Source organism: Callithrix jacchus, chromosome 2, assembly GCF_049354715.1.
Source record: "Callithrix jacchus isolate 240 chromosome 2, calJac240_pri, whole genome shotgun sequence".
NCBI lineage: Eukaryota > Metazoa > Chordata > Mammalia > Primates > Cebidae > Callithrix > Callithrix jacchus.
In genome coordinates this window covers 48,095,580-48,149,112 of record NC_133503.1, presented here as the reverse complement: position 1 = coordinate 48,149,112, position 53,533 = coordinate 48,095,580, and the positions used below count along the sequence as shown (strand labels likewise).

At 50.8% G+C, this 53,533-nt stretch overlaps 1 long non-coding RNA gene across 4 annotated transcripts; it reads right to left on the bottom strand.

The window, feature by feature from the left end:
- Positions 1-26,097: 26,097 nt before the first annotated feature.
- Positions 26,098-51,850, bottom strand: LOC100405319 (uncharacterized). 4 transcript variants are annotated; one of them, XR_013531471.1, is made up of 3 exons: positions 51,738-51,850; positions 35,186-37,672; positions 26,098-34,736 (listed from the first exon to the last, which is right to left on the bottom strand). It is a non-coding gene; the product is annotated as an uncharacterized LOC100405319 (long non-coding RNA). The 4 variants fall into 4 exon arrangements; XR_013531470.1 differs by having other exon boundaries at positions 26,098-35,380; positions 35,648-37,672; XR_001909358.4 differs by having other exon boundaries at positions 26,098-35,878; positions 37,551-37,672.
- Between the last annotated feature and the right edge of the window lie 1,683 nt (positions 51,851-53,533).

Genomic DNA, 53,533 nt, shown 5'->3' with positions numbered 1-53,533 from the left:
CCATGCCCAGCTAATTTTTGTATTTTTAGTAGAGAGGGGGTTTCACCTCGTTGACCAGGATGGTCTCGATCTCTTGACCTCGTGATCTACCCGCCTTGACCTCCCAGAGTGCTGGAATTATAGGTGTGAGCCACCGCGCCCAGCTCTTTTTTTCTTTCTTTCTTTGTCTTTCTCTCTCTCTCTCTCTCTCTCTCCTTCTCCTTCCCTCCCTCCCTTCCTTCTGCCCCTCACCCCCCAATTCTCTCTTTCTTTCTTAAACGGGGTCTTATTCTGTCACCCAGCCTGGAGTACAGTGGTGTGATCACAGCTCACTGGAGCCTTGAACACCTAGACAATCCTCCTGAGTTGGCCTCTTGCCTCATTCTCCTGAATAGCTGGAACTACTGGCACATGCCACCATGCCCAGCTCCCTGCTGTTTCTTAAAGCATGGTGGTCACCATTCGATACAGTGGGTGCCTCCCCAGGGCTGATGCTTTGGTATCCTCTCAAAGCATTGATGGGATCTTAGTTAGATAAATGCAGAGTCCTTCTGTGATGTGGGGGAAGCTGCCTGTTTGACTCACAGAAGAGACAGAGATAAAAGGAGATCAAGTGACCAACCTCAAACCCTAAGCCAGTGAGTCAGCATTTAACCCCGAGCCTTGCCGCTGGCTCAGGGTCCCCTCATTATATCCTGAGGGTTATACAGAGTTAGAACCTCTCCCCCAGGACACTGACCACTGTTACAGGTATTCTCCCTGGCTGTGTGTTCTACTCAGGTGGAGAATGCTGACTCACACCAAGGCCATGCCAGCACCCGAAACAACTTAGAGATCATCCCTCCATCCATATCCAGAGCACCTATTCCAGTAAGAAAAAAAAGAGAGAGAGAGAGAGATCATCTCTCCATCCATATCCAGAGCAACTATTCCAGTAAGAAAAAAAAAAAAAAGAGAGAGAGATCATCCCCTCCACCTTTCGTGTCAGCTGGAGTAGCTTGGCAGCAGCTTCTGGAAAACACTGTTGAGTCATTCTGCATCTCTACTCAGTGACGGGAATGGAGTACTGCTGTCAGCTGGAGATGCTGGCTGTGGGCTGGGAAGCAAGGAGTGGGGGCCTGTGCTTGGAATTGACATCCTGGATCTAGTGTGTTGGTCAGAGGCCCTTCATGGGGTTGAGGGGAGATCACGAGAGAGAACTGGGCTCTACAGTTTAAAGGGAACTGAAGCATGAAGGAGACAGTTGAAGGCATGACCCTCAGGCTGCACACTGGCCAAGCCAGCCTCAGTGTGCCTACCACTCCCACAGCCCCCTTCTCAGAGGCTGCCAGGCTGGTGCCACAGAACCCACCCCCCTTCCCCACCTCCAGCTACAGCTGACTGGATGTGGGTGGGAACCCAATCTATAGGCTGATTCACCAGGCTTTGAGGCAGCTTGGTGGGAAATGAACTGGACAAGTAGAACCTTTTTTGAGGAATGCCAATTCAAGGCAAACAGTGGAACAGCTGGCAGCAAGAACTGAAGCTGTAAGACGGAAATGGAGGCCGGGCGCGGTGGCTCAAGCCTGTAATCCCAGCACTTTGGGAGGCCGAGGCGGGTGGATCATGAGGTCAAGAGATCGAGACCATGCTGGTCAACATGATGAAACCCTGTCTCTACTAAAAATACAAAAAATTAGCTGGGCATGGTGGTGCATGCCTGTAATCCCAGCTACTCAGGAGGCTGAGGCAGGAGAATTTCCTGAACCCAGGAGGCGGAGGTTGCGGTGAGCTGAGATCGCGCCATTGCACTCCATCCAGCCTGGGTAACAAGAGCGAAACTCCGTCTCAAAAAAAAAAAAAAAAAAAAAGATGGAAATGGAGAGAGTGAGGAGAGAAGCTGAGTGGGGTAATGATACACGCTGGAGTGACAAGGCCGTCTCCCACCCACTGCCCTGGCTCCTGAAGCCGACATGACCATCTCCCTGGAGTCACCTTGGGTGAGGGTGTGAGGGTGTGGGAGGCAAGAAATATAGGCTTGTTTACCAATAATTGGGTCCCCATTACCCATTGAGTCTATTTCTTTTTGCAAAAAAAATCTTTATTTACCTTTTAATTATATATATAGTTACTTATATATTTATTTACTTTTAAATTATATATATATTTTTTGTTTTGTTTTGTTTTTTCTTTATATATATTTTAAACTGGAGTTTTGATATTGTTGCCCAGGCTGGAATGCAATGGCACGATCTCAGCCCAACAAAACTTCCACCTCCAGGGTTCAAGTGACTCTCCTACCTCAGTCTCCCAAGTAGCTGGGATTACAGGCATGTGCCACCACAACCAGTTAAATTTTTGTGTGTGTGTGTTTTTAGTAGAGACAGGGTTTCTCCATGTTGATCAGGCTGGTCTCGAACTCCCGACCTCAGGTGATCCACTCGCCTTGGATTCCCAAAGTGCTGGGATTACAGGCATGAGCCACCATGCCCTGCCTATTAGTATATTTTCTGAGGCAGAGTCTTGCTCTGTTGTTGCCCAGGCTGGAGTACAATGTTATGATCTTGGCTCACTGCAACCTCTGCCTCCCAGGTTCAAGCAATTCTCCTGCTTCAGCCTCCCAAGTAGTTGGAATTACAGGTGCCTGCCACCACCCCTAGCTAATTTTTATATTTTTAGTAGAGACAGGGTTTCACCATGTTGGCCAGGCTGGCCTTGAACTCCTGGCCTCAAGTAATCCACTCACCTCGGCCTCCCAAAGTGCTGGGATTACAGGCATAAGCCACCATGCCCGGCCTTATTTGCTCTTTTATTTTTTTTGACATGGAGTCTTGCTATTGCCCAGGCTGGAGTGCAGTGGTGCAGTCTTGGTTCACTGCAACCTTTGCCTCCTGGGTTCAAGTGATTCTCCTGCCTCAGCCTCCTGAGTAGCTGGGACTACAAGTGTATGCCACCACTGTTGGCTAATTTTTTGTATTGTTAGTAGAAACGGAGTTTCACTGTGTTAGCCAGGGTGGTCTCGATCTCCAGACCTTGTGATCCGCCAACCTCAGTTTCCCAGAGTGCTCTGATTACAGGCATGAGTCACCGTGCCTGGCCTTATTTACTGTTTTAAAGACAGGCTGGAGTACAGCGATGAAATCACAGCTGACTACAGCCTTGAACTCCTGGGCTTAAGTGATCCTCCTGCCTCAGTCTCCTGAGTAACCAGGACTACTGTCTTGTGCCACCACACCCAGCTAAATTTACTTATTGTAGAGACAGGGGTTTTGCTATTTTTCCCAGGCTGGTCTCAAACTCCTGAGCTCAAGGGATCCTCCTGACTCAGCCTCCCAAATAGCTGGGAATACAGGCTTGAGTCACAGCACACGGCCACTTGAATCTATTTCTGGCCAAAGGGGTTTTCCTGTGCCAAGGGGTGGGGCCTGCTCTCTAGAGCTTCTGGGCCTCAGCTTCCAGGTTCGGACAGCAGGTTCACATGAGGTCCCTGTGAGATCATGGAGTGGGGTCCTCCTATGAGAGCTGACTTCAGTTAGAACTCATGCTGGGTGCATTTCCTGGGCCATGGAAGGCTGGAGACCAGCCACTGTGTGTAGAGCATGGCATCCTCCCCATGTCACCTGTCTTCATATGCTAGGTCTAGGAACAGGTCTTGGCCTTGGGGTGGTAATTTTACCTTAAGAAAACACGTGGTTGGGTGCGATGGCTCATGCCTGTAATCCCAGCACTTTGGGAGACCGAGGAGGATGGATCACGAGGTCAGGAGTTCAAGACCAGCTTGGCCAAGATGGTGAAACCCAGTCTCTACTAAAAAAACAAAAATTAGCTGGGTGTGGTGGTTGGTGCCTGCAATCCCAGCTACTCAGCAGGCTGAGGCAGAGAATTGCTTGAACCCGGGAGGAGGAGGTTGCAGTGAGCCGAGATCGTACCACTGGACTCCAGCCTGGGTAACATGCTGTTTTTTTTTTTTTTTTAAAAAAAAAGAAGAAAAGAGAAAAAGAAAGGAAAACATGTACATTCCTCACAGCTGCAATCTGGTTTGCCTTTTCATTACTTCAATAAATATTGACAGTAAGCAGATGAAAGCCGGCTTGGGAGCCAGGCCACCTGGATTTGAATCCTAGCTCTGTCACTCACTGGTGATATGACTTTGGATAAATCATAGGAGTGTTCTGTGCCTCAGTTTCCTCAGCTATAAAATGGGGGTAATAATGGCCCTTCACTGGGTCATTGGGAGGGATAAATGTGAATGCTTATAACAGTGCAGGGCACTTAGTTTGTTCTGCTAAATGTCCGGCCTTGTGCCCTGAACCAGCTACTGCGGGTGCAAAGTGGATCTGGCCTCTGCCTTCTCGGAGCCTATAGCCTAGCATTCAGCAGTGGCTATGGGTCCTGCTGCACCTTGTCTTTCATACTGTGGGGAAACTGCTCTTTTCTGGGCTTGGTCTCAGCCAGCCTTTGTGAGACCCTCATCTGCCCACACATCTAGTCCTGCTGTCTGATTCCACAGCTGGCATGTGCCTGCCAGTGGCTGAAAGGAGGAAGGCATTGGGGCTGTGAGTCAGGAAGACCACTGAGTCTCGGGGGAGGCAGGGATGGAGGACAGAGGGAAACTACTGCAACCCCCAGGGGCAGTGGCGGTGGCTCCCTCTGTTGAGGTCCCCCTGTGCCTGGGCCAAAGGGACACCCCTGTTCCTGTGTGCTGGCATTGCTGTAGCAAATCACCTCCAACTGGGTGGCTTGAAACAGAAACTTATATCTCTCACAACTCCAGAGGCAAGATGTCCCAAATCGGGGTGTCAGCTGGGACATGCTCCCTGGCCTTTTCCGGCTGCTGGTGGCTTTTGGCATTCCTTGGTTTGTGGCAGTGAACTCCAGTCTCCGCCTCTGTCATTACAGGAAATTCTCTTTGTGCATATCTGTGTTTTGTCTCTGTGTCCAAATTTCCCTCTGCTTTTATGTTTTTATTTCATTACTATTTGCTATTGAAATGGAGTCTCACTGTGTTGTTCAGGCTGGTCTTAAACTCCTGGGCTCAAGCCATCCACCCTCCTCGGCTTCCCAAAGTGTTGGGGTTACAGGTGTGAGTCACCACGCCCCACCAAATTTCCCTCTTTTTATAAGGACACCAGTCACACTGGACTTTGGACCCGCCCTAATTCAGTATGAACTAATTTTAATTGAATTACATCTGCAAAACTCCATTTCCAAGTGAGGTCATATTCACAGGTTATGATGGATGTGAAGTTTTTAGGCGACACTATTCCTAGCAAATCCCTTAGTCATCACCTGATCAGAATGAATTCAGTGCTGTTAAGTTATCCCACTTTACAGATGAGAAAGCTGAGGTACAGGCCAGCCCAACGTCACACAGCCAGCTGGCACGAACCCAGATCTCCAACCTACAAAGGGCTGCCTTGTTCCTAATCAGACGCTGTGGCGCTGGAGGAGGACACGAGCTGCACTCAGGAGGAAGAAGGAGCCAGCAACAGGAAATTCCTTCTCAGGGCAGCGCCCAGGGCTGCTTATCAGTGCAGGGACTGAACTTTAGCCTCTCGCCCTTTCTCCCTTTCTCTAGCCCCACAGACCCCAGAGCTTCCCTGAGGCAGGCAGGAAGTGGCTTAGCCTAGAGCTCTGCTGTGGCCTGTTTTGTGCTGACCTGGCTTGAATTAGCCAGCAGAGGCAGCAGCAACTCAGGAGGAAAAGCTCTGGCTGGAACAAGCTGGAAAGAATGTGTGTCTGGGGTCAAGCAGAGGGGAGAGGGTGAGAGCTGCAGCCAGAGGCCCATGGCCAGGGGAAGGGCCTTTATCTCCTCTGAGAGGCTGGGCTTTTTCACGTATGGGGGACACAGAAGCTTAGAGTGGTGAGGCGCAGCCCTGTGGCCTGGCCAGAGACCCTGCCTTAGCTCAGAGCTGCTGATTGGAATCAGGTGGGGTGTATATTCTTCAGGACAGGGAGGGCCCTTGGAGACATTGTACAAATAATCGAACACCAAACTCCCTACCTCAGAATCCTCAGGGCCAGGTACGGAGGTGCATGCCTGTCATCCAGCACTTTACAAGGTCAAGGCAGGAGTATCACTTGAGGCCAGGAGTTCAAGATCACAGTGAGCTATGATTGCACCATTGCACTCCAGCCTGGATGACAGAATGAGACCCTGTCTCTAAATCAATCAGTAGAAGAATTCTCCTCAACACAGCTCTCCAGACATACTATCAGTCAGTTGGAGCTGGCACAAGAGTTAAAAATGACCCTGTGGTTCTAATTCCAGACCCAGAAGTCTGAGCCTACTGACATTTCTCAGTATAGGGAGGCCTAGAGAGGCTCTGCGGCTGGAGAGAGGTAGGTTGGGACAGGTCTCCCCATCCAGAGCCCAGGCACTGTTTCAGGACACTGGGACTTTTTACGCAGGGGTGACACCCAAACTTTTCTATCTTCGCCCTCACTCCTGGCTGCTGCCAACAGCCAGGTTTTGCAGCTGCTGCGATTGTAGCCCTGGTGCTGGTGACCAAGGACAGCTGCCCCTGCTGCAGGACCCGCCCTGCCCCCGGACTGTGTGGCCTTTTAGTGGGGAAGCTCAGAATGGTTTTGAAGTACAATTAGGAGTTTGCTTGGGCGAGGAAGTTCAAGGAAGGAATTCTGGGCAGAAGAATCAGCCTCAGTGAGGACCAGACGCAGTAGAAGGAAGAGGGGATGGGATGGGGCTGAACGGGCTGGGAGGCAGCCGGGACGCATGAAACCATTGCTCACAAGACCCAGATTCCAGTCTTGGCTTAGCTACAAGCTTGCCGTGTGCTCGGAACAAGTCCCTGCCCTTCTGGGCCTCAGTTTCCTTATTGGTACAGTAGAGAGGCAGGGCTGGATGCTTTGTTAGAGTTCCCCAGTGCCCTTCTCCTCCCTTTCCTGGCCGGTTGGGGGGACCCAGATACAACTCTTTGGAGAGGCTCAGCCAGGCCTGGAACTCAGCAGTTCCTGGGCCTCTGCCTGGCCCAATCCAGATTGCAGGGAAGAGAGACATTGGTGTCCTTCTCTCCTCTCTGTGCCCTGGCAAAGGGTATGAGCCACACAGTACTCTGTGACCCTGGGAAAATCACACTCTTTCTGGGTCCTCTCCTCCATGATACAGCTAGCCACTGGCTGGGACCCAAGGCTCTGACAGCTGGGAGGGTGGCTGGAGGCGGGGATGCCTGCATAGCCAAGGAATGTGTTTACTTCCCCCATGTGCTGGAAGGAAACTGAGCAAGGCCTGCTGGATTCCTTACCAGCCAGGCCCGCAGGACTCTCCACCTCCTCCCCAAGCTGGCCCCATTGTTCTAGGCAACCCCTCTTGCCAGCTACATTTCTGGGACCCTCTTGCCTCATTTTACCTCTCCATGGATATAAACCCTGACACAGCGGGGGTAACCCACTGGTGTCAGGCTCTTGGTCTGGAGGACCTGGGGCCCTGCCCCCCAGCTCTGTATCTAACCACTGTGATGTCCTACCAAGTCCCTTGCCTGCTCCAGTCTCAGTCCCCCACCCCGACTTTTTTTTTTCCTCAAGACAGAGTCTTGCTCTGTCACCCAGGCTGGAGTGAAGTGGCACGATCTTGGCTTACTGCAACCTCTGCTTCCTGGGCTCAAGCGATTCTCCCATCTCAGCCTCCCGAGTAGCTGGGATTACAGGTGTGTGCTATCAAGTCTGGCTAATTTTTGTATTTTTAGTAGAGATGGGGTTTCACCATGTTGGCCAGGCTGGTCTCGAACTCCTGACGTAGTAATCTGCCTGCTTTGGCCTCCCAAAGTGCTGGGATTATAATGAACCACCACCCCTGGCCTCAGTTTCCCCCTTCTATTTTTGAGGGGATAGGAGGAAGTGGGCTCTGAAGGCTCCTTCAGTCCCAGGAGTCAGTGCTTCAGCAATGCCTCTGGGAAGGCAAGATCATCCGACCGTTGTGAGCACAGGCTGCCATTCAGTCGGGAGGTTCCAGCACATGGAGGTGCCAGGCTCCATTCTAGGTGCTGCAGACACAGCCACAAACAAGACAGGTGCAGTCCCATCCTCAGCAAGGGGTCCGCATTGAATAAATACTTAATTGTAAACTGGAGGCATGTTCCAGAGAAGACTCCTGATGACCCAGTTATGAGAAAGGGAAGAACCTGCTCTAGATGGGGGTCAGGGAAGGGATAGAACGGGAGGTGACATCTAGGTTGAGATGTGGAAGAGAGATGGCACCAGTGTCAAGCAAGGGGTGAGGAAGAGAGCTCCAGGCTGAGGGCCAGTTCATTCAGTGGAATGAGGTGCACAGACTGGGTGGAGAGTATGGGGGTCAAGGAAATGGTTCCTGAATTTACAGCCTGGGGACCTGAGAAAGGGCCCTTAACCTCCCCAGTGTGTTTCACCATCTGTAAATCAGTGATTTAATCATGCAGCGCCCCCTGCTTGCTCCAGGGCCTTAGCCCTGGAGAAGAAGCACTAAAATGGCAGCTAAGTAGCTGCTGTGCGGGTATGATTTCTATTAGTCTGCTTGTATTTTATAACCTGCTTCCCTTTGTTAGTTCTGGTCTCTGGAGCTTGATTTTTTTCTTTTTTTTTTTTGAGGTGGAGTCTTGCTTTGATGCCAGGCTGGAGTGCAGTGGTGCAATCTCGGCTCACTGCAACCTCTGCCTCCCAGGTTCAAGTGATTCTTCTGCCTCAGCCTCCCAAGTAGCTGAGACTACAGGTGCGCACCACCATGCCCACCTAATTTTTTCTTTTCTTTTTTTTTTCAAGATGGGGTTTCACCATGTTGGTCAGGCTGGTCTTGAACTCCCAACCTCAGGTGATCTGCCCACCTTGGCCTCCAAAGTGCTTGGATTACAGGCATGAGCCTCCACGCCTGGCCAATTTTTGAATTTTTAGTAGAGACGAGGTTTTACCCTCAGGATGGTCTCCATCTCTTGACCCCGCCCACCTTGGCTTCCCAAAGTGCTGGGATTACAGGTGTGAGCCACCGCACCTAGCTGCTCCTACTTTTTAATTTGTACTTTCATATTACGTTTTATGCATTCCTTTACATTTCGGTTAAGGTGACATTATTAATATTATTATTACTGCGATTATTATTTTCTGTGAGTCTATCTTACGAGTGGAAAATGAAATTGTAGGAGAATGCTTCCAAGTGTGTAAGCTGCTGTGCACATGTGAGGAATTCTTACCACATATCCAAACTGTCTTGGAGCTGCATTGATACAGAACATACTGCTTCACAAAATCAAAAGCTCCTTGCAAACCTGCAACCTCACCCCTTTGCCAGGGGGAAGCAAACATGAGGCATTTTCCCCACGTGGCTTTAGGGAGTGGACTGAAGGATGTACCGAAAAGAGACAAGTCCGATGGGAAAGGCTGAGGAAACCGGGAAGAGCAGCTCTGGGAGCCCAGAGCACTGTTTGCAAGGGTGGCCCACCTGAGGGAGAGAACTTGGTCCCTATGCAGATTGAATGAATGAATATGAGGCAGAATTTTCTAACACATTTCTAGCAAATCTGTTCCAGAGACAAATTGACCTAAGAGATAGTAAGCTCCCTGTCACTCTAGCTGTGTGAACTGTACAATTACTCTTTAGATTAATACAATGGTTTGGAGAGGATTCAAGCCTTGGGTGTATTTGGGGTATGGGAGGGTGAAGACAATGCGAAAGTGAGAAGAGATAATGTGTCATCAATTAGGATGAGATTCGACTGCAGGAAACAGAAGCCCAAAACAGTATTGGCTTATCCAACCCAGATACTTTTCTTTCTTTCTTATTTCTTTCTCCCATGAAAGTCTAAGGATGGGTGTGGCAGCACTTCTCTGCCCGATTGCAGGGGTAGGGAGGTGGGTAGGGGGATCATGCCTCCTCTTTTTCAAATCACATTCCCTGTCATGTAACCTTCATCTTCATGGTCCAAAACAGTGGCCAGAATATCCACATTCCAGGGAGCAAGATGAAAGAAGGGACAGAGTTAGAAGGATGAAGGGGCAAAGGTGGAAATGGCAAAAGAAGATTCTCAGATGCTGCCAGGGGTGTTGATGCTTTCATCTCATTGGCTAGACTTGATCACATGACCATGACCAGTGGCAAAGGAGGATGGGAAATGTTGTCTTTATTCTGGGTGGCCATGGTTGCAGCTACCAAGTCCGTCTTTGTGGAAGGGGAGAATGGATGTTGAGAGACAATCAGCAGTCTCTTCCATAGATGATCTTCCTCCCTTCCTCCCTTCCTCCCTTCCTCCCTTCCTCCTTTCCTCCTTTCTTTCCTTCTTTCTTTCTTTCCTTCCTTCTTTCTTTCTTTCTTTCTTTCTTTCTTTCTTTCTTTCTTTTTTCTTTCTCTCTCTCTTTCTTTCTTTCTTTCTTTCTCTCTCTCTTTCTTTCTTTCCCTTTTCTTTTCTTTTCTTTCTTCCTCTCTTTCTCTCTTTCTGTTTTGCTCTGGTTGCCCAGGCTGGAGTGCAGTGGTGCAATCTCAGCTCACCACAACCTCCGCCTCCCGGGTTCAAGCGATTCTCCTATCTCAGCCACCTGAGTTGTTAGGATTACAGGCACGTACCACTATGTCTTGCTATTTTTATATTTTTAGTAGAGATGAGGTTTCTCCATATTGGTCAGGCAGGTCTTGAACTCCCGACCTCGGGTGATCCACCCACCTCGGCATCCCAAAGTGCTGGTATTGCAGGCATGATATTTCTGATCTCTTTCCATTCTAAAAGCGGAGTACATGAGTTTTTTGTTCTCAATTCTCTATCACTGTAGCCAAGATCTGAACACATGCCCTTAACTCATAGCAGGGATCTGAGTGACATGGAATGGTGAGACGGCTGAGGGAAGACAGCAGAGCTCAGAGAGATGCCGGCTATTAGAGAAGGACAGCCTCTCCATTCTCCTTACTGACTGAGCACCTTCCCACTGTTTGGAAGTCTCTCACTGGGAATGTGTGAGCTGAGCAACCTGAAAAATTGCCTTCCCTTGGGGCAATAAAGTGTTCTGCCCTTGGCTTTCAAAGGTGGGCCATTTGTGAAATGGGTACTTGAAAAATGTTTCCATATTTGTACAAAAATTGGAGTGATGTTATTGTCCGCTGTGTCAGGAAGTGCGCTGGATTTAACTGCTTGTGTGAAGGGATTCATTCTGGAATTCAGAATCAGGAAAATGCTTATCTCCAGCTGAGCTCATATGACTTTCTTAGTCTGCCAACACATCAGATAGTGCAGTGGTCCTCTGTTGTGTTTGTTCCCTAGAACTATGCCTTTCTCCCCCTTTTAGTAACATCACATGCTTTTCTTCTATGCAGCCCACCCCCTCCCCACCGCAGCTTTCAGTCCATGTGGTTCTGATGGGGCTGACTCTACCCTTTCTTCTCCTCCTGTGGGTGAGGACAATACTCAGGCCTGACTAATTGGAATTATGGTGATGAATCTGGATTGGTTCATGGTCCAGTTTGGGCCATTAAGAGACAGCCCTGGGACTTCTGCTAACATAATTGGTGGGGCTGGGGAGAAGGGTGGGGGAAGCACACCTTTTCCAGTGTGGGTGCTAAGCTGATACGATGTAAATCTGCAGTTGCGGGTGGCTATCTTTGCGCCGTACAGAAAGACTTTTCTTGGAATGAGGGAATAAAACCAATACAGAAGACAGCAGAGCAGCAGAATCGAGAGTGTGACACATTACCAATGACATTACTGGGCCTCTGGAATCAGCCATGCCTGAAGTTATTATACCCCTGAATTTCATAATATATGAGTCAATGTTCTTTTTCTGCGTAAGCTGGTTTGAGCTGAGTTTCCATTACAGGCAAATAAAATTATCCCCAATAATACATTAACTAAAATATGATTCTGTCTAAAAATGGAGATAAAAATTTTGTGATTAAGAATGCTAAGCCTGGCCAGGTGCGGTGACTCACTCCTGCAATCCTAGCACTTTGGGAGGCCAAGGCCAGTGAATTGTTTGAGGCCAGGAGTTCAAGACCAGTCTGGCCAATGTGGCAAAACTCCGTCTCCAACTAAAAATACAAAAATTAGCTGGGCATGGTGGCACTTGCCTGTAATCCCAGCTACTCAGGAGGCTGAGGCATGAGAATTGTTTGAACCTGGGAGACAGAGGCTGCAGTGAGCTGAGATCCCGCCACTACACTCCAGCCCGGATGACAGAGCAAGATTCTGTCTCAAAAAAAAAAAAAAAAAAAAAAAGGGCTGAGTCATTATTTCAGCCTGATGATATATCTGCTGCTCTGCTTCTTCTAACATGTTGGGAACCTAACGAGCTTGCACACTGTGGCAGTGTCTGTAAAACGGTTGCCAGTGATTCAGTCCTGTGCATGCGTACTGCCTCCCAGTGGAGGTGAAATCCATTCTCCCTCCCCTTAAATCATGACTCAGCTTGTTTTATGACTTGCTTTGACCAATAGAGAGTGGCTCACGTGATGGTGTGCTAGTTTCAGGCTGAGGTCTTTTTTTTTTGAAATGGAGTTTCGTTCTTGTTACCCAGGCTGGAGTGCAATGGCGCAATCTCGACTCACTGCAACCACTGCCTCCTGGGTTCAGGCAATTCTCCTGCCTCAGCCTCCTGAGTAGCTGGGATTACAGGCATGCGCCACCATGCCCAGCTAATTTTTTGTATTTTTAGTAGAAATGGGGTTTCACCATGTTGACCAGGATGGTCTCGATCTCTTGACCTCATGATCCACCTGCCTCAGCCTCCCAAAGTGCTGGGATTACAGGCTTGAGCCACCGCACCCGGCCTCAGGCTGAGGTCTTACGAGACTTGGAGGCTTCTGCTTTTACTTCCTTAGAGCTCTGAGCTGCCATGTAAAGAAGTTTGGCTACCCTGTGGGAAAGATTTTGAGGCCATGGGAGAGATGAGGCCTGGGAAGGCACCAGTGTCCCAGCCACCATAGTGGAGGCATAAGACATGTAAGGGAAGTTCTCTTGAACATTATAGCCCCAGCCAACACCATGCATAGCAGAATAACCACCCAGATGAGCTCAGTCAACCCAAGGAAATCATGAGAAATAATAAATTGATATTTCAGGCCAAGTAACTCCAGCACTTTAGGAGGCTGAGGTGGGAGGACAGCTTGAGCCCTGGAGTTGGAAGCCAGCCTAGGCAACATAGTGAGACATTGTCTCTACAAAAAATAAATTAGTCAGGTATGGTGGTGCATGCCTGTGGTCCCAGCTACTTGGGAGGCTGAGGCAGGAGGATTGCTTGAGACCTGGAGGTTGAGGCTGCAGTGAGTTGTGATTGTGCCAGGGCACTCCAGTGTGGGTGACAAAGCAAGACCCTGTCTCAAAAAAACAAAATAAAACAAAACAAAACAAACACTGGGTGTGGTGGCTCATGCCTGTAATCCCAGCACTTTGGGAGGCCGAGGCAGGTGGATCACAAGGTCAGGAGTTCAAGACCAGTTTGACCAATATGGTGAAACCCCATCTCTACTAAAAATACAAAAATAAGCTGGGTGTGGTGGTGCATGCCTGCAGTCCCAGCTACTCAGGAGGCTGAAGCAGAAGAATAGCTTGAACCTGGGGGGTAGAGGTTTCAGTGAGCCTAGATGGGACCACTGCACTCTAGCCTGGGCGACAGAGTGAGACTCCGTCTCAAATTGAAAGCTATTTTAAGCCATTAGTTTTTGGGTTGGTTTATGTTCCAGCAAACCAAATGTTACTGTTTTAGCGACTGAAACACCCACTTAAGCAGTTCTGGATATCAGGATGTGTCACTGTATTAGTGGGTTCTTGCATTGCTGTAAAAAAATACCAGAGACTGGGTAATTTATAAAGAAAAGAGGTTTAATTGGCTCACGGTTCAGCAGGCTGAAGCATGGTGCTGGCATCTGTTCAACTTCTGCGGAGGCCTCAGGAAACTTACAATCATGGTAGAAGGGGAAGGGGGAGCCAGCACATCTTACATGGCAGGAACAGGAGCGAGAGAGAGGGGGAGGTGCTGCACACTCTTAACCAGATCTCTTGAGAACTCACTACCATAAGAACAGCAGCAAGGGGGATGATGCTAAATCATGCATGAGAAATCCCCCCCATCATGATCCAATTACCTCACACCAGGCCCCACCTCCGACACAGGGGATTAGATTTGGGGGTGGGGGAACGCAGATCCAAACCACAGCATGATCATTCACTGTCTTATCTGAATGAGGCCCTCAGTGAGACACTGTGGTGGACTGTGATGGGGCTGAGGGTCAGATGGGCAGAGCATCAAGACTAGGACTCTGGAACGATGAGGGAAGGAGCGCTCCTTCAGCACTGGAGGGTCCTGGGTTGCTGGGAGTTCACCTCCGTGGGGGAGAGAGGTCGAACCAAGATGTTTCCTTGGCAGCCTGACTGAGGTCAGGGAGCACCATTTGTGAGGTGGTCATTTGAACTGCCTTCAGCCCAGCCCGCTTTGGGGGAGCGCAGGGGAGAGCAGACATTGGCTGCACTAACCTCCCAGGCAGTCGTGGGCATGGTGGCAGGGGACAAGTCCCCTCACAGCCTGCCTTGGGAGAAGTAGAGAGGCCCTCGAGGGCCAAAGTGCAGTGGATGGAAGGCCAGGAAAAGGCAGCCTGGGGGAGGGGCTCTGAAATCTTTGACCACCCAGTGCTTATGAGCTTAGAAGGCCCTGGGCCAGGAGAAACCAGGGTTAAGATTTTAATGTCTCTACCCTCCCTGTTTTTCTTTTTCATTATCCTGCTTCATTTGGGATTTGCCCTTCTAAACCATCTGAAATCCTTTTCAGAAGTAGGTGGGAGGCAAATCACAGATGCCGGCAAGCTGGGATTATCCCTGGAACCCCAGCAGGAGGGAGCGGGTCTGACAGTGCCCCTCCACTGCACCTGACCCACCCCGGGGAGGGCCTCGAATGTGAGTGCATGAGTGTTTGTGTGTGGGTGAGAGAGCATATGGAGGGGTGTGTGTGTGTGTGACTTTGTGAACATATGTAAGCATGTGCATGTGAGCACTTGTGAGAGCTGTGTGAAAACTGAATGTGTGTTAGTGTATGAGAGTATGAGTGTGTGAACGTGTGTGTACGTGTGTGAGTGTGTGCAAGCTGTGTGGAAATGAGTGAGCTTTGGTGTGTATGAGTGTGTTGGTGTGAAAGGGTATGCTTGTGGGTATGAATGTGTATATGCCAGTGTGAGCGTGTGAGTTAGTGTTTGTGAGTGTATCTGACTGTGTGAGTTTGGGGTGATTTGTGTGAACCGTGTTAGCATGAGTGTGTGTGAGTGTGCGTGTGTGAGAATGAGAACATGAGCGTGTGTGCTAGTCTGTCCCGCTCACGGCACCACGGTGATCTTTAGGAAACACACTGGTATCTTTTATGACCTAGTGGAAGTCGCTGCAGGGTGCTCACTGCTCCGAGGACTAGCGCATGCCCCGGGTGGCAGGGACTTGCCCTGGCTGATGGCTCCTCCTCCGCAGCCTTCCTCGGTCCTCGGTCCCCTCCTCCCATTCCCCGGAGCTGGCCACAGCTGGTTGAAGGCAGCCCTGGGACAGCTCTTCCTGGAGGGCAGTGCACAGGCCAGGGTGCCAGGGCTGGATGCTCTGGGACTGGAGAGTGCGGGGGTGTCGGCCACCCAGGGGCCCAGGACAAACAGAATGCTAACATGCCAGAGGTTCTCCTGAAACTTTGTCCTTACAAGAGCGAAGCTGAAAATCCCCAGGCCTTGGCCTTCCGGGACTGCCAAGGTCACAGGCTCCCTTTCATTGGAATTCAGCCTGGGAGGCTGGGGATTCGCTCTCTGCTGCCCTCTTCTGGGTATCTGCAGCCTTGCAGATACAGAGGGAAGCCAAGCCCATCGGCCCTGCAAAGCAGCTGCTTCTAGTTTTGTGCCTACACAGAGCCACAAGCAGGCCAGGCTGGGTGCTTCCCAAGGCCCAGGACAGGGGTTTTATGATGCTTGATGCTTATTGCAGGTCTGACACTTGGTAGATGCCCCACAAAGGGAAATGAATGCATGGATTGGTTGGGGGTCGTAACCAGAGGGGAAACTGAGTCCCGGAGAAGGGAACTTTGAGTTTGTTCCACAGGCAGGACTGAAACCAGGCCCTCTGGGGCCCCAGGGCTTGCGCTGCTGTGGCGTCATTGGGGCGTGAGTCCTGGCCTTTTCCTGTTCGCCACGAGTAGACTTTCCCAGGTGACTGGGCTGCCCCAGGAGAAAATGGAGGCCCTCCTGTCGGGGCAACTGGGTCAGGCTGGGCAGCAAGTGTCAGAACCCAGACTCCCTCGGCTGGTGCCCAGGCTTGCCCTGCTAGATTGTGCTGAGTTGGCCCACGCCTGGGCGGAAGATGACACGGACGCAGACACACCCAGGAGCCAGAGGGCATGGGGGTGCCTCAGATCCTCCTCTGGGCCTACCCCCTCTACCACTGCATCACTATCCCCCCACAGAGGAGGATGCCAAGGTTCAGAGAGGCTGGCGTTGCCCAAAGCCACAGCCCTGGCGTGTTCAAGCCTCTCTCCCTGGATCCTGGAACACGCCAGTGAGTCCTGCTTGCTTCCTCCAGCTGCACAGGAGCTCCTCTGTGCCCTGCGCTGAGACAGGACCCCTTGGGTCTCATTTTGGGGCTCCCAAACATCAGCTGGCTTATTTCTTCCGGTCACTCCATGTAGTAAAAAGGAAGACACAGACACGCAGAAAGAAAACAAAATCACCTGAGATGCCACCCCAGTGATCGGCTGCACTCCCAGATAAGCTCGTCAGCCCTGCCCTTGGTTGAGTTTAAATGGATTCCTCCCCTGCTACTGCCTCCAAGACCGAATCCCCTCCTTAACCTCTCTGTGTGGCCTCCCCTAGTCCACCTTCAACCCTGCTGGAGCCAAGACGCCCCCAACCCGGCCTCACAGGACCCATGCCTGACCTGACCCTTTTAGACTTCCCCTTCTCCCACTACACCTGGCTCACCGATGGCTCAGAAGCCCAGTGGGCCGCAGGGACTGAGATCCTACTTCTAAGTGAGATGACTTGGTCAGCAACCCCTGCTCTAAGATCTTCTGTGGCTCTCAGGCCAACAGGAGAAGGTTCAGATAGCTTAGTCTGGCATTCAAGGCCTCGCCTCACATGGTACCCTTCATCCTAGCCACTACTCCTATACCCTGGTGGCCTCCAGGAATGGTCAGTCTCTTTCTGGGTTGGCCTTCCTTGATAGCTTGGAAGCTGTGTGAGAGTAGAGCTCCACCTACTTTATCACGATCTACTCAGGGCTTACCCCAGGACTGCACATAGTAGGCCCTCAGTAAATATTCACTGAAATCAAATGCAGCTGGTTTGATCAGATCAATTCAGTTTTGTTCATAACAAGAAGCAACACTTACTCATCAGGCATTATGTCCAGGTATTGTGCTAAATGCACTCTAAGGATTCCTCACTGAGTCCTTGGAATTGCTCTATAAGGTGGTGGTACTGTAACACCCATTTTCCAGATGGAGGAACTGAGGCCCACAGATACTAAGCGCTGTGGGCCACAGATCAAAGCCATATCCAGGATTCTGATCCAGCCCATACCTACCCACCCCAGCTTTTTTTTTTTAGATGGAGTCTCTTGTTGCCCAGGCTGGAGTGCAGTGGTGCAGTCTCGGCTCACTGCAACCTCTGCCTCCCATTCTCCTGCCTCAGTAGCTGGGAATACAGCTGCCTGCCACCATGCCCAGCTGATTTTTGTATTTTTAGGAGAGACAGGGTTTCACCATGTTGGCCAGGCTGGTCTCAAAACTCCTGACCTCAGGTGATCCTCTCACTTCAGCTCCCCAAAGTGCTGGGATCACAGGCACCCAGCCTCTACCCACTCTCCTAGACTGCAGGGTTTAGCCTGCCTGCACCTGCCTGTGTGCATACTAGGGGTCTGCCCCCTTTTTGTCTCTCTTTTACCCACCCTCTTCTGCCCAAAGGACCTTTCCATTCCTTTCTCAGGCTCAGCCCCAGGGCCAAGGCAGTGCAGGGAGGGTCTGAGTGCCTGAGGCTGCAGGGATGCGCTCTTCAGAGAACAGCAGCCTGTCTGCTCTTTCATGTAGCTAAACAAGATCCAACAGGCTCAATTTAGGCAGCAAACCTCAGGTGCCTGAAATGAGCTTGAACTGATGCAGCAAACCAGATGCCTGGCCTGGAAATTTGGGCCCAGGCACAATTGCAGACGTGCTTTGTGACCTTTGGCAGAGAGCTTAGCTTTGCTGAGCCTCAGTTTTCAAGTCTGTACAATGGGCATGAGAAGAGCCACCTCATAGTGTCATTGAAAGGATTAAACATGAGCTAGCCCTGGAGGCATCCCATAAACCACAAGCTACTAATAGGGGCGAGGGAGGGGAGATTATTGCCCTGGGATCAGCAGTGGCCCAGTTCAGCCACTAGGAGGAGAGAGGGGAAGGACAGACGCAGCCAGGAGGGGCCCAGGTTTTTCCAGTTAGGGTGTGTGCAAAGGGGTGGGGAGAGGTGGAAAGGAGCACAGGAAGGAAGGTGGGGCCTCTGTTGTTAGGGGCTGAGTCACCCTCCTCTTTATTCTGCCTTCTACATTAAAGAAAAGTCTTAATTACTTTTTTCTGCTTACAAAAGCAGCACATGCTCACTGTATGAAGTTCAAACAACAAAATAGACAGTGTGGAAGGTAGCTCACTTCCATCGCTTATGCTCCCCAGATGTAACCGCAGTGGACACTTTGGTGTATGTTCTTCCAGAGTTTTCTTTGGATGAACAGACGTCTGTTTACTAATTAGAGAAGCAGGTTTCTTGAACAATTTTTATTTTTTATTTTTAAAATATAAAGCTGGGGTTTCACTTGAACTCCCGACCTCAGGTGATCCACCCGCCTTGGCCTCCAAAGTGCTTGGATTACAGGCGTGAGCCACCACGCCAGGTTACAATTTTTTTTTTTTTTTTTTTTTTTTTTTTTGAGATGGAGTCTTGCTCTGTTGCGATCTCAGCTCACGGCAACCTTCTCCTGAGTTCAAGCGATTCTTCTGCTTCTGCCTCCTGAGTAGCTGGGACTATAGGCATTTGTTGCCACACCCAGCTAATTTTTGTATTTTTAGTAGAGAAAGGGCTTGTTGGCCAGGCTGGTATCGAATTCCTGACCTCAGGTGATCTGCCCACCTCAGCCTCTCAGAGGGCTAGGATTACAGGCGTGAGCCACTGAGCCCAGTCCTTTGAAGATAATTTAAAGCGAGGCAGAAGTGTGTAATGGGTAGCCTCCCACCACCATCTCAGAACTAACTGCTGTTAACAGCTTTGCAGGTACATGCTTGAACGTTTTATATGCATTTGTATCCACAAGTGGGCGTAAAGGTGGGGGGAGGGGTTAATAATTATAGACACAAAGGCCAAGATGCCAGGATACAACTCCCAGTAGGTCACTAGCTTTGGTGAGTGACCTCTCGGTCTCATTTCCTTCCTTGGAGGATGAGAATTCCACCTTCGTTAGAGTGTGGCTGAGAAAATGAAATGAGCTAAAGTATGCTGAGCTCAGCATAAGGTCTGGCTCAGCTATGGTTAGAGGCCCACACAAAGAGTCTTTTCCTCCTGCAAAAATGGGATCATACTACGCATACACTCCTGCTGGGTTTGGAGGCAGAATTACGGGGAAAGATTAGTCACAGGGATCCTGAAATTTACATTGGAGATGAGAAGTCTTGCTGTTAGATTCACAGAATTGGTTGTGCAAATGTAGGCTGGGAGAAACCTGGATTTCACAAGCTGAATCATGGCCACCTCTGCCAGGCAGCTGCATCACCAGGTGCTGAGCTCTCCGAGCAGAAAGGTGACGAGCAGGGAGGTGACAGGGCTTCTGTAGCCTCGGCTGCTCAGTCACCTGAGGCTTCCATTCCCCTTCCTTGCCTTGAGGACTTCCAACTACCTAATGGTGCTTTGAAACGTTTTGAAATGTCTAAAACTTCCCTCGCTTCCCAATCGCCACGTCCTGCAACTCCAGCCACAGCAAAGGCACCAACATTTGCCATTTGCGTAAACCAGACAGGCGTGGGGTGGGGAAGGCCGCTTTCTGACTTTTCCCACCCTCCTGCAGATCACTTTCTCTTAGCCTTTCGTCCCACAAGTACCCAACTCCCTCTTCCCCACCCGCCTCCATTCCACCACCCTGCAGTTCATTCAACATCCCACAGCTAGAATAAATGTTTCTGTTTACTTCTGTCTTTTTGAGTAGGTAGCACGACGGGTTGAATGGTGGCATCCCAAAAGCTATGTGCGAAGCTGGATTCCCAGGATCTGTGGGACTGTGACCTTGTTTGGAAAAGAGGGTCTTTGTAGATGTAATGAAGTTAAGGATCTTGAGATGAAGAGATCATCCTGGATGATTTGAGTGGGACCTACATTCACTGACACGTGTCCTATTCAGAGTCACACAGGAAAGATTTGACAGAGAGAAGGGGCTGGGTGCAGGGGCTCATGCCTATAATTCTAACACTTTGGAAGACTTTGAGACCAGCCTAGACAACATGGGAAGACTTCGTCTCTAAAAAAATACAAAAATTAGTTGGGTGTGGTGGTGGCCCATAATCCCAGCTACTCAGGTGGCTGTGGCACAAGAATTGCTTGAACCCAGGAGGTGAAAGGTGCAGTGATCTGAGATTGCACCACTGCACTCCAGCCTAGGCAATAGAGCCAGACCCTGTCTCAAAAAAAAAAAAAAAAAACAAAAAAACAAAAAAAACGGCTGGGCGTGCTGGCGCGGTGGCTTACCTTTATAATCCCAGCACTTTGAGAGTCTGAGGTGGGTGGATCACCTGAAGTCAGGAGTTTGAGACAAGCCTGGCCAACATAGTGAAACCCTGTCTCTACTAAAAATAAAAAATCAGCTGAGCGCCTGTAGTCCCACCTACTCAGGAGGCTGAGGCAGGAGAATCATTTTTACCCGGGAAGCGGAAATTGCAGTGAGCTGAGATTGCACCACTGCACTCCAGGCTGGCAACAGAGCGAGACTCCATCTCAAAAAAGAAAGAAAGAAAGAAAAAAAAAAACAGAGAGAAGGGGAGGAGGAACTGTGACCATGCAGGTGCGATGCCCCTGATGCATCAAGAAGGAATGCATGGAGCCCCAGAAGACGGAAGAGGCAGGGAACAGGAGCGCCACACAGCCTTGGGAGGAAATGTGGCCCTGCTCATGCCTGGATTGGAACTTCTGGCCTCTGGAAATGTGAGAGAATAAATCTCTATTGTCTTAGGCCACCAGCTTGTGACAGTTTGTTATGGCAGCCAGAAGAAAGGAATGCAGATGATAGCTACATATGGTTACGAGGTCAGCATGATGCTAGAATGGGTATTGAGAAGTTTGCTTTTATAGTAGCCACTTTCATTAGGTCCTTTTGTATTTTTCCTGGGTTTCTTTATATAGATATAAACAAGTATACAAGAGGAATACATTTGCTTTTCCTGCCTCATTTAGGAGTGATCTTTTAATTTTACTTTTTTTTTCTGAGACAGAGTCTCACTCTTGACCAGGCTGGAGTGCGGTGGCACAATCTTGGCTCACAGAAACCTGCCAAGTAACTGGGATTACAGGCGTGTGCTACCATGCCTGACTAATTTTTGTATTTTCAGTAGAGACGGGGTTTTGCCATGTTGGTCTTAAACTCCTGACTTCAAGTGATCTACCCGCCTTGGCCTCTCAAAGTGTTGGGATTATAGGCAAGAGCTGCTGCTCTGGCCAGGGGGGATCTCTTAAAATGTTTATCTGATGCTGTCAGGCACTCACTTAGATGAGATCCAAACTCCTCAAGTGGGCATCAGGGCTCCACTCAACCTGGCCTCTGTGCCCCTCTGACCCCATCCCATGGTCTTCTCTTGTCCTCTAGGCCCCAGCCCCACTGTCTTCCTGCATGAAGATCCCACCCTCCTTCTTTTATTTATTTATTTTTAAATTTTTATATTTTTTATAAAAAAAAAAAAAGGATGGGGTTTCACCACCTTGGTCAGGCTGGTCTTGAACTCCCAACCTAGGTGATCCACCCGCCTTGGCCTCCAAAGTGCTTGGATTACAGGCGTGAGCCACCATGCCTGGCCTATTTATTTATTTATTTTGAAACAGTCTCACTCTGTCTCCCAGGCTGGAGTGCACTGGCAAGATCTTGGCTTACTGCAACCTCTGCCTCCTGGGTTCAACCAATTCTCCTGCCTCAGCCTCCCAAGCAGCTGGGATTACAGGTGCCCACCACCACGCCCAGCTAGTTTTTGTATTTTTAGTATCAATGGGGTTTCACCATGTTGGCCAGGCTGGTCTTGAACTCCTGACCTCAGGTGATCTACCTGCCTTGTCCTCCCAAAGTGCTGAGATTACAGGCGTGCGTCACCATGCCTGGCTGATCCCACCCTCCTTCTGCCAGGTCTTGGTGCCACCCTTGCTCCTGCCTGGAAATTCTAGACCCTTCAGTCAGTCCCCACTGTCTTCCTGTCATTCCTACTCAAATGTCACCTCCCTGGAGAAGCCCTCCCTGAAATCCCAATTTAAAATTGCTCCTTTATTTTTGCCTCTTCTTATCATACCACCCTGTTTACAAGGTGTGAATTCCTGCATTTCACTGAATATGTGGCAATATAAAATTGTCTTGATGATATATTATCATTTTTTTCCTTCTACCTAAAATACTATAAATATATTTATTGTCCTTTGTTTGTGCCTGTTCCCCCTACCCTGCTCTAGACTGTACATCCTTGGAACTGGAATCTGTTTTGTTCACCCCTCCATCCTGGGTGCTGGAAACAGTGCCTGGGATGTAGCAGGCCCTCCATAAACATTTGTCAAATACATAAACACACACTGAAGGCCAAGTGCTTTCTAGATACTGTGACATACACTAAAGAAAGAGTTCTTAGGGTTTCTCTAAAGTAGCTGTAAAATAGCAGGCAGCATTTTGTGTGTCCATGTATTATTCAGGACTGGAGCGTCCTATTTTACCTCCTTTGGGTGGATCATTGGGCCATACCCTGCAGCCATTTCAGGGTGCCCTTCCTGCTGTCCGCTTCTCAGAAAGGCAGCTCCCAGGGATCCTGGGGAATCTCTCTTTCTGAAGCAGAAAAAAGGTCTTTCTCCTAAGCCAATGTTTTCAGGGCACAGAAGGAGGTGGAAGGTGATGCCTCCAGAGGGGCCACTGGTTCCAAAGCCAACGGCATCTTCAGATACTTGTTGGGAATGCGCAGTCAATTCTGATGGGCGAAATCTCCCAGGGCCTTCTTCCTGGCCAGCGGCAGCTGGGGCATCTCCCAGAGACTGGAGGACCAGATTGAACACTGCTCTTTCCAAGCCAGTATGGAAGGTGGTATCCTGCGTTTGCTTCCTGATGTAGCTACTTACCAGTTAGGGGACCCTGGGCATGCTTCTAACATTCTGAACTTGTCCTCCATCTATAAGGACCAGAATATTTACCTCAGTGGCTGTTTCTTCTAGAAGGACCAGAATAGATACCTCACAGGTTGATGTCACTAACAAGATAATATATGTAAAATAAATTAACAGAGAGGGGCACAGAGTTAAAGGACAAACAAATTGTAAGTACTATTTTGTTATATTTTTGTTATTATTATTATTTTTTGAGACAGGATCTCATTCTGTTGCCCAGGCTGGAGTGTGGTGGAGTGATCGAAGCTCACTGCAGCCTCGCTCTCCCAGGCTCAAGCAGTCTTCCTGCCTCAGCTTCCAGAGTAGCTGGGACTACAGGCGCACACCACCACACATGGCTAATTTTTGTACTTTTTTGTACAGACAGAGAGCCTCAAGGGACACTCTTCATCCCCTGACCCTCCACATCAAGGAAGCATCTCCAATCTCCAGGGTTTTGCCATGTTGCCCAAGCTCATCTTGAACTCCTGGGCTCAAATGATCCACCACCTTGGTCTCTGAAAGTATTGGAATTACAGGTGTGAGCTGCTGTGTGTGGCCACTATTATCTTAATAACAAGTATTGTCCAAACTTTCTGGCTCTTGTAAAAAGCGTAATGACAATATGCATCTCACAGAAAGGATCAAATGAGGTCACAGGATAGAAAGTGCATGTTGTGCTGGGAGCGGTGGCTCACACTTGCAATCTCAGCATTTTGGGATGTCTAGGTGGAAGGATCACTTGATTGCCCAGGAGTCTGAAACATAGTGAAACCTTGTCTCTACAAAGTACTTAAAAAATTAGCTGGCTGTGGTGGTGCCTGCAGTCCCAGCTACTTGCGAGGCTGAGGTAGAAGGATTGCTTAAGCACAGGGCATGGAGGCTGCAATGAGCCATGATTCTGTCACTGAACTCCTGCCTGGGTGACAGAGTAAGACCCTGTCTCAAAAAAATTAATTGAAAGTTCATCTTGAAATGCAAAATCCTACACAAATGTGTTAGATAATAGTTTTGGATAACATGAATAATACAAAGTCCTTGTAAGCAAGGAAACGTGTCCTCTCAGGGAGGCCACAAGAGGGCACCCTCTCCCCCTGCCAATGCCATGCCCCCTTGTCCACACCTCCCTGTAAGTAAAAGGAAGGCCCCTCCATCTGGGAAGATCCTGGGCCTGGGGCTCTGTCCTGGGGATTTTTCACCAGGCTTGTCACATGGGGTGCCCATTCCGTCTCTGTAGAATAGAGGCCCATGGTGGCATCGAGGGATATGTTTGAAAGTGTTACTACTTTTAGAGCTGTGCTCAGAAATGATCTCAACCCTGTATCTGCAAGCGGGGTGCAGGATCTCGTATTTACACGCAGTGATGGAGTCTCCTCCCACACAGGAGTTCTCTGGCTGTCTTTTTCACAGCTGTCTCTCCAGCCTCAAGCACAGGTAGGCACGCAGTAAGTGCTTTAGAGGCACTGAATGAGTACAGAAGCTGCTCCTTTACCTGGATATTTGCCATTATTCCTGTCTACTCCCAACGCTGAGACCCCCAGGAATCTCAAACCACAGCGTGTCTCCTGTCTGTGGGAGTTGAGAAACCCCATCAGAGCTGGTGATCCATTCCTGAGGCATGTAGAAAGGAGGTTCCAGAAGGAACTATGGCAAGGACAAGGACTGTGAGCATTGAGAAGGCCCCAGCATCTGGTTGGGTCCTGTTTCAAGGCTGAAGGAGAAAGAGATGCAGCGGCCGGTGGACAGGGCCTGGAGTGCCTGGGTCTGTCCCTGCCCTCCCTCCCTGGGTCCTCAGTGGCCTGTAGCCTTGTGGAATCTCAGGTCCCTCAGTAGTGAAGTGCTGCTACCCAGGTCTCCTCTCAGCTCCTTCTGGGATGCACGAGAGAGATGTGGGGATGCCCTTTGAATCTGGGAACCATCAGGTGAGAGGCAGGTGATATGGTTTGGCTCTGTGTCCCCACTTTGTAATCCCCAGGTGTCAAGGGAGGGACATGGTGGGAGGTGACTGGATCCTGGGGGTGGTTCCCCCATGCTGTTCTTGTGATAGTGAGTGAGTTCTCACGTGAGTTGAGAGCTGATGGTTTTAAAGCGCAGCACTTCCTTGCTCTCCCTCCCTCCTCCCGCTGTGTAAGCTGAGCCTTGCTTCCCCTTCACCTTCTGCCATGACTGTACGTTTCCCAAGGCCTTCCCAGCCATGCAGAACTGTGAGCCAATTAAACCTCCTTTCTTTACAAATCACCCAGTTTCAGCTTGTATTCTTTTAGCAGTGTGAAAATGGACTAACACAGTGATTTTTCAGGTGTTTTTTTTTTCCTTAAAATATGGCAGAGTTTGGACGCTCATGCCAAGGTGGATAACCACGTGAAAAGTATCCTCAAGTGCTGGCCATGCTGACTATGGTACAGCTAATGTTCAGTGTTACTGCAGGGCCTGGCTAATGTCCGGAGGCCACTGTGAATCTAAACACCTGTGTGAGATGTGAACTGGCCTCACATTTCACTCTCTTTCCTATTTGACCTGGTCAATCACACCATTGTGACAGACAGAGAGGGGTTGACGTGGCTAGACCCCAAGTGCCCCTTAACCCTCACTGAACCTCAAGGGACACTCTCTGTCCCCTAACCCTTGACATCAGGGAAGCATCCGCAGACATGGCTGCTTCCTGGGGCCTCCCACTGCCGGGATGTGGGTGCTGACTGCTATCTATGTGGCCTCTGAAAGTGTCTGGCAGTGTGGAAGCACTAGGGGGTGCTTCAGCTGGGCCTGTCAGGTTCTTTCCCTGCCTTCTCCTCCTCCCACCTTCCCCAAGTTCCCAGAAAGAAACAGGACAGAAGCCAAGGACCAGGACTTTATTATTATCACAGAACACAGGAGAGACCACTTGGGTCTCAAGGAAGGCTTGCTTTTCCTCTTCTCCAGGGGAAGCTACGGCGAGGCAGCCCAGCAGCCAGGCTAGGCCAAATGGGGTTGGGGCCAAGAACACGATAGTTAAACCCACAAACACAGATTTGATTGGATCCCAGCTTTGCAACTTTTTAGCTGTGTGACCTTAGGTAAGTCTGTCAACCTCTCTCAGCCTTGGCTTTGTGGAGTGGAGTGAACAGCAGAGCCTGCTTCGCTGGGGTGTTATCAGGATGGATTGGACAAGGCCTGTGGAAGTGTTTAGCACAGCGCCTGGCAGATCGTGACCAGTTGCGGAGTGGAAGCTATCATGATTATTAGCAAATCTGATTTCTCCATGGTCAGGCCAGACCTGTCTCTCTGGATTAGGTAGAGGAAGTCTCATTTCATAAATGGCTTCAATGTGGCCTGTGAGAAACACAGCTTGGGACAGCTGTGGAAGCCGCCTGGTCCCTGGCAATGTGAGAGTCAGACCCTGTAATGAGGGTTCTGGGGCCTTGGCAACTACTGCCGTTTTCTACAACTCCGTGAAAAGCCCTAGCAAGAGTTTGGGGAAAGTTCTAATTTTGCACCTGGATCACGTTAGGTCTTTTGTCATTCAGTTAGCTAGAATTCTTTATAGGCATTCAGAGAGGCTGACTTTTAAAATTATTCGTGTATATTTTTAGAGATAGGGTTTGCCTCTATTGCCCAGGCTGGAGTGCAGTGGCTATTTACAGGCACAATCATAGCTCTCTGAAGCCAGGAACTCCCAAGCGGGGGGCAAAAGGAAGCTCAGTGTGTGTGTGTGTGTGTGTCCATATCTTGCAGCAAGATTAGAGATCACCACGTGCAGGGGAAAAGCTCTAGTGTTCCTGGGGTGGGTAGAGGCACCACAAGAGGGCGATCTGAGTTTTATCTTCTCTACCTTGAAAAATTTTTCATTTCTTCTCTGGCTGCATTCCAAATCGAATGAAGGCTTACGGTTTTTCACTTACCTAACTGACTGAATACACTTTAAAAAGGAAATCATGTGTGTTTACTAGTTTATCAGTCATGTGGAGGCAATATTGCGGCCCCTGTCGCAAGCAGCATTGGGAAGTGGGGTGAGGGTGTGGTGGAGACAAGAGGCATGCCTGATGGTGTCCCGGTTCAACCGCTGCTCATCTGGGTAGCCTTGGGCAAGTTTCCCAAGAGTACGGCAGTGCTGAAGTTCCCACATCCAGTCTCACAGGGATGTTATGAAATAGACATGATGGAAAGAAAAGCAATGCAAAGGTTGGGAACATGGTTCACAAGCCCTCTTACCTCCAGGGACAGCTTTCTTCTTGAACCCTCATCTCGTGCTCCAGCCAAGGCCCCATGGGGGGCAACTCTGGGCTGGGAAGGAGGCGAATCCAGCTGTGAAACCATGACCTCAAGAACAGTATTTCCAGGAATCCCCGTCTTAGCATCTAAGGGATTCCTGGGAAAACTGGACCGTGAGGACAAGGTGGGAGCGAATGGCCTTCAGCATCAAGGCCGCTGTGTCCCTAAGGACCAGCTGGAGTTCTCTTCTGCATCCAGTCCCATCTGTAGCAGCCAGTGTGGGTGCCAAACATCGCAGGTCGGGGCTCGTTGCTCTGGAGGGAGTAGTGACTGGAACTTCAATTGCCCTGGAAAGTACCAGAAACCCTCCGGCGCCCCTGCCCTCAGGACTGCCCACTGCTGTCTGCCTGGCTCGTGTGTATTCCCCAGTCTCCTGCCAGAGGAGTGAATTTAAAGCAAGCATTCACGTCCAAGCCTGGGTCTGGCACCTTCCGCTTTGATGATCTCCAGCAAGTCGCTTAACCTCTGAGCCTTGGCCTTCTTTAATGCTAAAATGCAAGAGTCTAGGACCTACTGGAGAGGTGAGATAAATAAAATTATGTGGGAGGGGGCAGGAGGAAGGAAGACCATGGGATTAATGGCAAGTGTGTGGGTCTGTCTTTGCTAAAAGTGACCTGAGATGTAAAGACAAGATGGGAGCAGGATTTAGAATGTTCTCTGCCTGCTTCCCTGTCCCAGTTCCATAATCATATGCAATGGGTAAAAACATGGATCCGAAGGCAGATCAGGGTACAGTCTCAGTTCAGCACAATCAATATGTGACTTTAGGTGAGCTACTTAAATGAGCCTCAGTTTTTCACATCTGTAAAATGGGGCTATAACACCACCCACTTCCCAAGCTTTTGGGGAGGTTAAATGAAACTGTGCTTGGCTCCATGGCTCTCCTCTGCTGCTCACTGCACTTCTGAAGCATGTGGAGAAGTCAGATATTTGTGAGGTGCCTGGACTGGTTTCAGCAATACCCCAGAGCCAAGGATAGAAGCACAGAGTGAAGACCCTGACTCAAAGGCCAGAACTTTTGTCTTCAGGGCTGAGAGGTTTTTAGGAATAGTTTGCAGAAATGTTGAATGAGTGTCAGCTGTGCATCAGCCACTATTAAGTGGCTCTCCAGGGCTCATTGCTGAGGATTCTGAAGTTGCATCTGAGAACATTTCAAGAATGGGTGCCTGGCCGGGTGTAGTTACTTCTGTCTGTAATCCCAGCACTTTGGGAGGCCAAGGAGGGCGGACCACCTGAGGTCAGGAGTTCAAGACCAGCCTGGCCAACATGGTGAAACCCCATCTTTACTAAAACTGCACAAATTAGCTGGGTGTGGTGGCGTGTACCTGTAATCCTAGCTACTTGGGATGCTGAGGCACGAGAATCACTTGACCCTGGGAGGAGGAGTTTGCAGCAAGCTGAGATCATGCCACTGCACTCCAGCCTGGGTGATGGAGTAAGATTGTGTCTCAGAAAAAAGAATGTATGACTTTACTGATTAGCTGTGTCTGCCATGGACTCAGAAAGAGAAAGCGGATGCAGGATGCTAGGGAAATGCTAACACTCACTGGGGTACACAGAGGAGCCAGGACACGTTGAGACTCAGTGAGGCGGATTGTGGAACCAGGGGAACCTGTGTCAAGGAACTTCCCCAGTATCACAAGTCGCTGACAGTATAGAGTCTGGAAACACTCTGTCCTTCCTGGGACAGCCCTACCCCCAGCCCCCCAGCACTTACCACCCCCAGGCCCCCAGCACTTACCACCCCCAGGCTGGTGGCTGCAGAACAACTTCTCTCTTCCTGAGCTACAGTGCTTCATCTCAGACTCCCAACTGACCAGAGATGCAGCACTGCACCTCAGGCTGGGAGACAGGGCCGTGCTGCTCCGCTCTGCTGGCCTGCGGTGGGACTCCAACCTGGCCAGGAGAAGGGGCATTAGAGGGGACCCAGGCTCCACCCCTCCAGCTCTGCTCAGGATGCTGCTGTAACTCCCCACAGCTGCGTTTCCTGTGCATGGCCTGCCATTTGAGTCCCTAGGACCAAACCCTGACCATCCTTTTCTTTTCAAGACAGCTTAATTTAGAAGGAGAACATTTAATCAGTACAATTAAGTGGGTTTTAATAGATTCAAACAATGCCACAATAGATTTCAGGTTATTTCACCACCCCCCAAAAAGAAGCCCCTTATCTTTAGACAACCCCTAGTCCTGGGCAGACCACTCTCCTTCTGTCTCTATAGATCTGTCTATTCTAATATTTCAACAAATGGAATTATTTATATATTTTTCTTTCTTTCTTTTTTTAGGCTAGTCAAATGAAGCAGTGGGAGTGGAGAAGGAACAAAGAAATCTGGTTGTGATCAATTAGTTGTAAACACCACTGCACTCGGACCAGCCACATGGAATTATTTAATATGTTAACCCACCTTTCAATGCCATGTCCCACCTTCATGCTGCATGCTTCATCCCAGCAAAACAGCATCATTCATGGTACTTCACTTTTTTTTTTTTAATTTTTTTTTTGAGATGGAGTTTCGCTCGTTACCCAGGCTGGAGTGCAATGGCACGATCTCGGCTCACGGCAACCTCCGCCTCCTGGATTCAAGCAATTCTCCTGCCTCAGCCTCCGGAGTAGCTGGGACTACAGGTGAACGCCACCACGCCCAGCTAATTTTTGCATTTTTAGTAGAGACGGGGTTTCATCATGTTGACCAGGATGGTCTCGATCTCTTGACCTTGTGATCCGTCCACCTCGGCCTCCCAAAGTGCTGGGATTATAGGCGTGAGCCACCGCTCCCGGCAAGTACTTAACATTTTATATCATTGAGCAATTGTCTCCAACCTAGCTTTCTTCTGCCACTCCTCCTCTCTTCCCAACCATCTTCCCATAATGATTTTTCAAAATGCAAATATGGTCATATTTTTCTCAAGCTTAATATCGCTAAGGGCTCCCCACTGCCCTCAGGCTAAATTCTGATGCCTTCACCAAAGCCTGCGAGGGCCTGCCGCCTCTGGCTCCAGTGGCTTCTTCCTCTTGGGCTACAGCTCGCAGATGTCCTTTCATTCTCCCAGGGAGCCCTGGCCCACCAACCTTGGGTTTCCCAGGGACTGTGCTGCTCCTTCTCACTCCCCCTGCACAGCTCCTCCTCCTGCGCTAGCTCTCTAATCAAGTGGACACTCTGGGAAACACTCCTTGACTTTTTTTCTTTGTGACAGAGTCTCCCTCTGTTGCCCAGGCTGGTGTGCAGTGGTGCACTCTTGGCTCACCGCAACCCCTGCCTCTCTGGTCCAAGCGATTCTCAGGCCTCAGTCTCCCAAGTAGCTGGGACTACAGGCACACGCCACCATGCCTGGCTAATTTTTGTATTTTTGATGGAGAGGAATTTTACCATATTGGCCAGGCTGGTCTAGAACTCCTGACATCAGGGGAATATGCCTGCCTTTGTCTTCCAAAGTGCTGGGATTACAGGCATGAGCCACCATGCCCAGTTCTTCCTTGACTTCTCTATCCATCAGCACCCTCTGCTCCATGTTCTCACCCATGCTGTGCCCTTTTTCTAACCCTTTACCATGCTGGTGATGTGGATTTCACTTACAACCACCTCCACCTGTGGACCGCATGGCTCACCTATGAGGGAAAGGGACCCTGTCAACTGTGCTCAGTACCGAAATCAGGGCCAGGTGGTGTGGACACCACATGAACCCAGGTTGAATGACTGAATCATATTTCCCAATTTCATTATCTCTAGTATCAGTGTTATCTGTGTGTGGGTCTGACCTGGCTAGATCTCCACTTCCTGAGGACAGTGCCCATGGCTTGTTAATTTAGGGGGCCCTGGGTCTTGCCCATGGCTTTGTACATGCTGATGGACCCAGGTAATGCCATTTGGTAGCTGACTGGATGACCATGTAGATAAATCATTTTATTTTCTGGGCCTGGCTTGGGTGGGAACTTTCAGATGAGCTGGCAAAGCCCTTTCTCACTCATCCTGCCTTGCCAAGATCTCAGGACACCCTGGAGGACCTTCTTGCATTGCTCAGTGGTCACCGTGGTGGCCTTGATGTTGGATGACATATATTTTCAGGAATGTCTGAAGCAGTGGGTAGCCTTTCCTCAGGGCTGAGAGAGAACAGAAAAAATATACCTCCTGAAAAAAACAAAAACAGAGCTGAGTTCACACCTGTAATCCTAACACTTTGGGAGGCTCAGGCAGGAGGATCGTTTGAGACTAGATAGAGTTCAAGACCAGCTTGGGCAACACAGAGAGCCCTTGTCTCTCTCTCTCTCTCTCTCTTTTTTTTTGTTTTTTAAGATAGGGTTTCACCATGTTGGTCAGGCTTGTCTTGAACTCCCAACCTCAGGTGATCCACCCACCTTGGCCTCCAAAGTGCTTGGATTACAGGTGTGAGCCACCACACCTGGATTTTTTTTTTTTTTTTTTTTTTTTCTGAGAGCCCTTGTCTCTTAAGGAAAAAAAAAAAAAGACTGTCTCTTACACCTCTATCAGAAATCTGAAGTCAGGCTCCACTCTGAGAAGAGTGGAAAGAGTGTTTTCCTCTGGTCTATCATGGTTGCAGGTCAGTTCTGACAGCCTATGGAGCGGACAGCCTCTGTCTAAGGTATTTCCAGCCAGAAAACTGCTTTCCTCTTCTGAGGAATTCTCTTGCAGGAACTCTTTTCAACTGCATTTGGCGGCTGGGCACAGTGGCTCACGCCTGTAATCCCAGCACTTTGGGAAGCCAAAATGGGTGGATCACTTGAGCCCAGGAATTCAAGACCAGCCTGGCAACACAATGAAATCCTGCCTCTATCAAAAAATTAGCCAGGCTCATAGACTTGTCTCTAAACAAATACATAAATAGATTTTTTTAAAAAACCTTGCATTTGGCTGGGGAGTGTTCCAACATTGGACTCCCTTGGTGGGGAGTCACAGACAACTGGTCTACTCCACTCTCCATGGCTCCCACTGGCCCTGGGAGAGAAGAGCTTAGCATGATCAGCAAGGAGATTTCAGTAGGAATCAAGCAGGGTTATCTTGAAAAAGAGATGATTTGCTGCCAAGAACTAAACTGACAAAGTGTGTCTTCTGCCTTTGCTTGGTGCCTGATTGTTTCCAAAGCCCTTCCACATAAACTACCTTTGGCTTCCCAAGTGCAGCAGGTGGGTGAGTGATTTTGGGGAGTTTGTGACCTCTGCTGGAAGACAGGACACAACAGAATGGAAAGCAAATTGACACGGAGCAACAGATCCATGCTGTTGCTCCGTGTCAATTTGCTTCAGTCCTATTTACTGTAGGGTAGGAAGCCTCAGCTTGGTGCTGTCATGTCTGTGACACCTTTCTAACTCTCGCTTATCACCCAGGCTTCAGGTCCAGGGCCTTGCAAGCCACACTGTCAGGTTCAAGTATAATAACATTGTTTCATTTTTATTGTATTTGTGGTTACCTTTATTTCCTAGTTATGTACAATGTTACAATTTTGTTTATACAGTAGCTATTTCTATGTATTAAAAAGGACTCATCCACCGATCATGATGGCTCATGCCTGTAATCCTAGGACTCTGGGAAGCTGTGGTGGGCAGATCACGAGGTTAGGAGATCGAAACCATCCTGGATAACATGGTGAAACCCCACCTCTACTAAAAAAAATTAGCTGAGCGTGGTGGCAGGTGCCTGTAATCCCTTTACTCAGGAGGCTGAGGCAGGAGAATCGTTTGAACCCAGGAGGTGGAGGTTGCAGTGAGCTGAGATTGCGCCATTGCACTCCAGCCTTGTGACAGAGCGACACTCCGTCTCAAAAAAAAAAGGAGGGGCTCATCTTACATTTTAAAATATTATAATTGCATACAGAAAAAAAATAAAATAAGGGGAATCTGAATGACTGATTTTAGGAAACAGTGTCTGATCCCATTTAATCATCAGAACAGCTGGTGCCCCTGTCAAGGAATGTTATTGCTTCTACATGGAGGACCAGGAAGGGAAGGGGATTGTTCTAGGGTCACCGGGCCTGAGCATGGACCAGGGGAATTGAAGGCCATTTCCACTCCAGGATGTCGGCCAAGATTACTCCAGCAAAGATAGCATCTCCCCTGGGTTTAGAAACAGGAACTAGATGGGAGGCAGCCCCACGCCTCTGTGGGAGAAACTAATGCAGGGACGAGGGCTGAAGCGCAGCCTCCGACCAGCGGAGGGTGTTTGCCTCCCTCTCCTCTGAGGCCCTTGAATCTGCTCACCCCTGGCTATCAGTGCCTCGTTCTGTTCCTTTGTGTCTGGAATAATCATAAAGATAGTGAATGTAATATGCATGGTCATTTGTGGAATTGTTTAGACCTGGATATTAAATGTTTTCACTGTGTAAGTCCCTATCCCCAAGGCTCCATGGGAAGGGAATTTTCCAAGGGTACAGAGCTGGGGACTCAGCTGGGGTTGCCAACCCAGGGCCCTCATGTTAACCTCTACGCTGGATGGCTCATGCCCTGACCGGTTTGCTAGACCTTTGGTTTGGGAGCAGGGTCTAATCATTTCACCTGTCTATTCAGCGCAGGGCTTCTTCTATGTCCCAAGGGGAAGTGGGTCTGAGAGCCACACCATCCTTGACCTGGAGGACCTCAGTCGGGTGGAGTAGAAGGAAAATGCCTGGCAAGGTGAATAGGGGCAGACCCAAGTGGGGGGGGAGAGGGGAGGGGCACTCAAGAAAGGACAGCCAAGCACACTTAGAGGACAAAAAGGTTCTCCTCCCAACCAGGGAAGCTAAGAAGGCTTCCTGGAGGAGGAGTCAGTGCAGCTGTGCTGAGGGGAGGGGCAGAGGGGCTGGAAGGGAGGTGCTTCTCCTGGCTCCAGGAGCTCTTCCCTTGAGTCTTGCATACTTAGCACTTGTCCCAACCCCTGCCTCCATCACATGAGGGCCTCACTGAGAAGAGGGGTCTATGGCTGCGCCCCTCCATTCCACTTACCCCACCAAAGGCTCCCTCCTACTCTGGATTCCAAGGTTGAGAGACACCGCTTGGGAGTCCTGGGTTCCACTTCTCACCAGGCCCTTCTCTTTGTGGCTCTATTTCCCCTTCTGTGAAAGGCAACGTTGAACCAGGTGGCCTCAGTTTTACCTGGTGGCTCTGGGTACTGGCTGCTGACAGCTTGTGGGTAGATGGACTGTTTCTGCCTCTGTGCTCCCCATGTCTTCAGGAACTGTTGCTGGTCTGGGGGGAACCTCTGTCTTCTGTCAGGAGGCTTAGGGAAGCGTGGGTGAGCTGGGCAGGAGAAAATAAACAGTGGCTGTCTGGGTTTTCTCTCGGGACCTGAGCCAGGAGGCCTCCCTGGGCTCCTTCCCTTATATGGCCAGGGTGATCTGGGCTGGGAGCCGGCCGCAGTGCTCCCCCACCCTCCACTGCCACTCCGAGGGCTGGGGGCCACTGCTGGTCACCCAGGACTCTGCTGCTGAAGAGGCCAGAGCAGGGCTGAAGGTGGAGGGCAGGCCCCAGCATAAGCGCCAGGAATTGCCTGGACAACCTGGGCAACTGGGAAGGATTTATGTTGAGTTAAGAGATGGGGGAGAGGAACACCCGGAGAAGAGGGGACCTACCCCATCCTGACTTAAACCCCAGCTCATGATGTGATCCTAACCAAGCCCTTTCCCTCTCCGGGCTTCTGTGTCTCCCTCTGTCCAATGAGGATGTGAAAAATAAGAATTAATTCTCACAGTCACTCTGTGAGGTGGCAGCTTGTGTATCCTCATTTCGCAGAAGGCAAAACTGGCTTGGAGAGGCTAAGTTATCTGACAGCAGCTTTCCAGCTGAAAGGGAGCAAGGCAGGATTTGAACTCGTGTCTGACATCAAGGTCTGTGTTCTGGATTGGCTGGTTGTCAAGGCTCCCACTCCAGTCACTTCCACGTGCCTTATGGAAAAGGGATTCTGTGAAGCTGCACCCCTGGAAGACCAGAGAGGCCCCAGTGCCCAATGACCCAGCCTGAAGGAGGCTGTTCTATGAAGGAAGGGGAACACCCTGGTGTTCCTGGCACATCACACAGGGTGCGGCACAGGCTCAGGCTCTCAGAAAGGGATATTGTGGAATCATCAAGTAAAGAAGTTTTGGGAGTCACAGCCATCCCCTCACTCCCAGCCACATTCTGAGGATGGAATGAAACAAGGGATGAGAACGCACCGAGATGCCACCTTTAAGACCGCATTGTCTGTCCACAAGCTCCTTCTTCCTACGGAAGCATCCCCTGTATCTCATCTCCAGGTCAGTGTCTTCTGAGCTGACCACTCCCCGCTCAGCCCAGCTGCAGGACTAAGAGATGAAGTGGATCTGCTCAAGGACAGGGCTCTGGGCTCTGGTTGGAGCCTCAGGCTGGGCCCAAGTCCCAGACAGCAGCAATGGCCATAGGAGAGGCTGTCAGAGAGGAGGGGGAGAGGGGAGGAAGGAGTGGGCCTGGGAACAGCTCGGAAATGTGCCTCACAAAAGCACTAACATCCTGTGTGCTGTTGAGTTAGCCCTGGAACCTCCCTCACCCCATCCATCACTGTGGCATCCTCTCGGACCCAGACCCCCTTCCTGAGGCCCATGGTGGGGTGAGGGAGCCAAGAACCGACTGTCAGTGTGTCTGAGAGATCCCAGCTGGCAGTTCCGCAGGCCTGGTTAGTGTCAGAGCCGGACAGTTGGGGGGAGGAGGCGCCTGCAGCCCTCCTAATCCAATTTGTTTAGACCCAGTCTCTGTGGCTCATTTGCTAGTGAGGGAGGACCGGGTGTGCACTGTGCCGGGGCACACGTTTGCACATGTGTGGGGCATGGAGGGGTGAACAGGTGGACCTTGTTATGTAAGACAGGCCTGGGCCTTGTCCCACATCCCAGTGTCAGCTCCTTTCCTGGAAACCTGCCTCCTCCTCCCTTCTCCTCTGCTCACCTCCAAATCTTCCTGCACTTTTTCCATCCACATGAGAGCTGGTGCCAGAATTCCCCTTTGCAACTGACTGTACGTGCAATTCTGAGTGAATGCTTTCACCTCCCCAGGCCTCAGTTTCTCCTCTTGTCTTATGGAACTGGCACCTAACCCTATGAGTTCCACCGTAAGCATGAAAGTATCTTTATTTATTTATTTATTTTTGAGATGGAGTTTCGCTCTTGTTACCCAGGCTGGAGTGCAATGGCGCGATCTCGGCTCACCGCAACCTCCGCCTCCTGGGTTCAGGCAATTCTCCTGCCTCAACCTCCTGAGTAGCTGGGACTACAGGCATACGCCACCATGCCCAGCTAATTTTTTTTTTTTTTGTATTTTTAGTAGAGATGGGGTTTCACCATGTTGACCAGGATGGTCTTGATCTCTTGACCTCGTAATCCACCTGCCTCAGCCTCCCAAAGTGCTGGGATTGCAGGCGTGAGCCACCGTGACCGGCCTGAAAGTATCTTTAAACATTGACAAGTGTAGGAATAATGTGATGAATGGTAAAAACTGCTCCATTTTCCTGAGTTTCACAATGTGCCAAGGGCTGCAGCTGGGGATGCCAGCCCAATCTCACAAACCCTCTCAAAGCCCTGAGAGTTGGCTCTTTATCACTAGGCTCAGGGAGGTTGATTGACTCCTCCAAGATCACATAGCCCCAGGTCTTCCTGCTTCTGAAGCTGAACTCTGTTTACTCCTTTCTAGGGAGGATGACTATTATTCTCCACATTTCTCTCCAGTCTGTTATTCACTGAATCAAGTTGAATAACAGAGGCTTTATGTCCACATCACATGGGCTTTGCATTGCCATTTTGTAAGGAGGATGGGGTAGACTGGATTCTTGGCTCCTGGTTGGATTTCCCTGCTTTGGTTCAACTTCTTTTTACCTACAACCCAGACCCTAACAGGCCCGAACTGCCTGCACTGCCACCAATCAGTGGGGGCCTTCCTTTACCAAGGCCCATGCTGCTTCTCATCATCCTGAGGCCTGCTTTCTTGGTCGTTCTGAGGTTAGGGTGGGGAGTTTATTCTGAGGGACTCAGGTTACTCCAGGAGCTGCCTGCAGGTGGGCTGGGGTGGGGAGCGAATGTGGGTACTGGAAGGGTGGAGGTGGGGTGGGCTCACAGTTCTGTCTCCAAGCTGGCTGCTGCTGGCCCTCCTCTTGTCCCAGGAGGCTGCTTCTCCTGAGTTCTTGCTTCTCCAACAACAGTGTGGCAGCGGTGGCTTTCACCAGCTAGTGCCCTTGCCTGAAAGAAGCAAAGATCCCACCTGTCAGAAGGACACCGGGATGCCTTACAGGTACGGTTGTGGCCTTTGAAGGTCCTGACCAGGCTGCCAGGCTCTGAGGGATGGAGGATGGGCCTGGGCTACCTCTAGGTATTCAGAAGTCTTGGGCTGAACCTACTGAGATCTTCCCTTGGTCCCTGAGCAGCCATTATTCCTTCTTGGCCTGCCTGGCTTTTTTTTTTTGTGTGAGATGGAGTTTTGCTCTGTCACCCAGGCTGAGTGCAGTGGCCTCGGCTCACTGCAACCTCTGCCTCCTGGGTTTAAGCAATTCTTCTGCCTCAGCCTCCTGAATAGCTGGGATTACATGCCCGGCTAATGTTTGTATTTTTAGTAGAGATGGGGTTCACCATGTTGGTTAGACTGGTCTTGATCTTCTGACTTAGTGATCTGCCTGCCTCAGCCTCCCAAAGTGCTGGGATTACAGGTGTGAGCCACCGCGCCCGGCCCTGCCTGGCTTTTAAGGGAGAACTTCTGAGAAACTCCAAGCTCCAAGAGTAGGAGGGGCCACCTTCCCTTCTCAGCACACCTAGGCCCCTTAACAAAAGAACTGTCCTGAAAGAAATTTCCCAGAGGCCCTTCTGACCAATGCCCCCACCTCAGCCTCACACATAAGAAAGGAGCCATGTAGGGCTAAATTAAAACCTAGGGTTAACATGATGACCAAGACCAAAGGGACAGGCTCATGGCTGTCTTTGACCCCTTCCATGTACGTAAAGCTTCCAGCCTGCAAAACGCTCCCTCCCATAACTCAAGGCACGCTCACTGACAGCACCAGAGGTAGGAATAATTTTTCCCCTTTCTGAAGTTCCAAGAGCCTGTGGGATTTGCCCAGGGTCACCTGGGGAACAGCATGAGAGGACTTGAACCCAGGCTCTTCATGCTCAATCCAGCTTTCTTCTGGGCATGGGCAGTGGCTGGCTGGATGACCACAAGTCAAAGCTATCATCGCCACGGTCATTGCAAAAGCCCCTGTGCCCTTTCCTGGTCTTGCTCATTTCTAAGAAACATGAGGGTCTGGGAATGGGCCACATCTGGGAGCCAGATGGCACCTTAGTGGGGAGAGGGCTGAGGCAGGGGCTCCAGGCAAGCTCACAAACCTGTGCTCACACCCAGTTCTTTCTACAGGGACTCTTTGCCCACAGTTCCCCTTCCTCAGCTTGCTCACGCCTGTGTACTTGTTATAGTCCTTGCTCTCCTTGGGCTCCAGGGCCCTAGGGTTTCTACCATATTCTGGAAAGAAAAGACACAGGGCTTGCAGTCATGCAGACCCATGTTTGAATCTTGCCACTAGCACTTCCTAGCTGTGTGATCTAAAGCTGGTGTCTTCACCTCCATGAGCCTGTTTCCGACCTCACAGGCTTGTTTGTGAAGGTCAAATGAGGCAGATGTCAAGTGCGAGCATATTTCCAGGCACATCATAAGCCCATGATAAATGGCTGCCATTTCTATTATTAGCATGGGGCTGGGCCGCAGTGAAGCCCAGCCTTGGGAGGAAGAGCAGAAGCCGGGAGAGAGCAAAGGTCGGAAGAAGCATCTGGGGAAGCTGTGGGAGCCCCTGACTGGCCCCTTCCATGTCCCCTTTGTCGCACAGCTTCCCCAGGCCTCTGTTCCCAGAGTGCCCTCCAGCCCCCTTGACAACCCAGATGAGTTCACCAGCCTCACACGCTCCCCACTTCCTCCCCAGGGAGGGTTGCTCCGGGGAGTTTTGAGCAAGCCCTGGGAACGCAGTTTGAAGCAGAAACAAGAGCATTGCAGGGAAAAGGGAAGAGACGGGGTGGGGGGGAAACATGACCTGCCCAGCCTAGAATCCCAAGCCTTGCCTCGAGCGCTCAGGCCCTGGGGCACATGGGGAATAGCCACCAGGATCCCTGTGAATCCCTGTCACTTGGCCCTTTAGTGAGGGCAGAAACTGGGAAAAGAGTGACAAAGGTAAAAGCCGTCACCTGTGCACCAGGCACGCTGGGACGAGCTGTAATGAGAGCTAACATGTCATTGGGTGCTTTTGATGCACCCCACACTTGCCAAGTGCTTTATTTTACAAGGCTTTTCTCATCTGATCTTCAAAGTAACTTATGAGTTAGGTACCATTCGTTTTTTTTTATCTTTGAAGTGAGAGGGTCTCATTCTCCAGGATCTTGCTTTCCAGGGCAACCTGTTGCCCAGGCTCGAGTGCAGTGGTGCAATCAGCTCACTGTAATCTTGAGCTCCTGGCTCAAGTGATCCTCCCGCCTCAGCCTCCTGAGTAGCTGGGCCCACAGGCACATGCCACCATGCCCAACTAATTTTTTATTTTTAAATTTTTTGTAGAGATGGAGTCTTGCTATATTGCCCAGGCTGGTCTTGAACTCCTGGCTTCAAGTGATCCTCTTGCCTTGTCCTCCCAAAGCACTGGTATTACAGGTATAAGCCACTGTGCCTGGCTGAATTAGGTGCCATTCTTTTAATTTTTCTTTTCTTTACTCATAGATCCTTGTTTTGAATAATTAGGTACCATTCTTACCTCCGCTTTACTGGGGCTCCAGAGGTCACAGCACTCCCTCCCGATTACACAGCTAGTAAGGACTGGCTCCAGGCAGCCCCACATGCATTCTCACAGCTCCCTTGTAAGACCAGCTACTCATCACATCATTTTTACAGAGTGATAACTGGAGTCAGTATCTCTTGGCAAGATTTAGGTGTGTGTTAGTCTTTGTGGAGAGGGGTTTGTTAACAGAGAAAGCATTGTCAGTATAAGTGAATACCATCTGAGCCCTGAAACGCCATTTGTTGCCGGAAGCAAGAGGGCTTCTCCTTTTGGTGGTGTTCTGCCTCTTGCCCGTATTTCTTCCCTCTGTGCTGTTTGTTAAAAGAAATCCACATCATGTTAAAGGTATTGGTTCTTGGCAGGTTGCAGTGGCTCCCACTTGTAATCCCAACACTTTGGGAGGCTGAGGCGAGTGGATCACCTGAGGTCAGGAGTTCAAGACCAGCCTGGGCAATATGGTGAAACCCCATCTCTACTAAAAGTACAAAAATTCGCTGGGTGTGGCAGCGCGTGCCTGTAATCCCAGCTACTGGGGAGGCTGAGGCAGGAGAATTGCTTGAACCTGGGAGACAGAAGTTGCAGTGAGCCGAGATCGCCCCACTGCAAAACAGCCTGGGTGACAAAATGAGACTGTCTTAAAAAAAAAAAAAAGGCATTATTCCCCCTTTGTCCTGTAAACTTTGCAAAAACAGGGGACCTCCAGGATTCCAGGAGCTTTGTTGGGACTGGGCAATGCTTTCTAGATAATACAAATGTTGGTTTCTTCTGGAATGTGTTGGGTGGGAGGAGGAGCAGGCTAGGTAATAGGTTTTCTATAGATACGCTGTGTAATTGCGACAAGGGTCTTCCCCTCTCTGGGCCTCAAGGGCTCGCATCTACATGATGTGGTGGAGACAGGACTGGACTCTGGAGTGTCCAGAGTCCATCTAGATCAGACATGGAGGGGTAGTGTGACCCCACCCCATTCCCCAGTGTGATTGTGGGTGTGAATGCAGGTGAATGGTCTGCATAGATCTCCATGGAGCGAGAGAGAAATTGGTGCTTGAAGGGATGAGGATGGAGCTCCTTCACTGCCTCCCACTCCCTTGCCCTCATCCTACCCTTCGTTGCTCAGCCCAAAGTAGGCCCCAGTGACCTGGACCAAGTGGATTTTCTGTACTTGAAGTCTTGGAACTTAGTGCTGGAGGCACCCTAGTCTTTCACCCATTGTTCAGATGAGGAAACTGAGGCATGCAGAGGAGAAGCAAGGAACTCAAAGTGATGCAGCCAGTCACAGGTCCAGCTGGGACTCCGGCAAATGTCCTGACCTCTTCTGCTCACTAGGGATCTTGATCGGTCAGATATTAAACAAAGGGGCCACGGGAGGAAGGTGGGAGAGAAGAGAGCCTTTAAGTTCCTTTTGCTTTGAAGATGGAATAATCATGACTTCCTTCTCCAAATAGCTTTTGGGCCTTCCTAGAACCAGATGGCGGATGTTTGCAATTTATGTTGTAAATAGTGTTTAAGAAGGGGTGGGGGTGCAGCTGTGTTACTTTTTTCCACCACCAGAAATGAGATCTGAGGGAGAGACGTGGGGGAGGGAAGCTAACTATGAAAAGATTTCGGGAGAAGGAAGAAGTGAGGCGGAAGGAAGAGAGAACAGCAATTCAAGGTGGGAGCATAGGGGGAGAAAAGGGAAGAGAGATGGTTGGATGAGACTGAGAGCAAGACAGAGAGGAAGAGAAAAGGAAGGGAGATAGCGATGGGAGGAGAAGGAGGAGGAAGAAAGATGGGAAGGGGCTCCCAGGGTGCAGGCGCAGAGATGCCCCATCTTGAGTTCAGGAGCAAACACTTGAGTTTTCTAAAAATAGCTCAGTCTTTCCCCCAGCGGGGCTGGCAGCAGGGACCAAGAGAGGCACGCTTGCCCTTTTATGGTAAGAAAAAGTCCAGATCCTCAGAGGGGGAGCTGGGCTGGAGCCTGTAGTTCTGGATGAAGTCCAGCCCCAGGGTCTGGGGTGGGACAGGGTAGAATGTGGGGAAGACTTGGTGGGATTTCCTGGCCTGGGTGGCCCTACCTTTGGGGAAGATAGGGTTGAGGTAGGTGTCAGCAGAGGCTTCCCAGGAAAGCACTAGGGTCCTGGTAGATCCTTAGTGTTATGGCAGAAGCGCTCCTAGAGACATCTGGTCCACCCTGTGTGTCTTTTTTTTTCAAGACACACTCTCACTCTGTCCTACAGGCTGGAGTACAGTGGCAGGATCTTGGCTCACTGCAATCTCTGCCTCCCAGGTTCAGGCGATTCTCCTGTCTCAGCCTCCTGAGTAGCTGGGACTGCTGGTGCCCACCACCAAGCCTGGCTAAGTTTTGTATTTTTAGTAAAGACAGGTTTTCATCATATCGGTCAGGCTGGTCTTGAACTTCTGATTTCAGGTGGTCCACCTGCCTTGACCTCCCAAAGTGCTGGGATTACAGGCATGAGCCATCATGCCTGGCCATCTGTTTTATAGAAGAAGAAACTGAGTCCCAGCCAGGGGAAGAGATTGTAGCTCCCTGTGTGGGAGTTTAATCCGCCAAGCTAAATCAATGCTGGGGTCCACACGAGGACAGCTTATATGCCTGTTATTCTGGAAAGCAGCGTGGTGAGTGGCAAGAGCACTGGCCTGGGAGTCAGAAAATCCAAGGCCCATTCCTAGTTTGCTGTGTGACCTTGAGCCATCTGTGGACCCTCTCTGGGGGTGATCTTAAGGGTTTTCTTAGCTTTTTGTCTCTCTGGGAATTTCACAGCTATAAAGCAAAGCTTGGGCCAGGAATAGAATCAAGGGTTTCCCTTCCCACCTCAGGCTCTTTCCTCTGCAAGAGGCCAACAGCATTGGGGAACATCTCTGGCCACTGAAAGGGAACTCCTGGACAGAACAGTCAGAACTCAAGATAGGCTGCCGTCCTCTAACTATGTCTTGGAGATAGTTGCATCCTGCCAGGGCACCTGCCTCTCCTCTGTCCCCTGCCCTTGGCTGTGAAAAGTGTACCATAGTCTCTATCTTTGGCTAGAAGGCAGAGAAGAAGCAAAGGATGTGGTCACCGGCAGCACGATTTTGGGAGCATTGCTCCCTGACATTGGGCCTCAGTCTCTGCATCTATAACATGAGGAGATAGGCCTTGATGCTATTTAAGGTCCCTCAGCTCTGAAAGGACTATGATGCAATGGGTATGGGATTCAACACTGGGAATATTTATGAAGCATCTACCAGGGGCGCCAGAGGGAATGAGATGGATATTGTAAGACCCTGAGCTCTGCAGTCCATGTGAGGTGGGGGCGCATTGCCTGAGATTCTTGGAAGCCCCATTCCCAAGATCCTTCTGTCTTTATTCTAGACACCCCTGGGCTAACTCCTGAACCCAGCTTGAACCCAGGCCCTGGCAGCTCTGGTCTTGAGTGTCTAGGGAGGCATGCCTGCCCAGGCAGTGTAGTTGCCCACTGCTCCAGGACCCTCACAGGCCTGGCCATGCCCTTGACTCCTCCATCCTCTCCCACACTGCTGTCCACCGCTCCAAGCCCTGTCTGGTGGGCCTCCTAATCTACCCCACACCCTCCGTCTCTCCATGCTCTTTCTGTGACTCAGCCCAAGAGGATGCTTGCTTTCCTTTCCCAGCCTCCTATGACCGCCACCCTCCTCCAACTAACTACTGAGGGAAAGGATGGAACAGAAGAGAAATGGGAAAAAAATAAAGCATTGTGGTTCTCAATTTGAAGCTTTCCTGTGACCCTCCTGGAATTTCCATGCAGACTCTGTAGAGCGTGTGAACAGGGCTCCCAGGAACCCTGGCCCCCTTCGTCTCATTCCTGCTGGGCGGAAGGCCATCAGCTGAATGCTCCCTGGGGACCTCCATCTCACAACCAGGATCCAAGTCCCTTTGGTCAGGCCTAGTGTCCCCTGGGAAAGCAGGAGGCAGCAGCAGAAAGGAAGTGGGAGGTAGGAGGTGGGAGGTCCAAGAGGCCCCTGTGCAATGTGAGGGCAGAACTGATGTCATGTCTGGCTGGGACTGTGACATCCAGGCTGCAGGAAGGCTCCACTCATGATTGTCTCAAAGCAGCTAGAGCTGGCAAGTGAGATCTGAGGCTGGTGGTAGGGAAGTCCATGATGCCCAACCTCTTCTGATGTTTGGCTTCTCTTTATGGTGTCCCTACTAAGCTCACACACCTCTGGTGATGAGGAGCTCACTACAGATGTTCCTTAACTTATGATGGCACTAAATCCTGATAAGTTTATTGTAAATGAAAAATATTGTAAGTTGAATGTGTTTTTTTATGTTTATTTTTTGAGACAGAGGCTGGGGTGCAGTGGTGCCATCTCAGTTCACTGCAACCTCTGCCTCTCAGGTTCAAGTGATTTTCATGTCTCAGCCTCCTCAACAGCTGGGATTATAGGCACCCACCACCACATCTGGCCAATTTTTGTATTTTTTTAGTAGAGATGGATTTTTGCCATGTTGGTTAGGCTGGTCTCGAACTGCTGACCTCAAACTCCTGAACTCCTCAATTCCTGTACTGCTTGCCTCAGCCTCCCAAAGTGCTGGGATTACAGGTGTGAGCCACAGCGAGTTGATCTGAAGCTCTGGAGAGGTCTGAAGATGGTGTCTGCAGCCCTCGGGCTTACTACCCCTCCTAGTCCCACCTGAGCTCTCCTCTCTTCATTGCCTGACATCTGAGAGTTGCCCATAATCCAAATTCCTAGGTCTCTGCCCTGAACTGGGGTTCTTGGTTGATGGTGTTTTGGGGAGGGGGAAAAATAGGCTAAAGAAAGGGACTCCCTCCCAGGGACAGAGAGATACCAAGGAGGACTTTTCCTAAGCTCTGAAGCTTTGATTCCTGTTGTCAAAGCCACCACACAATCTAGACCTTCCCTGTTTTGCCAACTTCCAGCCTTGCTGAACTTCAGACCAACTCTTGGTTCCAGCCAACTGGGCTTCTCTGCTGTTCTCCAAAAATGCCTCTGCAGTCCTGCTTCGATAGCTTTGTACACAGAGCTTTCCACCTGGAATGCTGTCTTCTCTGTCTGTCCAGGGCACGCCCCCAGCTCCACAGAAGTTCCCTCTCTGAGAATCCAGGTGTCTGCTGTCACACATGGAATGACCTCATCTGTCCTCTTTGTCCCAAACCATGAAACCTCACAGCCTGAGGCCCCAGAGGAGCGAGGCATTTACCCAGGTGTGCTGGCTGCAGAGCCATTCCTGGTTCTAGCTGGCCTCTTTCTCCTTCTCTCTGTCTTGCTCAGCTCATCTGGGCAGATGCTCTTAGACTCATCAGGGTTGTTGGATCACATGCCTGGTGGCTGGCATGCTTTGGGCAGGCTGACTGGGCACCTCTGAGCCTGGCAGCCCAGCCAGGGCTGGGCATTCCAGGTGTCATAGCCTCTGTGGATGCCATCTCTAGGCCAGCAGGCAACCTCTCTCTAGACACTTCACCCCTGTCATTGCTTCCCTGGAGGGGGAGGAGAAGGATAGTATGTGGCAGCAGAGCAGTTTTGAACTTTCATTTTTTTTTTTTTTTTTTTTTTTGAGATAGAGTTGCACTCTGTCACCCATGCTGGAGTGCAGTGGCATGATCTTGGCTCACCGCAACTTCTGCCTCCTGGGTTCAAGCGATTATCCTGCTTCAGCCTCCCGAGTAGCTGGGACTACAGTGTGTGCCATCATGCCCAGCTAATTTTTTGTATTTTTAGAAGAGACAGGGTTTCACCATGCTGACCAGGCTGATCTCGAACTCCTGAGCTCAGGCAATTTGCCTACCTTGGCCTCCCAAAGTGCTAGGATTACAGGTGTGAGCCACTGTGCCTGGCCCAGAGGAGGAATCTTTAAGGAGGGGGCTTAGGCTTGTGGCTGGCTGGGGGTTCTTGGGGAGGAGCCATGGTGGGCTGGCTTTCTCCAGTCTGGGCCTAACTGACTGCCATTTCCTCAAACCTCAGGTGGGCTGTGCAGAGCATGGGGCAGCCCAAGACTGACGAGGCCCTCAAAGTTGCTCAGCCCACCCTACAGAGTGCTTCTGGATAAGAAGGACTGTTTTGCCAGGGTCTGCATTGTTTTCTTTTTTTTGAGACGGAGTTTCGCTCATGTTACCCAGGCTGGAGTGCAATGGCACAATCTCGGCTCACTGCAACCTCCGCCTCCTGGGTTCAAGCAATTCTCCTGCCTCAGCCTCCTGAGTAGCTGGGATTACAGGCACGCGCCACCATGCCCACCTAATTTTTTGTATTTTTAGTAGAGACAGGGTTTCACCGTGTTGACCAGGATGGTCTCGATCTCTTGACCTCGTGATCCACCCGCCTCGGCCTCCCAAAGTGCTGGGATTATAGGTGTGAGCCACCACGCCTGGCCCAGGGTCTGCATTTTTGAGCCTGAGCAGGGGTAGGGGAGTTGAAGAGTCTATCTCTTCCCTATTGCAATCATGCCTAGTCTGGAAGGGGGCTTCGGACTTCCAATGGCCTCCTCCCTCAAATGCCAAAGGCCCTACTAGGCAGGTCAGAACCAGAGCTAGTTCAGCTTCACAGACCCACTGTGGGTGGTCCGAGAGTACAACAGTTAAACACATAATTTTAGAACTAGTCAGAACTGGGTTTGAGTCCTGGCTTGGCCTCGTACAGGCTGTATGACTTTGGGCAAATGACTAAACCTCTCTGAGCCTTTGTGTGCCTAGAGAGATAATGGTATTTGCCTCAGAGTGCTGGGTAAAGGGCCAGGTACTTGAAAGGGCTTGATATATGGCAGGTGTTATTTTGAAGGAATAAGGGCAGTTAATCCCCCAAAGTCCAAAGAGGTGATACCCCGAAGAGCATCTCTTTGCACTGTGAAGATGCTGCCTTTAATAATCATATTTTGGCAGTTACTATTATTATTAAAATTTAATTTAAAAACTTATAGTAGAGACAGAGTCTCCTTATGGTGACCTTCAGGCTGGTCTCAAAATACTGGGTTCAAGGGATCCTTCTGCCTTGGCCTCCCAAAGTGCTCAGATTACAAGTATGAGCCACCATGCCTGGCCTTAGCAGCTATTTTTTACTGAGTACTTAATATGTGTCAGTCACTGTTCCAAGGGCTTCATGAGTTTTAATTAATTTAATGAGTTAATCCAGACAACTCAATAGATCAATGAGACAGTACTCTTGTCACCTCTATATTACAGATGAGGTCACTGAGGCATACAGCACCTATGTAAGTCACCCAAAGTCCTATTGCTGCTATAATGCAGATCTAGGACTCAAACCCAGCTGCCTGGCTCACATCTGGCACCTTTAGCTACCAGCCTACTACATCTGAGCCTGCTCCAGCCCTGCTCCAGACCCACCTAGTCCCCTCGTCACTTGGGCACAGGGATCCACTCCATATCTGAAAGCACCCTGGCTTCGGAGTCAGCCTCAGTTTCCTCATGTGAACAAAAGGGGGCCTGAAGGAGTCAACCTCTGTGGGCCATGAGAGTGGGTAATTCACACTGTGCATTAAGGCATATTTCAAACTGGAGTAAAGGTTTCTGGTGGTGAAGTGTTGCTGCCAACAGCTTCTTTTGCAAGTGGGCAGGGGGCTGGCCGGGGCTCTCGCAATGTGTGGTGAAGCCCCGTGAGGCTTGTCTAGACAAGCTGTTAGCAGGCAGCAGCCACCTTGGGCTCTTTCCCCCAAATTCCTGCAACTCACCCTCCCAGGCGACCTCTGATTGGATCCTGGCCACTGCATACTGCTGAGCTGGGGGAGGACCACATAGGCAGTGCTCATTCCCATTCCAGGGCCTTTGTAAGTATCCTGATGACAGTATTCTGCAACTTGTGCATGGAGGGCAAAGTTCTAGACACCCTCGTGCACAGGTGTACAGCAGCCTATAGAAGACAAAGCTATGTTTTTATTTCCATGTCTTCCTTACATTTTTTACTATATGAATTTGATACATGCAAAACAAAGTGTGCAACCCACATGCTTTAAGAAATCTGATGACTTCAAGTGTGGTCAAGGGGATGGGGACGCTCACATACTGCTGATGGGAGCGTAACCTGGTTCAGCCACTTTGGAAAGCAATCTTGTGCTCTCCTGTAAAGCTGACAGGCCTGCACCCCAGGACCCAGAACCCCTTCTAGGTATAAGCTACAGAGAGACTCTGGCTTATGGGTAGCAGGAGATGTGGAGAAAAATGGTCATTGCAACGATTCCGAACAACCTTTGTCACAGTTCTTTGAACCACCCCACGGCGCTGAACCCCTGGGACAGTTTAGTTGGAAAATTGCAGGAAGAGGCCATGCCCAGGCACAGCTCAGCAATGAGGACCTCAGAGATTACCTCCCTGAACCCCTCAGGCTCACCCAGGAGTCAGACACAGCCACTTGAGTCAGTGATGATGTATGGTATGGGGCCTGGATCTTTCTGTTCCTCAAGGATAGGTGTTGGCTGGGAGTGGTAACTGATGCCTGTAATCCTAGCACTTTGAGAGGCTGAGGATAGAGAATTGCTTGAGCCCAGGAGTTTGAGACCAGCCTGGACAACAGGGCGAAACCCCATCTCTATTAAAAAAATACAAAAAATTAGCCAGGCATGGTGGCACACACCTGTAATCCCAGCTACTTGGGAGGCTGAGGTGGAAGGATCACTTAAGCCTGGGAGGTGGCGTTTGCAGTGAGCTGAGAAGCATCACTGCACTCTAGCCTGGGTAACAGAGTGAAACCTCATCTCAAAAAAAAAAAAAAGAATAGGTGTCAGTGTCACTTTTCCTCAGAACTGGCCAGGCTGGGAAGGGGCTGATTTTGCCCAAAGGGCTGTGGTGTGGCTCCGAGGGACCAATGCGGGGCAGCAACAGGGTTGAAGGGAGAGGAGCGGCCTCAGAGCTCGAAGATGGGCTCAGGCTCCCGCAGGGCCTCCTTCCTGGCCTCCGTCTCCTCTGCGACGTGGGATTCTTCATCACCGCCCTCATAGGTGTCACGGTGGGCAGCCCAAGGGTGTGCGTTCTGCAGATGCGTAGACTGGGTTGAAATCCCCTTTGCCACTTATTAGTTGTGTGACATTGTGTGAGCTGCAGTGGTTTCCTTCTCTAGAAAGTGAGAGTGATGGAATGACGCTGATTCCTGCCTCACAGGAATCCCCAGGACAGTGAAATGATAATGCAAGCTGTTCAGCACAGAATCTGACTCCCGGGACGTCGACCACACATATTCTGCCCGTTCCGTGAGGTCCGTCGGAGGGTTCTCAGGAAGTCTTGAGATAGCTAAAAGGCAGGGCAGGAGGTGGGAGACTTCTAGGGGAGCTGGCACACACAACTTAAAACTCATGAGCTGTGTGACCTCAGGCAAGCTGCCTAACCTTTCTTTGCCTCAGGTACCTCATCTGTGGAGTGAGGATAATAATTGCCCCTTTCTCACTGGCTCTTGTGAGGATTGAATGAACAAGTTCATGTGAAGATCTTAGGTAATGCCTGGACCTCATGAGAACTCCACAAATGATGTAACCTAATTCTCCTGATTTGTACCACCTTATGGAATCCCTGGCTGGGCAGAGAGGCAGGTTCTGTTCCAGCGCTGCCATCAGCTCGCTGAATAACCTAAAGTGGTGCTTTCTCTCTGTGGTTCCATTGCCTCGGCTGTTTGTAAGAGTCCTAAGCTGCCCTATGGCCTGGCATTCCCCAAACTTCCATGAACATAGGAATTCATGGGGATCTTGTAATGCAGATTCGTAGGCCCCAACCGGGGTCTCCTTTCAGCAGGTGAGTGCGTAGTGGTTCAGATACATTGCCCCCACAATGCCTTAGAAAGGCAGGAAAGGAGACCTCAGATAGTCCTTCAGGCATCTCAAGCAGGTCACTTTCCTGTGTCCTGCAGCCTCTGACTTCCAATTCCTCCTGCCTCTTTCCAGAGCCTGTTGTCTCTACAGCAACTCTGGGCATCCCCTGGCTGGGTCTCATTCCCACTTCACCCCCAACATAGCTCAGGGCATCTTGCCCGCAGGAGGTGCGGTCTCTGACTTCGATGTAACATCGACCCCATTCATCCTGCTTTATCTGTCTACATCCCTCATCCTCATGACAGCCCCACAAGCTCAGAACTGTACCCATTTTACGGAGGAGGAAGCTGAGGCTCAAGTGGCAAGCAGCGTGCCCAGGGTTACTTGTCCGGTAAGTAAACAAGCCCAGAATTGGACCCAGGCAGTTGAATTCAGAGCCTCCTTCTGAACCATGTTGGCCTTGGGCCTTGTGTGACAAGAAGCGGGAAGGTGAGGGCACCAGACAGAGGCCGGCGCTAGAGGAATGTGTTCTGTTCTGGGCTCCAGAGGTGGCCAGAGTGTGTTTAGAGGAGATATTTGAAAACCGTTTTCCTAGCCAGGAGCCCCAAGCTCTTGGAACTGCAAAATCGAAGCCCATACAATACAGAAGAAGCACTACCTATGTAGAAGCCAGGGAGACTGCCCCAGACTCCGGCGCCGTGGTGAAGCTCGGGCTGATAGCATGTTAACTCTGCCCACCACTTCATCCCCCGAAGCTCTCTGCTGTCTTTTCCATCCCTTTCCTACTTCCATGTTCTGCACTCCTGTGTGGCTGAATCCAGAGATCAGCCCTCTCCCCACCAGAGGCTGGTTGCAGCCAAGCTCATCTGGAGGCCTCGAGGCACCGCCTGGCCAAGCCTGCAGTCACAGAACCTTCAGCTACCCTCACTCGGGCTCAGCCCCCGAAAGCTCCCACAGGGCTTCATCTGCTTGGACTCCAAGCTTGTGGTCAAAGGGCAGACTCGGCTCAGAGACCTCCTGGGAGAACTTCCCAATACTGGCTGTCCCTCAGGCACAAACAACTCAGAAGCCACATCTGCAGAGGGACCATTTTGTCCAATGGTCTTGCTATCCAGATGGGGAAAATGTGGCCCAGAGAGGGGAGGGGCCAGCTCCAGGCCACACAGCCAGGCACTGAGAGCAGAGCTGGGGCTGGAGCCTAAGCGCATGGGTCTCCTCTCACTAGCATCCCTTCCCACTGCTCCACGTGGTCAGCACCCCAGCTTCCCAGGACCTCTGCCCGCCTGCAAGAGCTGGAGCGTACATTGCCTTGTCCCCAGCTTTGTTTCTTGAAACCACTATATGAAAACCGTTTTCCTAGCCAGGAGCCCCAAGCTCTTGGAACTGCAAAATCGAAGCCCCATACAATACAGAAGAAGCACTGCCTATGTAGAAGCCAGGGAGACTGCCCCAGACTCGGGCGCTGTGGTGAAGCTCGGGCTGATAGGATGTTAACTCTGTCTGCTCCCTCTGCCCCTTCTTCCCCCCATTACCTATAGCAACAAGGAATCCTAGAAGCCACCAGGACCACAGAATTAGAGGCAATCAGCTAGACGCATGCTTAGAGATAATCGAGTCCAGCTCTGTACAGATGGGGAAACTGAGACCCAGAGAATCTGTCGAGAAAGGCACAAAGCCACTTAGCAAAAGAGCAAGACCCCCAGATGCAGCATCCCCCCCTGGGGAAATGTCCCAGCAGCCCCCATCCACGGATCCCAGGCCTGCCGCTGGTGCTTACCTTTCCTGGGGTCTGGTCCAGGTGTGGCTCCTTGGGGCCTGGAGATGGGAGCCAGCCTGTGTGGGGAGTGGCTGAGGGTGTCACTGCTTCTCAACTAATTTGACCTAGACTCTGGAGCCCCTCACTGCCACAGGGCATTTTTAAGCAGCTGGCACTGAGCCCCCCTCCCCTTAGTCCCTTGCCTGCGGCTCCCTGGCCACAGAGGCCACTCTGCCTTTTACCTTATATGAGCTAGAGAGGCGAGCCCCGTGTTGGGGCAAGGCGGGTGCTGAGCCCTCCCAGGGCCCCCCATTGGCCCAGGCACCCCCCACGTGACTACCTCGCCTTGACCTGCCCCCGGTGCTGAATGTTGCTTTTACCCCCTAAGGAAGGAGTGGTTGACAATTTTCATATTTCTTCTAAATTTGGAGATTTCAGACAATGCTGGGAGGCTTGGCTCCAGCCGCCAGAGGCCCATGTGGAAGTCATTAAGCCCATGAAGGGGGGCAGGGGGAGAGAAGGAGGCAAGGAGAGGAGGAGGAGGAGAAGGAAGAGGAGGAGGAGGAGGAAGGGGGTGGGGAGCAGAGTTCTGAGGGTTGCCAGTTGTCAGCCTGGGAACAAGAGCAAACTCCCTGGGAGAAAGCTGTGTGAGAATTTCCTTCCTCTCCCTCAGCCCCTGCGTCCCGGGACTGCAGTGGGAGTTTTGAGACTTTCTGGGAACCTCCTGTGGGGGAGACACCAGTCGTGACTCCTGGAATCTGAGTGATGGGAATGGGAGGGGACAGGAGAATATGGGGAAGGAGAGCCCGGACCCTGGGAATCCATCCCCGTCCTCACGCAGCAAATGAGACCTGGGCCTGCCAGGGAAGATCCTGACCTAGCCACCTGGCAGGGTCACCACAGGGCAGGGGCTTGAATCTGGAACATCCCTCATGGGGCTCTGTTTTCCCTGAGAAATGCCCGTCCCCTGCCGCAGGCCCTCTTTCTCCGTTGGCTCTGCCGTCTTGACCTCCCACAGATTCCTTCCGGTTTCATGCCTCAGGGCTTTTGCACTTGCATTTCTCACTGCCAAAAATGCCTCCTTCTTCCCGGAGCTTCTCATGGCTGCTCCCTCCCCAATCCTGCCCCCCCCCCACCCCCCGGCTCAGAAGTCCTGGCCCCTGGGTATTCCGTCGCACCCTCTGCTGGCTTCCCTCTCAGGACTCGCCACGCGTGTGCCCATCTTGCACATCCACGGTTCTAGTTTCCTGCTGGCTAGCTCTCTCATGAGAGTGTGGCTTTGCCCGGCAGGCTCTGTGTCCCCAGGCTTCCTACAGTGTCTGTGAAAATGTCAGAAAAGACAAATGGAGCGATTACGTGAACCAGGCCTCAGCTGCCAGCCTAGGAGTATCTTGCTGGAGGCCCAGGGAGGGCTCCTCCCAGGGGCCAGTGGGGCCGCCACCAGTCTTGCCCTCTGTGGCTCACAGCTTCCCTTCTGCTGCCGGGCCTGCTGCACCCCAGCTGTCTCTGTTCACAACCTCATTCACTGTTCCTCAGACCCCAGCCTGGGTGGGCCTGCCACCCTGTCTCTCCTCCTTCCAGGCCACAGGCTGTGGTCTGCCCATCACCAACCCCGGGCAGCACAGGGGCTCATGACATCCTGAGTGGGGCTGGTTAAGGGCCCGAGGGGGTGGGGTGCCGAATCAGACACTGCCCCTGACCTTCAGAGGCTCCCAGTTCAACAGGAGGATTAAAAATGCCACAGCCTTACCCCTCCACCCTCCCTCCCTCCTTCAGAGGAGAGATTTCTTGGTGTTGAGAGGCTGGTGGGCTTCTTC